The sequence below is a fragment of the Homalodisca vitripennis genome, chromosome 2 (assembly GCF_021130785.1).
Source record: "Homalodisca vitripennis isolate AUS2020 chromosome 2, UT_GWSS_2.1, whole genome shotgun sequence".
NCBI classification, from domain to species: Eukaryota; Metazoa; Arthropoda; class Insecta; order Hemiptera; family Cicadellidae; genus Homalodisca; species Homalodisca vitripennis.
In genome coordinates, this window is record NC_060208.1 from 82,070,633 (window position 1) to 82,136,628 (window position 65,996).

Sequence of the window (65,996 nt, forward strand, 5' to 3'; positions counted from 1 at the left end):
TAAAAGAAAAAAAAAGTATAATGTGTTTTTTGTATGTTCTCCAGTATATATTTTACAAATATTTACTATGTTTTACAAATTATTATAAACGGGCTTGCAACATGGCAAACTCTCTGGCATCACACTATAGCTCTTGGGTTTAATACAAAAAACACCAAATATACTGTTTATAGTGTATTTGACCAAAATTCACTGCAATGAAACACAATGAACAAGAATTATAGGGATAAAACATATAACCAAGATAATGATATTTACAAATTTTACATACTAGCTGATTGTACGTACAAAGCTTTACTGTAGCATTGCAATGTTTCATTCACCACAGCGATTAATAAACATAACAACAATGAAATTAACAATTATCTCAAGCAATACTTAATCTTCCGAATATTTTTAAAGTATCTGTCACTTCGAATTCAAAAGAAACATGCTCTAGTACAAACAGTGAGATTGTTGCGCTCGGACTACGTACGGACGTGTGTGGCCTCACGGTAACCGAGCCGAGCCCGCACCGACACTCGGCCGACTCACGTGTCGGGCACGGTGCGGTTATGTGTGTCCCAACCTTTAGTCAGATCAGTTACAAACAATAAGTATAAAATTGAATGAAATTTCAAATATTTAATGCGTGTATCAAATCACTTTTAATTTCCATTTATTTCTGGATTGAATCAAATTAAAATTAAACTTTAATGTCCTAATTACTGGTCAAATACTATTACGTCTTATATATGCGTTTTGTACTATTTCCAACTTTTCTTTCCCTAAAAAGATTGTGAATAGTTATATGACTCTATAGCAAGCGTTGTGTAAGACTTAAATATTAAAAATACTATTTATAAAAACCATATCAAATCTATTTTTAACTTTTTGATTTATGGGTTAGAAAGCACTCAATATGTTGAAACCTTACTCATGGTTCTAATACTTACTAAATATTTGTATATAAACTTAATTGTGCACATCTGTATACAATTATATTAATCACCTATGTTGTCATTAAAGGGGTTGAAGGTCTTTTTAACAGAGTACCAGGATTCCTGGGCCTGGTATCATCCCTTAGCGATATATTTTTTATTGAAGGCCTTACTCTGGAAGTTTTATTGAGTTTTTAAGTAATCGAGATTGCAAGATAGAAAAGCATACATATTTATGGAATACTTACATCGTGAGAGAAGAAAAGCCTACTTCCGCTCTGACCAGAGCCAACAAAGTTTTGCGACGCCTTGAAACTAAAAGAAACTCAGCCTGCTGGGATGGTATATGTTCAAATTGTTTGAGGGACTACGAACATAATAATTTATTGTCTGAATTATTTCAAAAGTATTATTTTGGTTCGTGAATCTGGTGTATTCAGTCCAACTTATAACCTAGATTTTAATAATTAACTTAGACATTTATGGAACATTTCTCAGCACATGGTTGTTTAAAATAGGCTTTTAATTATTTAGAAAACAATTAGCATAGCCTCATAGCGTAGTAATTGAACGTAGGATAAGGTTGGTAACTCGATTAGTTACAGGCACTCGAATCTTTAAACTCAGCTACGAAAAGTTAAGTTCAGTATGTGTTTTGAAAAAAAAGGATGACCTTCATATATTGAAGTGAAGTAGGTTTAAATATACCAGAAGAAATGCTGTACTACCACACAGCGGTAATTTATGGTATGATATGTAACGAGCAAAGGCGGATTTGAAGATTGCCGCCCCTGGGCTATCCACAATTTGCCGCTCTCCCCCTCCCCACCAACCATGTAGGCTTACCTTGGTACCGCAGTGGGTCGACGCGACGTCGGCGGCAGCGAGGCGTCCACGCTAAGCTTGTAATAAAACTCAAATAAAATAGGTTGAATTGTCAACATTGAAGTTACGCTTCTTATAGTTGCAGTTATTGTTTTTACTATAAAATATGAGATATAACATTTATCAACTGGCAAATTACTAAATACTCATAAAATACGAAATAAATAGAATATATTAAGAGAATGATTGTTTAAACAATTAAAATTTACAAATTATTATACAAGTATTTTTCACGTATTTTTTTAACTTTTGGAATAATTTATTTTTTACTTTTTTACCAAAGTTTTCCGCCCCTGAATTCTGCCGCTCTGGGCTATAGCCCATTCAGCCCATATGTAAATCCAGCCCTGGTATGAGGGGAACGAAAAAACCGCATATGAGCAGTAGAAGTACTTAGAAAAACAGCGGTATTACTGGAACATTCATCTTGTAACACTTCAAATCTAAAAAAATGAAAAAAGTGTACAAATGAAAGGATAATGGAGTATATTTGTTTGTAACATATAACGATGGCAAATGTCTAAAACTCTATTATCCTTTCAAACCTTCTATCATCAATAACAAACTTTAAACAAAGAAGTACAGATGAAATAGTAATAAACTAGATTATTGCAGGTTTAAGACAATACTTAATGAAAAGAGTTAACACTTAATTGGAGTCTTTACAGCTCTGCACGGCGTGATTACAGAATGTCAATGCAGTGTCAATGTAAATGCAAGCGGATTAATAGAATAAAATTAGTCTAAGCCATTTTGAAATCAGCGAGCAGGCAGAGATTTGCTAGCGAAATAAAGCGAGCGTTAAATGACGGGAGAATTGAATAGAGAATCGAATAGTATGCGAATACTGTACACCCCGGGTATTCACATATTCGAATACCTCTAAATGAATTCGAATACTTTTAAAATGAATACAATTTCTCTAGAAGAATCGAATTCAAACCTACAGTATTCCTTCGTTTAGACTAATAGTATTCACATAAAAAGAGATATTCATAATTTTGAATAAGTAAATAAGTAATTAAAAATGTTCAAACTTGACAAAATGTATAATTGTACAAATATTCAATTAAAAAACACTTATTTAAACAATAAAGACGAAAATGAATGCTTATTTTACGTTGTGTAAAAACAAAATATGAATGAGTTTTGAGTTCACTCTATTTCTACGGTCTTTGGTGGCTCTTAACACAATAAAACCACCGGTTAAACCACTTTATGTTATACAATTTCATTTAGTTCGAATTTTCTAAAAAACTTTTACTCTTCCATTAATGTGCAAAATTCATGTAATTAGTTCCTAGGATATTAGCTTTTTAAGACGATACACTCTTAAAAGAAGTTGGAATTTTTATTACTTTATGAATGTATAATACAAATATTTTGGATTTAAAAAAGTAAAAATTACATTTTACTATCATTTCAACACTTTGGAGATTGGTTGAAATTTAGGGAATTGTGTTAATGAAACAATGCAATGAGTCATACATTCAAATCCATTAATCAACAGATTTAATTGGTGTAGATACTGCCAAACACTTTTTCATGATCGCTAGCCAACACGTGCATTATTGTATTCCGTTACATCCACATTCAAGAGTGCTGACCAATATTCGAAGGGTGTAATTAGTTCTATCCATCTTCAGAGTATGCCATACCACGTGTTGCACGAAAGAATAAAAAAAAGTTGTGGATGACAAGTGAACCAAAAAAAAAATATTAAAAAATGTGTACTCCATAATTATAAATAAAGGGAGTAACCTTTCGCGTTTAAACGCTCCCGTGGGACCCTATATATATATATATATATATATATATATATATATATATATATATATATAATATATATATATATATATTTCTTGTGTTCGTGTGTATGTGACTGAACTCCTCCTAAACGACTGGACCGATGTTGATTAAATTTTGTGTGTGTTTTCAATGGAATTCGAGAATGGTTTAGATTCACAAATTTGGTCCACTGGAAAATGTTTTTTTTTTTTAATTAATTTTTCATTTGTAAGTAGTTGTTGATTTTGGAGTGTTAATGTTAGGCTGCGCTACGACACGTAACACAAAGTGATCTGATACTTAACAGCTGTTAACAATTTCAGCTGAAGTTAATCAAAGAGGCAGAAACATCGGTTTACATTTAAAATTTAGTGCATACATACAAGTGCTTGATCAGTAGTGTAATTGCATAGATTGCATAGAAGAAGTATTGCCTAATTTTAAATTTAGATTGCACAAATGATCGATAACTATCGTTTAATTAATAGTAATTAAACGATGTTATAAAAACTACCTTATTGTACAAAGCCGTGAATGTTTGCACATAAGGTAATCGAATTTGGTTAGATCGAAGGTAAATGAAAAGAGCTGAAAGAAGACTCTATGATCGGAATTGGTTTTCGTTGATACGTTTTCTTAATCGGAGCACAAGGAAAACTCCACAATAATACTGGAAATATCTTAGACAGAAAACTAATATTAACAGACCGAATTTGATTCTTTATAACCTAATTAGTTTATCGAGATTCATCCATATAAATTAATTGTACTGAATTACTTATTAACACCTAACAAAAACCATGAAAAATAGAGGCTGGAAATATGGTACATACTTCATAATGCGCCCAAGAGGCTTACGAAGGAACGACTATAAATCTCAGGAATGTTTAGAATTTGATAGAAAAAGAGTACGTGAATATAGTGTACTGTTTGTCAACAGGAAATTGCGTGCGAAGCCGTGGGCAACTGCTAGTATAGCCGTATATATATATATATATATATATATATATATATATGTGTATATATATATAGTATATATATATTGGTTGAAATTTAGGGAATTGTGTTAATGAAACAATGCAATGAGTCATACATTCAAATCCATTAATAAACAGATTTAATTGGTGTAGATACTGCCAAACACTTTTTCATGATCGCTAGCCAACACGTGCATTATTGTATTCCGTTACATCCACATTCAAGAGTGCTGACCAATATTCGAAGGGTGTAATTAGTTCTATCCATCTTCAGAGTATGCCATACCACGTGTTGCACGAAAGAATAAAAATAACCCCAAAATTAGGCAAGAATAATATATATATATATATATATATATATTATATATATATATATATATATATATATATATATATATATATATATATATATATTGATCTATTGATATAATATTTATCAATAGATCAAGTTTATATTCTACTTTTAAGGTAAAAATTAAAACTATAGTATTGTAATGGAAAAGGTTTTCCAATTCCTGGGGTATGTTTATTTATCATCTTTAAACTTTATATCTCATACTGTTTTATTTAATGAGTCTGGTCTTTGAATTCAAATTAAAAATTCTTAGTTGAATTTTGTTGAATAGATCCAAAAAAGGTCGGCGATGAAGAAGCTCAAAACGAAATCTTTGTATTGTTTCGACATCAGAGATACATAGACTACAAAATATTATCTAGAGGAAGAGTATTTCTCATTGTCTCATCAAGTGCTCAATGGAGTGATGTGGGGTTAATGTTGGAACAAAAGATAATTAGTTTTGATCGATTGTGGTCCAATACGTTCTGTTTCTGATTTCTTTATTTTAAATCAGCTTCAAAAGAACATTTTATAAATCATAAATATGTGCAATGATTACGTGGTGAATAAGATCCAATGTTTGAAAAAATAAATGACCACCATAGCAGACAAGGTACGGGGAAGATTATTCAATAAAAGCAAATCTGCAACGAGAGGGTTGTGAGGGCTGAGAATGTCAAAGAGAACAAACACAAGGGAGGTTCCGTCAGCTCGACCTGGAAAGTTTATTTGATTGGAAACTTCCACATAAAAACGTCCCTCCATTCAGCCGTATGCTATTCAGTAAAAGCTGGTAAAGCTCTTCGCAACTTCGTCAACTTTGCTTTTACCGAGTTTAGGTGAGGATATTTCCGAGAAATGGATTACGTGTCGGTCTCATAACGCGGGAGCACTGACTGACCATTGTGTTATTTGTGTACCCTATCAACTGCATGGCATCTGCTGTTACCAAAACACCAGTGGAAATGTGTTTGAAGTGTCTCTATATTAAATAACTGTTCAATATCTCAAGTAAATGATTGTATTTCACTTAGAATTGAATTGATTAACAGTAGCTAACACTTAAAAAGTAGCTTTTAATCCAACATAAATAATTAGTAAATTAGCTAATGTGTGGGAATTTCTGTTTTACTTGACTGTAAGCTGTAGAAGTACTTTTGGGTGGACTTTGTTTAAATTGGTGAACTTTTAAAGATGATTGAATCTATGATATAGTATAAATTATATATGCAATTTAAAAAAAGAGATCAATGTTAGATTACTATTTCCAAAACAATTATTAGCGGCATTGGGGCAGTTTTTTTTATCATTATACGTATAAAAGAAGGAGTTACACGAGGAACTTTAGATTGGGTTGCAGAGGTGAACAGTGAAGGAACGAGAGCTGTAAAACATAACGACTCTGGCTTAAAGAGGTGATAATACAGGATTAGCTACAGGATGATCCGTGGCTGTTGTAGTGTTATCAGTTGATAACAGGTCGTTAACATATGTGTGTTGATTTCAAGCTCTTGGTGATGACGTTCCAACAAGAGTCGAAACAGGTTCGCTAATCGTTCGTATTGGCAACATCGTTCGTAATATTCGATTAATCGACTCCAACAAGGCATCATGTATGTTTTTCAAGTTCAAAGTTGTACTTTATGTTTCATATTTAATATTATCAAGCAGGAAACTGTCAATTTACAAACTCAGTGCTTAATATATTTAGTGTTTAAGTGTGTTTCTTTGAAGTAAATTATTAATGGTTTTATCTCAGTTTTGATTGAATACGTTAAATTTATGGTTATTTTAAGACAAATTGTTACTAAATATAATTTTTTAAATAAGAGTAAAGAGTGACTGCGAGTATTAATAATACAGAACTGACTTTCCATTATTCTTATGGTTTCAACTATATTTAAAATCATTTCAACACAAAATTTCGGATAGCATTTCGTAGCATATTTATTATTTGCAAGATACTTGTAATTTTTCGAAAACATATGTCGGCCAAACACTAAATTCTTTACACAAAAGAGTAAGTAGTTAACGATTTTACACTATCCATGTATGAAACACCTGTAGAGAGTGACGCTATAAATCTAAATAATCAAAATTCTTTACCATCAAATGTGTCAATAAGGTCCGAGAAAATGAGAATGAAAAATTCAACATGTAGAACTTAAAGAAGACTGAAACTGCACACTAAATAGTGTTACAAAGACGACATCCAATAGCTCCTAATTTATAATACCTACTTATTTCTAAGCATCACGCTACTTGTCTTAGATATAAGTAAGTATTAAGTATGATTTTGTGTTTCTTGTTAAAATATTTAATTTATATTTCTTTTTTTTGTTTTTTTTCACAGTTAATTTATCTGAATAAGAGTCACAGTTGTGCAAGTCCATAAATTTTTAAAATAATTTAATTGGATTTTATCTTAATACAAATTTAAGATTAATTTAAATTTAACTCTTTTTAATTTAACTCTTAAGATTCAACTTTTTGAGTCTATACTTGACGCAATGTTTTTACTATAGCATCAATGCTTTCATAACATTATTTCTTCTTATTTTTTAAATTATGATTTAAAGAATCGGCTGTAGCAAGATGTCCTGCTTTCCCCATAAGAATAATGTTAAACATCATGCTGTTTTACGCTCTTAGGTCTTAGAATTATTGGACATTTTAAACATATAATTAATATGCATCCAAACGCTCTGTAGGTTTTTTAGATATATTTATGGTTTATTCAGAAAAAATTCCAAAACTTAGTTATAACTCATAGTGTAAATCTCCCATAAAGTTACGACTAAACATGAAGGCGTATGACTGCATGAGGTTAGATAATATTTAGAAAGTTAGGTTTTAATTTAGAAAGTGAGTTCTTTTAATATTTAAACTAGTTCTCTAATCAGGCGTTAATGAGTCAATATCAATAGGTGTTCTCTTACATTGGGTCAATGTTCATTAGGCTAACCTTTAAACCTTTATCATCTAAACTATGAATTAGGGCAAAGAATGTGCCAAAGTGCAATAGCGTTAACCTGTGATAACATAATCGGATAGGTCAATCCTAGTGGAAACAATAAGCAGTTGTGTTGAGGATTGTGTTGAAAGTGCAATGTCCAGCCTTGCTTTTACGGAACTTTATTAAGTAAGTCTTAGAGTTGTGATCATTTCCTTAAGAAAACTTCTGTGTACCTTGTTCATAGCACTAACACTGTGTCGAATTACTCTAAGTATCTAAACACTTTAAACACAAATTAAAACAAAAATGCTATAACAGTATTATACAAGTTTTCTGTATCAAACTCTGATACATTTGCTTATGAATTAAGGTAAGGCATATGAAGTATTCAATTAAGCTTCGAAACCAGTGTATTATTTTGCTACTTTGGTTTGGGTACGCATTAAACTTTTTAAACCTATGTATTATATTGTTTGGTTAATTATGGTTCAATTAAATATAATTATTACTAGTAGATCAGAATTTTATCTCAGAGTGTGAAGTTGTTGTAAGCTAGAATTATCATTGTAGCTATGCTTCGGTTTCAACACACGCTCACTACAACCCCATTAATTGAGGACTTTTTTTGTCCAGTTCAGGACAAGAAGCGCAGAAATTTTTCATTGCAATTAGTCCTAAAAATGACCTTTGCAGATGCTTCCGTAATTAAAGGATATTCCGGATTGATAAGGTGCAGGGAGGGGCTGCCTTCTGTCGAAATGCGATGAGCAGGGATAGTGAACACTTTAGAAGAAAAGAAGAGCAAATTTCCAGCCCTTCAGTCAAAAAAATTGGCATTATTAACCCGAACTGTAATGGGTTGAAAGAAGTCATTGTGAAAAGTGTACTTTATTACAAGGTATAAAAATAAACCAAGTGATCCCGGTACACAAATTAATTCACTGACTAAAATGGCTAATGTTTTAAAATGTAGGGTGGGATCGTTTCAAAAAATTTACTACGCATAAAGTAGTCGAATAAAATGAGAACAAAATTATTTTTCTCTTCTTTAAATAAGTTAATTTATCAAGAACTTGTAAGATCAACAACAAAGAATAAAATCAGTATCTTACTTTATTCTTTATTACAGGCTCTGAGTCCCAATAGTCTGTAATTAGCACCTCCATAGATTTTAATTAATTAGCAGCGTTATCAGATTATATTGTGAGTGAAATCTTTCCCTTGTTCAGTATCAAAATGGTCTTCTTTCCACTAAGTTTTCTATGCATAGAAAGTTTGAACTGGGTAAATTTAAGTCTCAGCATTGCCTATTTATACTGACTGATGAGAACCTATGAGTAATGAGCAATGTACATATAGATATCATATCATATTTAGTACTTCATGACGATGATCTGTATCTGTTTAACCGTTGAAATAACCTAACTTGTACACATGATACGAGCGACACTGATTGGCTATTTTAAGATTTGTCGGGTGTAATCGGTTTTGGTTGGACAGTTATTTCTGCTATTAAATCAATTGGTTACAATCTATTAAGATAAAACTTTGAATGTGGACAAATTTAATTATCTTTATCATTCTACAAGGAGTGGTAGGAATTCTGCGGTGGCAATCGCCACAGTGTTTGTCTGGTAGAGGCAATAAATGGTATCAGACACGTTAACTAACGTCTTCTGCCATCAGACAAAATAGTTTGGAGTTATCAGTTTGTCACGTCAGGACACGAACAGATTTCGATACCTGCCGCGAGATGACGTGTGTGTCAGGATGAGGCGAAACCGTGCAGTCAGTGCATGGTGATAGAGGCCTAAACGTCCTGCAGAGATAAGTGTAAAAAGTAGGCTATTTAGAATAATTTATCCTATTATTTAAAAAAAAACTGTTAAATGCATAACTATTTAATATTAGGTAGGAGTGATCAGGGGTCACGTTTGAACGCATAAATTATGCAATGTTTATATTTAATTCCAACAGGTCTTAGCAGTTGAAGAGAAGGCATAACCGGGTAACTCAATTTATTTTAAGATTAAGGAAAATGACTGTTTTGGTTGTGCATCTGACATAAGTAGTTAATTAATAATTGGAACATTTCTCATAATATTATAGTAATCCATATTAAAGCTGGCTGTGACAGCAATGTGTCGGATCGGCAAGATGATACTTGAGTGAAAATTCGACATTCTGGGCATTATAATAAGTCCGTAATGAATTTGACGCATAAATGTGAGACATCTTATAATTAGATCGAAAGAAAACCTGTTGAAATAACGGGCATACACTCTTTACAGTACGTACAGAAATTTAATAGAGAGAACTGTTTTTTTTATTTTTACTTTCTTAAGAAAACGTAATTCAACAAATTTAGAACATGTAATTTTCTTAAATTATCTTTATTTAACCAAATTATAACGGACTAAATCGTAATGAATAAAAGTATGTCACTCCCTGAAGCTCCATAGCTCATGCAGATTAGATACTGTATAATTTAACATTTTTTATCTTCAGCCGTTTTTATTTAGGTCTGATTACAAAACTGCCAAATTTTTTACAAAATGCATGTAATTTCTTTATAAAATATTTATATAAATAATAAAATATTTATATAAAATATTTATATAAAATATTATGATAAAATATTTATCATTTTATTGTCTTTAGGGCAGTTATTAAAGGATTAGGAATTAAAAATTAAAAAAAAAATATATTTCCCCAAGCAAACATCGATTGCACCACTTACGTGTTTGTTTACAGTGGGAATCATGATTGCTTTATCTCTTGGTTTATCCGGTGAGCTTAATAGGTCAGTTCATAAAGCGATAGCCCCTGCTACTGTTTAGGTCGCCTATCTGTGTAATCACGTTTTGTGCTTGCTCGCCATGAAGATACATGTTTATCTACAAGATACTACGATAAACACACGGGATATCTACCGTGACTAATCTATATAAAAAGATTAAGTCATTCTTATACCTATGGATGAACTAGTGTTAAGAATTATAAAATTAGATCAACAATCTTACTTTTGCTTTGTTTAAAGTTTGTTATTGACGATGGAAGGTTTGAAAGGATAACAGGATTTCGGACATTTGCCATCGTTATAGGTTATAAAAGGTAAAACACAACGTTTCGAGGATTGGAATCTATCCTCTTCGTCAGGTGGAGGAGGTATTACTACATATAAAAATAAAGACCAGAAATAAGTAAAGAAGTAAAAGAAAAGGGTTGAAACATACCCAAAAGCTGCTTGGAGTCCAGTTCAAGCGCTGTCACTGCACAGGATGCTAGTGTGGATATGTGACTGTGATCCTCGTTCTTGTGATTTGTGCTCGGGATTGCAAGTCCTTAATCCGTCCGTCGTCATGGGCCACTGACCTGTGCGAGGATCTTATCAAACAGAATAAGGGAGAATTGATACAGTACAATGTCGATGGTACTGATAAAAAGTGCAACGGTCACAGACAGAACGTCTTAGACCGCTCGGCTATCGGCACTCCCAAAAAATTATACAAAAATTAAAAAATTAAAATATAGAACCTGGTAAAAGAAAAGATGACATCAGTTGCTCAGTGATATATTAAGATACGTTTGGGCGTGATTTGTTTGAAATACCTAGTGACTGTGGAATGCGAAATAGCTGCAGTATGTACATGTGTCATACCTTCAATGAGTGACCTGGTTTTATGTATAAAATTTAAGTGAATTTACAAAAAATGTAACTACTTATAATTTTCTTAGATTATATTAAACTAAAATCAATATCCTTGTCATAAATGAGTAAAATTACAAAATATCATATATTGCCTATTGTAAATGCTTGTAATTTCGCAGAGTGATAAAGCAAGCTTTTTAACTTTTCTGTATTTAGGGAATATATCCTAAAGGGGCTATCAATAAACACAGTCAAAAGAGAGTGGATATTACGGTTTAGTTAACAACTATTTGTATAGATCTTTCTCCCTCTCTTTCCCTCCACCTATCCTTTTTCTCTATCTCTTACCTTCTTTCCCTTTTTACTTATTTCTTCCTCACTATTTATAAGTGCTATAAACGCTGAGGTTTTAATTAAAAATGTTAATTTTATGGCATAATACATCCATGGAAGGGATACAATATACCTTATTCAAGGTATAGTTTTTCTGGTATATAAATACCAGATTGATTTGGTATTTATATACCAGATAAATAATTAGTATGGAAACCAAATCAATTAGTTTTTTCAATACAGAAAAAAGGATTAGGAAGGTGTAGAGTATGAAATGTTATCTGGCATAAGAACATTTATTATGAATATGGCAAGGCGACTTTAAAGCCATATGACTCATTGTTCCAAGTGGATTAAAAGTGGAGCGAATATTGTATATTTACCAGTGGAAACTATTAACGATATAGTTTTCAATACTACTATGGTTATTTCTGTTCGTAGTTTGAAGAGAATATCAATGTGTCGTTAGAAACGGAATGCTCACAATGATTGTGTGCAGTGTCATACTAATCAATTATTGAAGGTCTGTTGAAACTTGCTTTAGTGTTGATTAAGTTACATTGGATCGAGTTCGCAAACAAGTCAAATCTAACTTGAACTTGTCACAGAGGTTGGATTGATTACATTGTTTAGGACAATACAGATCCTTACTAAGACAACGATCTTTTATTATATGTGGAGGCATACTAGTAGAGTTAAGACGTACCAAAATAAGGATGTTCCGATCTTTTAATAGATTTTAAATTGACTTCAGTAGATCAGATAGAAGAACTACCAGAGTTACAGGCGCCAAAGTAAGGATTTGTATATTTCTTTGACCAGTCTCAATTTATGTACGAATAAATAAATTGTTATACAAAATCAAAATGGGTACCAATCCTTCCTTTCTTTAGTTTTTAAGCTCTTTAATTTCTTCTCCTTTTTAATCCTGGAACTGTGATTTGATGCAATGAAGATGAAATGTGCTGTGAAAGTGGTCACTTACATATCACAACTTTTCTTGGAAGTTTTATTCTTTGCTTGCTTTGAAACAAAATTTTAAGAGGTGTACAATTTTTACAGGAGTACTCAGAGAAACCAATTCTGCACGAGGTCTGTTATCACCGTCATGGCAGTGGTGGCTTTGGGGACTGTTGCCGTCACGATATTATTAGCTACGGTAAGTATTATCTGAAATTAATTACTTAGCGTGAAGGCTTAAATGCAAACATGATTTCTCAGTAAATTTGTTTGATTTTTTGAACCAGTTAAGCTTGCTGCTCTTAAAGCGTGAAAAGAGTGGAACCGATAAACTTTAAACACCTGTACAAATAATGTAACTGTACTTAGTGAAATAGAGGTAATTTAAATATGTTGATTTCAAAGTATCAAAAAAAATTTAAATACTGTATGTAAGTAAGAACAAAATTTAATAAGAATATGTGCTAAACCGTAGAGCGAGATTAAGCATTTTATAAGAGACAGCCCTGACACAATGTTTTTCAAGTATTAGTCTCGCAAACATCAGATAAATTTCTAGAAAATAAATAATTGCCAGTGTAATATATTAGTTTTAAATTAAAATGGAAACTTCATTACATAAATTCATTTGTATAACGGCTACTTAAGGGGACTGTTACCGCCTATCTTAGTCCATATAAACTTAATGCAGGTTTCTAAAATAATGAGTCATGATAGAGCTTTGATTTTTTTTTGTCTTTTAAAGCACACCTTTTTATAGTTCATGACCAACAAAAATAAAAATTTATCATCTTTTAGTATTAAAAAAACTAATTTTAAAAAATTCACCTTTTTAAAACTAAAAAAATCACAAAAAATATTTTATTTCTAAGATAATACTTTTTATTTTGTAAAAACCCTTTGGTTGTACCTAGATCATAGTACAAAGTACAAGTGGTAAAAATTTGAGAGGTCTAAGTTCATAAATAACTGAGAACACTTGCATCTAAATAGAAAAAAAAACAACTTACGGGAATCGAAGAAAATGTCTTTAACTACAATAGCCTAGTAGTTTCCTGAGCTGTAGGATGGATTATCTGGGTCTTCATTTTGTGTAAACATGTCTTCAAAGTGTTTTCTTTTCAAAGCTCTCTTATTCCTTATTTTCTTATCTAGTTCTTGAACATTCTTGTCCGCTTCCTTCACTCGCACTATTTCTAGGCGCTGCATCGCTTTTACAAAATTGTTCCCTGGACGTAGGTTTAATGCTTCCAAAACTTGTAATTTACTAGAAAAGCCGTCATTAAAGCTACAAACTGCAGAGTAAACACCAAATTTAAGGGTAGGCAGAGTTACAAAAGTTCTTTTTGGTATTAGGGACCAAATTACACTATTCGATGATTTTGGTTTTGAGTTTTCCCTTTCAAACAACGCTCCAACAGTTTGGTTTCTGAAAGGTCTTTGAATATGGGTTTTATAAAACTCATAACACAATCAGGGATGTGAAAATGTTTATCATGGTCATACATTTCATTGGTAAGTAAACTCAGGTTATATTTACACCATGTCTCATTGTCTTTAGGGCATAGCTGATGAGTAGGTTTATCATTTGATGACATCATGTGAAAGTACACTGCCCATATTGTCTTTTTCATCTCTCCAACACTCTGCACATTTCGCCTTATGGCCAGGCCATAATAGGTCTGCAGTTTTTGAATATTAGGCTCACTTAGCCTACACTGCCCACCTAATCCCTTACCATCCTCAAGTTTTACTTTACCCGAGACAGATTTTAATTTTAATAGCCGCTTTCCCATCCTCTTTTGACAGTAGTAACAATAATAGTAACCTGAAATAAAGCTGCTAGACAGTATAGCCAACATAAAAAGTTAAATACAGCAAAACAATGATGCGGGGTGAAAAATATGAAAGTGTTAGTTAGTGGAACATGACTGATGTTCAGTTAGTGTCAAAAAATGACATGCAAGGGTTTCAATGATATTTTTTTACCAACTTATAGTAATCATAGGAAAAAACAAATTACTGCAATGAAATCAGTACGTTCCAAAGAAAAATAAGGAAAAATAAAAAAATGTATTATTTTATTTATTTTTTGGGTAACAGTCCCCTTAACTAAGTACCAGTAACTTATGACCAAATAAATATGTGGAACAAATTAACAGTTAGTTTACGTCATACTGAAAAGAATATCTGACAGAAGCGTATTAGATATAATTAATAAATATATCTTAAGTCACTTGTTCTCCTAGTCGAGTGTGTTTTAGTAACTGTAATCATTGGCTGTTTCTATTACAGTAATTTCTGCCATGCTTTTAAATAAGCAGATTACTCAATTGTGGATATGTTTAATTAATACTTATATTCTAATGTTTGATGATTCCAGAGACAGTTATGGGCGGCCACACCAACGACCAACAATCTCAGGGCTTTGCCACCGGGCTTCATGTTATCCTGTGCAACGTCTGCATACCAAGTGGAGGGGGCTTGGAACGAAGATGGTACTTATTTTTAGCTAAAAATTTGAAAGAATTACAATTATTGTTAACACGTAGACCCCAACTGACAAATTTTCTAGTTTCTATAAGGCAATGATCGAGTTTTTTGGAACTTTGAACAGATGCCATCTTGAAACCTTAAAAGGGCGCACTAAAATAGTTAACTGGCTGTCGCTAGTTAGAGACTCATCTCAAATTCAACTTCAGAAACTTAGATTTTAGTGTCTTAATGCTAATGAATTTATAAAAAGTACCATTAACTGTTAATACTAATTAATACTAATTGTATCGCATTTGTAGACAGTATAGATTTCTTCATAAATGTCATATGTTTTAAAAATAATTTGTAAACCAATAATATTAGGATTTGAGACGAGTTAATCTTTATAACACAGTTTTGATCTGTGTCAAACCCAAAACCGATGTGCGACCGGTATCTGACTAGTGCGCCCTCTTAAGCGATAAGTTTTTGGAACTTGTCATATATTACCATGGTACGAAGCAATCCAAGCTGATACAGAAGGCTCTTGTGGAGTGGGGAATTACCATGCCGTCTTCCAAACCTTTTTTAGTAGCCTGTCCTGTTGTAGATAAAAAAGCGATTTTGACGTGCTCTCAAATGTGATTAAGATCTACATGTGGTTCTGTTCAATTAATTGCACGGGAAGAAAGTATTTGAAGCAGTTGGGACTTAAATTTTCCAGCAAGTGTATCATAAAATTTTAACGTGTATGGTCTTTTAAAACAGAGAACATTAAGCGCAAAATTATTCTAAGAATATTAGATTTTATTAGCTTGTACAGTGTCAGCGTCATATTGACAAATACAATTTAAAATCAATATAGTTATTAAAATTTAATTCACGAATAAAGCAATATCTTTAATTTGAATATAAACGTATATTATCATTCATTCTTGTTTTATAAACCTGAAGATAATTTTCTACAGCAAGACCAATTAGTATGAAATTTAATATTGTTATACACTTGACATGATTTTGTATACATAAAGTAACACTGATAGCGTGTTTGCAGGCAAGGGTGAGAGTGTATGGGACAACTTCACTCACAAGTACCCTGACAGAGTAAAGGGTAGAGAGACCGGTGACGTGGCGTGTGACTCTTACCACAAATACAAGGAGGACGTGAGAATGATTAAAGAGACTGGGGTGAGTAGTTAGAGTAATATACCGTACTGTGGCATAATTATTAAATAGTTTTCAAATATATTGTAATAATAAGGTATCCATTTCCTCGTTTACATACAGAAATGCATAGTTTTATACAAAACAAAAATTCAACTCGTTTCAACCAAAAAGTATCACACATATGTACACAGATATTTATGAAGTTTTATTGTAAAATAATGATAAATTTTTAAATATTTAAACACAATCCGAAGGTATTTCTAATTTTAATACCCATTTTAAATACCAACATGATCACCACACCCAGTAGTCTTTATCACTTTTAAAATTTAATTCATGTAAAAAATGTACATTAAATCTTCTTTAACTTTTTCAAAGTGATATTTAAAGACTTCAGCTATTCCTCTAACAACTGGTTTATTGATGGAAAACTATTAATTAAAATGGTTTAAGTAGTTTTTAAGAACTGTTTTTTTTGGTACTATAAACCAATTTTTTAGCTTTGTCCAACTTTTAGATGCGTGTCTATACTATAACTCCTTTGGTATCGGAGTTCGGATTAGAGCATATTCTGAAAACTGTTAATTCTTGGTATTCACGGAATATTCATAAAATTATCAAAAATGAAATTTGTCTGCTTCAAAAAGATTCTGTTATAGTGGATTTTACATTGTATTTTGATATTTAATGCTATGTAGATTTATAATATTCTAAAATCTTTTCCAGTTCACCTGTACAGGTTGCTACTTTCCTGGTACCGAATTCTCCCAACATCAGGAACCACAAAGTCAACCAGCCGAGAGAGGATCACCACCATAAAGCTGACTGACATTATCTCGTACGCTGTTATTATGTAATTTGGCGTTTAAAAATATTCTAAAATATTTTCCAGTTCACAATGTACAGGTTCTCACTATCCTGGATCCGAATGCTCTCGAATCTCAACAACCACGCAGTCAACCAGCAGAGGGAGGATCACTACCATAAATCTGACATTATCTCGTACGCTGTTATTATACGTAATTTGGAGTTTACAGATATTCTAAAATATTTTCCAGTTCACATTGTACGGGTTCTCGCTTTCCTGGACCAGAATTCTCCCAACTGGCTACAACCACACAGTCAACCAGCAGAGGGAGGATCACTACCATAAACCTGACATTATCTCGTACGCTGGTATTATACAATTTGGAGTTCATAAATATTTTAAAATCTTTTCCAGTTCACAATGTACAGGTTCTCGCTTTCCTGGACCCGAATTCTCCCAACAGGCTACAACCACACAGTAAACCAGAAGGGGGTGGATTATTACCATCGCTTAATAGACGAGTTACTGGCCAACGGAATCCAGCCAATGGTAAGACAACACAACAATGCAAATAATATTTCTTTGTTTTAACTGTCTGTTACACATCACCCTTGAAATCGCATCCAAGGATTGCACATGCAAGAAATGGGAAATTGTATAGCCCAAAATCTTCTTGTATCTGCAACGTTCCCGATGTTAGGACATTAAAAGATCCGTAATCCACTACAGGCCAGAGAATCCCAAGGACTGGAAGATCCTACAGGTCAAACCTTCTAATGGTTATAAACTATAAGCTCCAATAGGGGGGAGAGCAGCTCGGGACTTTTGATATTTCCACTTAATAGTCTGTATAAGAGCAAAGATAAGCTACTTCAAGACGAGTTTGACTCCAATCCTAACCAAGGCGTAACTCAGCAACAAAAAAGTCTACAGAATCTATGATGAATTATCTACAACCTTCCACAATGACTCCTGAGGTAAGGTGCTGTACGAGGAAGTTGTAATTTAGAAGACTTCTGATGCAAAAAAGATAGCGCTCAATTCGGAATAAGAACCCCATTGATCTTTTAGTCTTTTTTAGACAAGTAACACACATGACGCCCTTGGTAAGAGTCATGGCTGCACGTCACTCCAAGATTGCTAATTGCCTTGCAACGCTCCAGAAGTTCAGAATCAATAAAGTAATTGTGTAAGATAGAACGAGATGTCCTGTAAAAGTAAGGACGTTGCATTTGGAGACGTTAAGGTACACCGCATTAGCTTCGGTACACTCGTCAACAGCATCAAGAGCCGCTTGAAGACTCCTACAGTCCTCAGAAACTGCCACTTCGGTATAAAGTTTAGTTTCGTCTGCGAAAAACAATCATCTCAACAGAACTGACTGGATCAGGTCGTTAATCTAGATATTGAAGAAAAATGGACAGTAGAGATATCTGGAGAACACTAGATGAACACTGAGATGCACGAAGCGGAATGGACTCGGAGTTCACTCCCCTGGAGATAGCTACCCAGCCAAGTGTGCAGCTGTCTAGCCGCTCCATAGCCTCCGAATTTCGCTAGAAGATGGAGGTGGCTGATCTTGTCGAAGGCGTTGGCATAGTCTACATAGACAACTACTTGCCTCTCCCTCTCAAAGGCAGAAAATAATAATTCTGCACGAGAGTAGGTTGGTTGTAGTGGATTGTCCTAACCGGAATCCATGTTGCTCATCCGTGAAGATCTGGTTGAAGTCCAGCACAAGTCCCTCGAAGATAGAGTTGAGAGGATGATAATTGACCGGTAAGATGTTACATGGCCAATATCCTTAAACTTGGGAACAGGAACCAAATATTCGGCATTAAAGGAAGCAGGATAGACTCCATATCTAAGTAACTTATTGAAGAGGTAGGTGATGGGTGGAACAAGAAGATCGCTGCACGCTCTAGGAACGGAAGGAGGGATGCCATCGGGGCCACAGACTGGAGACAAGCTGGTCGTTCCAATTGAGATTAATTCGAACCAACTGGAGCCTGTTAACATAACTCCGAAAGGGCTCGAGGATTGTAGAAGATATATCTATATCTTTAATGTAATCGAATTAGCAAGTCTTAAACAAGTATTTACACATACTTCTCAGGTGGCTGAAACATAGGTAGTCAGCACGGTTGGGACAGGTCTTGTAAACCTTATGTGCTCTCATGTCTTCTGGATAACCAAGTCCTTCAGTTGGTTAAAAAGGAAAACCATCTGGGAAAAATATTACTGTAATCCTCTGGGGGATGTATTTTGTGAAACTATAATCCTAACTTACAATTATATCTTTTTGAGTACAAATGTAAAATTTCTAAAATGACAAATGGTAATTAAAGTTTCATAAACTTCACATTTGTTATACTGTAAAAATTCATACATTTTAGACTCGCTAGTAAATATACCTTATTCAACAAATTTTTATGATCTAGACCTGAGAAGTAAACATTGAACATTTAAATCAAGCAAGAGTTAGAATATTTGGGAAGATGTGAGTTGTAAATAGAAGGAAGAAACTAATAACACCACAAAAAATTATAATAATGTGATGAGAAATAATGATTCTAGATTAGTAGCAAAATAAGGCAGAGTATTGGAAACCAAGGTTTTAATTAATTTCCTTCCCGAATACTCGTATATGTAATATGTTTTGTACCATGCATAATAATACAATACGCCTCAATAGACTTCGTAAGTACTTCTTACTCTTAGTTAAGAATATATTTGTTTATTTATTCAAATTATAAATTTTCAGATAACACTGTTTCATTGGGATTTGCCACAGCCTCTACAGGATCTTGGAGGATGGAACAACCCTGACATGGCAGATTACTTCAGGGACTTCGCCGACATCGCCTTCCGGGAATATGGAGATAAGGCTAGTCCTGTCACTAACATTAGATATACTCGCACCTGTGAAATATAAGTTCGTCTACGCTCAAGAAATAACCTGGGAAATCATAAAAAAAGAAAAAAAAACAATATTTGAAATACAAACTTAGCTGCATACTAAAAACTTTTATCTTAGATCACAGCATTGAAGTATTATTTCATAAACATATTAAACAACACACATACATATACCTTATAAATAATAATCAATCTCTAAATGTGTTGCTAATGCTAATCTCGAGAACAGTTGGACTTATTCATCTAATTATTTTCTCTAATTCTTATCCTTAAGTCCGAGGAAGGTTTATACGAAGAAAAATATCGCAAAAGTTTCTCGGAATACTTTTGAATTTGTAAAATTACTTAAATTTACTTTTTACAATAAAAATTCAACTGACGCTATACAGCTGTTGATAATTTCGGCCGAAGTTAGCCAAAGAGCTTGAAATATCGGTTTAAGTTCAAATTTTATAAAATATTAATTATACATTACATATTATTATTAGTGAAAGGCAGAAAGCAAAAACAACACTATTATCTAAATTTTATTCCAGAATGCACCAGTGACGAAAAGACATCGTGGCACTCGAAATTGGTTGGCTTCCTTGACTGACATGCCTCAAGGAGCTATTCTTTCCGAGATTATAGTCCGAAAAACAACAAAACTTCTATTAAAACCTTATAAAAAACGATTATTAAGTGTTACGTGAACTTGGTAATGTTTCCCCTTTTGTACCGAGCTTAGTAGATACTTTTCGAACTTAATAGGTATCTCGGCTATTATATTTTAATCATCGGCTTAACAATGTAACCTAAAAAAAGGAACTGGAAATATCTTAGACCGAAAGTGCAATAGATTACAAGAACTGAAAATAGCAGTTTTCCTGCCGAAATATATTTCCTTGATCGGAGCAATAGGGTAAACTCAAAGTATTAGACCAAAATTGAATTTAAACTATTAGAAATAAGCGCTTTTCATCTTCTTGACTTCTCAGTCCTACGTATGTATATATTACATTCTTCATCTGGACAATAAGAGTACTATGGCTCCGAAAATATCTTGGATCGGGGAAAATAAGTAGATTACAAGGGATAGACGTAAACACGTTTTGAAGGAGGTAGGTTTTCTAGATCTAATGTATATTATTTTTCGATCTCGGAAAAATAAGCTTTGGTGTAGGAAATATAATTATTCATTCGATCCAAAAATGCTAGTACGCGCTTAAAACCTCATACAAGTCAGTCACAGTTTTTCTTAACCTTGGATCCTCTTAACCATGAACACTAAAATAACATTTACGTGATGTATGCCTACTTAAGTTTGAAAAATATCGCATGCAATTCATGATGTTCAATTACTTCAAGTATGTATTAATACAAGTATATGTATGAATACTCTACTCTGAAGTATAAACTTCTGATAAGAGCTGTATAGGCGTGTATAGAAACTTACAAGTTGAGCGCTGACGATATCATACACAGGCCACCCCTCCTTCTACCTCTTTGTCCTACCCTTTTATGGTTTACCCACCCTCCTCATTCACACCTCTTTGCTCCAACTTCCTCCTCAGACAACAGCTTCGCCGATATGTCGCCACATATTGCACTCTGCTCACTAGAAGTAATTTCACACTTGATAAGCGGTTGTTGTTGCAAGTCTTGTTAAGATACATACATGCATATTTGTTTTGTGTTTTAATCACACTGTCATCTTGTAGTAATTAAACAACTTGAAAAATCAACACGTTAAGAGTGATTTTAAATAAATACTTATCACATTTTTAAATTAACGAATTATCTTTAGGAATGAATGTGAACTATTATTAAGAACAACAGTTTAAGGAAAATTAAAACACGAATAAGATAGGGGAAAATAATAAAATGACATCCCATTATTCAAATAATATATTTAAAATGTATAAGTGTGTTGAACATACATTTACATTTACTTAATGCACCAATAATAGTTAATTAATTCCTGAAACACAGTGCCAATGTAACATATAAACATTGCAATTATTGGTAAATTTTAAATTGAATTTGTTTCAACCAATTTTGAGATTGATAAAGTATAAGGGTAAAATTCAGAAACTACTACTAATCGATTAGAAACTTTATTAATATACTGAGCGTTATTGAAGCCTATCACTCGAGGGGCTAGAAAAGTCCATTAGTTTCTGTTTGCACGATATCTCAAAATCGAACTAACCTATTGCCTTGAAAGTTTGCTAAGGCCTCATTTCTATATAGGCAACACTGAGTTCGATGATAGGGCATGAGAAGTGGCTTAGCGTTAGTGACCATTTCTAAATTGGTCATATGTGTATGAACCGTATTGGCAACGAGAAAATAGTAGAATAAATAAATTTGTATACAACTGAGTACAATCATACTCATGGGACATAGCAACACATGTAATCTAATAATATGAGCAATAACCTTGAAATTTTAGATGCAACCTCACCTAAGTGTTGAGTACTTCTACTTAGTATATTATAACACGATTTTAGAATGAAACCATTTTAGATATTACACATAGTTTAGGCTAATGCATTTTATACATTGGTTATAGTTTTACACGAAAGTAACCATGTTATATATACTAAGCTAGTTTACAGGCTATTTTTTTACAAAATTAAATTTGTTATTTGTTCAATTTATCTTGAAAACTATTAAAATTTATGAAGCTATTTATTTTTAATAAATTAATTTTTATTACAGGTGAAGTGGTGGTTTACGATAAATGAGATGGAAATCCTGTCACAGTACGCCTACGGAGAGACTAGGTACGCCCCTGGACTGGGTGACCACGGAGTGTCCGACTACTTGTCTACGCATCACATGCTCAGAGGTCACGCCAAGGTTTATAGACACTATCAGTCCGTCTACAAACCTCGGCAGCAAGGTGGCGTTTAAACATCTTTCATATAAAATTAATGGAATGTGTACATAAAAATAAGAGACCTACGCTGGAAACTCTATCAGTAGTTCGCAAACTGTTTCACACTCTCTACACACCTTAGTGGTATTATTGTCGTTACCTATAAGAACGTAGGTGGGCTATTAATTACAAGTTCTATGACCAACGGCGACATTAGTTTTAGGTGAAGACGTTTTATAAACAATGGGGGGGGGGGAGAGTTTCAATTTGTACTGTTCAGAGCTACAAAAAGGGTGCCTGAGGTTTATGACACTTATACAGCCTTTTGTCTTCAAATTTGTCGGTAAATGAGGGTCACCGGAAGCCTATGACAATATCCCTAGACTACCTTCAAATCTGTGATGTACTTTGTACTTTGGATTAAACAAGTTGGGGATGACTCTGTTTTTTTGTGTACATGAAGCTGAAAAAACTCTTGTAAACAACGCATTCATTCTTAAAATGGCTTATTTCTAATTTGCATTAAGTATTAATTTCTTTTAAATAATATATTCAGTAAAATTAGAAATAAGTAATGTATTCATAACGTAAGTAATGTATTGTGTTGACAACTTTCTCCTGCAACCACTATAACATATATAAAGTTATCAATGAAGCCAAGTAAAAATATCTAATAGTAAAAACATTTTGTTGATCAAGTACAATTTACATGAGCTTACATATTCAATGCCATTCTTTAAATCCTACATATGTATTAAACGCATGATAATATTATTATTTTGTTTTTGCTACATGCATTACAGTAAATTTACGCTCATCCGGCACGGTCAGGACGTGAGGCATACCGGATTATCAAATATACCGGATTATTGGATATATATATATATATATATATATATATATATATATATATATATATATCAAATAAATAATAAATAAATAGAGAATTACAGTAAAAATCGTTTTTATTGATCAAATACTTATACTTGTTCAGGTTGTCTTCGTTATAATCTATAAGAAATATTTTTAAACGGTCTATTTAAGGTGTCGTAGTCACAACAATTCGGTGGAACACGACAAGGTCGAGGGCGCATTCATCCCGGTTCATCACAGCCCCTTACCGTACTGCCACTGCTAGCCATCTCTAGGTACTGACTGCTTGCTTATCTCAGACGGCGATACATCCCCGTCAGTCATTTAGAACCGTCAATCCATGAACTGTGAAATTGAATACCATTACTAGACTCAATTGAATTGATACGAAAGCGCAACTGGTTCCACAGCCTGACTGCCTACGGCCATGGCCATTCACGTGACTCGAGTCTAATTGATAACACCCGAAGTTAAGCTGAATATGACGCCTAGCCCCTACACACGCCCGCCTAACGCTGTGTTCATCACGAAAAAACATCGATGCGTATTAAATGATTGATGTTTTGCGTTATTCAGGAAAATGTAACTTTTTCCAAAAGACGTGCCGGATTACCAAGCGTGCCGAACTATAGAATGCCGGAGTAATGGAATTTTAGTGTAGTATTTTATTTTGATTTTGTCTAATCAGCGTTTAAAAGTATCCTTTATTTATTATCTCCCATTTTAAAGGTAGGGGAAACTGCGCGTAAAAATTAATGGTGGTTTGGGATTACACGTAACCTATCTACCTATCCACGGTGGAAAAGGTTGATCAATCATCCGTTCTAAGCGAACGGTAAAGTGGATCGGGTTTGGATTAGTTTACTTGTTTGGGCTGAATAAGTATTAATTTTTTGCCGTGTTTTGTTACTGCTTATTATTTCAATGTATCTTTTCAGTTATTTAGTTTCGCTAATAAAATCCAAAATGTGATTATTTCTTTTGATATATCATTTAATTTCACATTTAATTGCCAGTGAAGTGAAGCCCGGTTATAATTTAAAAACACAAATAATTCTTTATGTTGTTATAGTATTTAAACTAATACTTAAACAATTTCAACCTTATCCTTTTAGTAAATTTTGTGTTATAGAAAGACAAATATGCAATACGCAAATATTTAGATTAATATTAGTGTAATACTGTAATGTATTTAAATAAACTAAGAATAAGTGTAACATTTTAGTTTATTATTTATTCTTAAGGAACTAAATTGAATTGACCTAAATGATTACTCTTCTGTGTGAATACGTTGACTATACGCATCACAACAGGTACAGTTACCTACTTTATTTTCTTTCTAAAAGAAACTCAATGAAATGATTTGATATAATTTAATTTGAAAATGCGAAAGGTTAACTATCATTGAAACACACGGAATCAAAGATGTGATATTTAAATCTTATAAATTTCAATAAAATATTAATAAATGAAGGGACTTCTACTCGTTATACATAAAAAATACTCTTTAAAAGAAATAAAAGTATTTACAGAAATATTTGAATTTATTGATTGTATTATAGAGTATATATATAAATATATATATATATATATATATATATATATATATATATACATATATATATATATACGATTATAAAATTAAGATCTAAAACTTTTCCTTGTATATTAAATTTATGTATACTGAATGAAAGTAATACACACACACATATATATATATATATATATATATATATATATATATATATATATATATATATAGTAGTAAGAAATTGTTTCTTAAACGCATTTTAGGAATTATACACTCATAATGTATACATTAGGTTACTAAATTCCTTGTCCTCAAATATATATAATATATTTTGACTTAATAATATAAAAACGATTTGAATTCAAACGGGTTTTAAGTCTAAGATCATGAAGATTTATTCCTATGACACCTTTTTCATTACGTCATGCATATCTTATCAATATTACTTCGATCGGTGCTTTTAAAAATATTAGTAAATTTTATTATAAAATTATCGCATGTACGTTTATCCACATTTATATAATAGCTAATTTGATCTACTATTGATTGTAGGTAAGGTGAGCCTGACTAACGCTGCATTTCACATGATACCACTTAACGAATCTTCACTAGAGGATCAGGCGGCGGCCGAGAGAGCCAATCAGTTTCATGTGAGTTCCATAATCTTTGTTTATTTATTAACATCTTTAGGGATTTCAAGATTGCAAATAATTATTCAAACCATTGAAGGATTCATTAAGAAGTAAAACACGAAATCGAGCTTTGTTTTTAATTTAAAATTTTAAAGCATGATGCGCCGATAAATTATATTTTGATTTGTGTGCGCCATTACCCGGAACATCGGTCGTCTCAATTCGAGATAACCTTATTGGGATCTTTATAGCATTGAGCCTCTAAAACCTAAGTTTATTTGTTCCTGAGTCAGTTATTTCTCTATATTATGGGTCCTTAGATCCTGAATTCCAGATCATTGTGTTATGTTTTTATAGCTTTCTGATTTTACAGCATTATTTCCAACCATTTAGTGGTACTTAATTTTGTTATACTATTGATATTCTTGGATTTGACAAGATTTGGAATATCAGATTTTCATCACTTTCTAATGGAATGCTCAAACATATATTCCTCTTATTTCCTAACGTACTTTTAGGTTCTTCAATGTAAAAGTCCAATTCCTCCGGATCTTTTTATCCTATGTCTTCAGATTCCACGAATCTAAGGGTTGTTTTACTTTACCAGCAAAATTAACGAAAACAAATGAAAGGAAATGAGATGGGATAATGGGAAGGAAACTGTTACCCATATTTGATACGTCAACCTCCAATCGTATCTACTCGCCCACCTCCACAACGTTCACATGAGGGAAGGGTGGATAGGTTAACTAACTCAACACACTTCAAGTACATTCAGTGCTATCTTTATACAGTTCTTTATGGCTTTTTAGAAGAATATTAGTCTCCTTTCCATGAACAGCTGAGAAATGACCCACACCTTCCACGAAGATTGGGGTCTACATTCATATTTCGCTTCAGATAACATTTAATACTTCCTTTTGTAGTCTCTTTCTCATCCTCATTCTTTAAATGTTACATTTAAAATACAATTCAGGAGCGAATAGCACATGTTCTAATCCTAATAATATTATATCTTCGTGGAAGGTGTGGGTCATTTCTCAGCTGTTCATGGAAAGGAGACTAATATTCTTCTAAAAAGCCATAAAGAACTGTATAAAGATAGAACTGAATGTACTTGAAGTGTGTTGAGTTAGTTAACCTATCCACCCTTCCCTCATGTAAACGTTGTGGAGGTGGGCGAGTAGATACGATTGGAGGTTGAAGTATCAAATATGGGTAACAGTTTCCTTCCCATTATCCCATCTCATTTCCTTTCATTTGTTTTCGTTAAATTTGCTGGTAAAGTAAAACAACCCTTAGATTCGTGGAATCGTAAGACATAGGATAAAAAGATCCGGAGGAATTGGACTTTTACATTGAAGAACCTAAAAGTACGTTAGGAAATAACCTCCAATCGTATCTACTCGCCCACCTCCACAACGTTCACATGAGGGAAGGGTGGATAGGTTAACTAACTCAACACACTTCAAGTACATTCAGTGCTATCTTTATACAGTTCTTTATGGCTTTTTTGAAGAATATTAGTCTCCTTTCCATGAAAAGCTGAGAAATGACCCACACCTTCCTCGAAGATTGGGGTCTACATTCATATTTCGCTTCAGATAACATTTAATACTTCCTTTTGTAGTCTCTTTCTCATCCTCATTCTTTAAATGTTACATTTAAAATACAATTCAGGAGCGAATAGCACATGTTCTAATCCTAATAATATTATAAATTTAGTCCTTTTGTTTCTTTGTTTAGCTTTCAAGCGTAGACTATTCATACAATTGTATTAAAATTGTACATGGAAATTCTTAGGGTCCCTGGTATGAATATAGGACTATGCTTATTTCAAGCATTCCTCAGAGCTACGCTCCATCAGTTTCTAAAGTACCGAAAAATTCTATTTTAGTCTTTATTTTGAGAAGTATTAATTCAAAGAACCTGTTCTGTGTACTCATTGTGTTCTGACTGTACAACCATATATTTAATTAACCTCTATTTTCAACGTGTTCATATTTATAGTGCAAAAAATGCAGTAAGATTAATGGTAACACTTCTTATTTCAACCCTTTATGCAACCTCAATAGCGGCACAGAGTAAGAATATCCAGATAAGAAAGTTAAAACTTTTATAAAAATATAATTTTAACTATAAAATTTAGCAACTACTAGATATAACAGAAAAAATTACCATCTACTATATTTTCAAACATTGTAATAAAACCCATATTGGTTGTCTTTTGATAGAAGTCGGCTTCTCAGACTTGTGTATGTATGTATATTTTCTTTATCGGAAAATAAGACAAAATCAAATGTGGAACAAAAACAAACTAAGACCGGAGTAAATTAAAATGGCAATAAATATACACTTTTATGACAGATTTTCTTGATCGTGGCAAGACAAACTCAAAATTAGAGTCGATAATATAATTCACTCGAATTAGAAGTGTTCAAACACGTGCGAAGTCTATGGATTTACGTGCTAAGCCACAGGTAATTATCAAAATACCTAAGGTAAATTTTTTGCAGCTGGGAATGTACACTCAACCTATATACTCCAGAGTAGGGGACTACCCTAAGGTGGTGAGGGAGCGTGTGGACCACAACAGCAAATTGGAGGGAAGGAACACTTCCAGGCTACCTTCCTTTACTGCGCAAGAGATAGAAGATCTGAAAGGTAACTTATTTACAAGGCCTGTGTCTTGTTGCAAGGCCTTATTTACAAAAATAGCTCAATTAGAGTTACACACATAATAGCTCGCATCGGATGAGAAACCATAATTAGAGAAAAAGTGTTCTACAATTAAAGTCATTAAAATTTTGCTGTTTCCCTCACCCATTGAAGCAAAACTCAAATTTTTCTCAAATCTCGCAAATTTACTCTTAATTTTCGAAATTGTAACTAATATTTTATGTATGGTACAATTTGAGATAGCAGATACTTTGATTATCTGGCAAAACACTTTAACTGTGAAATATCTGACCACATGCATATTCATAAAAATATCTATGAAATGTGGTTGATTAGTACTGACATAAAATATTTATGTTATCGTAGCATTAAATTGGACTTTGAGTAACACAGCTCGTGTGTAAAATGTCACGTTTGACTACCGATGCGAATGGTTTGTTTTGCATTAATTTCCTGATGCATAATGGTAATGACCGTATTATAATTAGTATTGCCAATTAATGTAGATTTGTTAAGAGCACACTTTAAATATATGGGGAATATTCATAGAGGAATATTAAAATTTCTCTTGCATTTTATATAAAAGTTATCTAGATTTTGCACATTACAATTTTAAATTACACAGCCACTTCTACATTATATTCTAATATTTCATTTCTGTTGACTACATTTACGGTCTTTCAAAAAACAAAGTTTCAAAGAGAAAAGTTGGGATTGCCCCCGTTATTGTCTGTAGACGATAATGTGTTTTGCATTTATGGATATAAATGACTCCCTTGGATTTATATATTTAAATAATATTTAAAAGTTAATATTTACATATTATTTTTGTATTATTACAGAAGACTAGACAAATATAAAATAAATATATAATACTGGACAAACAATGATAAAATAAATACTCCTCCTCACATTGTTAATTGTTAAAAATGCATTTATTACAAAATGATTGAATAGCAATTATTTTGTAAAATAACTTATTTTTTTTAAATAATTAAAACAAAGTTAACACTCATTCATTTTTGTTGCTGAGAAACGTTATATGTCACGCATATGTTATTGTGAACTACTTGACACACACATAACATATTTAAACGAAGATCAAATAAATACAAAACACATTTGATGTGTTCGAATTTTTAATATATACAAAACACATTTTATTGATAAAAACTGCACTTAAAGGATTTTATAGCTATATAAAGTATTTATTTCGATTTATTCCCAAAATTCTTGTTATGTGATGGTGAAATTTATAAAAATATTGACTGAACATTAGCAAAGCATTTACCTAAGGTAGGAAAAAAGCCTTTTTTGTGTGAAGAATATACATATTGTACGCTATATTATTCATTAGTATAGTTAATAGAATCTTATTTAAAAATACGAGTGTATCCATGCTACCAAAAATTTTAAAAGAGTATAAAATGGTTTAAAAAACGGCAAAAATTATTTTTAAATTGGTTTTTGAAGGTTAAAATATTTTTGATTGAATGCAAGTATAGAAAGGAACCTAGTTTATTATATATAAAATTACTCGTAATACAATTTACTGGTGAAATCGGTACGATGCTCTTTATTCAGTATATATTTTCAACCTTTAACCTCACGCCATAAGCTTAATTATTTCACTTTTGAATCGATATTACATTATTATAAATGACTAAAGACGTACCATGAAAAATATATTTTGTTTAAGGTAGCGCCGATTTTTTTGGTCTGAACCACTACTTCAGTTACCATGTGACATCTGGGGATCAGGAGCCTGATCCTTCCATAAATAGGGATGCAGGAATCACACTTCCAGAATTCAAGGTATTTTGCAACAAGTTAATGAACTAACCTATTGTTACAATCTTTTTATATTTTTAGTTGTGGTTCTATTCTGGGTTGTCTGAGAAACTGGCAATATAGACATAATATAACTATATAAAATATGGGCTTGTTTGGAAGAAGTGTATTTTATATGTGATTGTTATCTCAAAATATCAAACTAACGCCACGGTAGTATTTTGAAGGTTTATTTGTACATTTGTAGTCACATATTAAATGATATATTGAATAATTTATAAACTCTAATTTTTTGAAATTGATAAGATTGAATATTTATAAACTAATAAAAAGTCTGTAAATTTTTTTACGTTTGAACTTGTCTTAAAATTAATATGGAATTAAAAAGATGTAATTAGAAACATTTTAAATTTCTGAAATTAATATAATATATCGATAAGAAGATAAGCAAAATTGTTCACCAATTATTATAAACGACAGAGCACTGAAATGCTTCATTGAATGGATAGCCTTCAGGGTATATTAAACACAAATATGCCAGGTTGGGTTGAAATCGGTTAGAAATTTTGAATTAAATAGTTTTATCTCATGTTGCTGCTATAGTATCGTACATATCTCAAAACATTCTATGGCTGCCATCTGGAAACTGAGATGTGGTGCGGTGTCAAAAAATATTGTTGTATAATATTGTCATAATAAAATTAATCATGTTAAAAAATATAAACATAAATATATTTGTTATTTGTTTTTAACTGTTATGAAATAGCTTAAGATATTTACACATATGTTCAATATTTTGGTTTAAGTTGTATTCAAAATAATATTTGATATAAATTTCAACAAACGTTTGAGGTTCGCTAACGAATTTATCCAAGTCATTACTTTGGAAACACTTAAATATATCATGTTTATTTTTAGTTCCGATCTGATATTGTATAATTTCCCAAACTTTGAACTACCATTACTTAAAACTTAACGAGATACCCAAAGAATAAATGTCATTGTAAATATAACCAAAGATTAATAAAATTCTTTTTATTTAACCTACGATACAGAGAAAAGGTCGATATATAACCACTTATTTACGAATATTTGAACGGCTGCCATGTTGAAAACTTAAGATATAAACATGTTCAAGTATAAAATCTGTTTTCAAACTGCTTAAAGTTTTGATTACACGTGCGGATGTTTGCTTGTACTTTACAGGGGATGAGTGAGATGTGAAAGTAGCTCCCATCTTAAAACCTTTTACTACTTAGGGCTGGATAACTAACTTAGTTAAGGGATGTGTAAATCCTATTCCAACAACAAGGAATAGTGTTTACATACCTGAACTAAATTAGAAATTGAGGAGCTATTGTTTTCACAAGTTTGCGTTATATTCATAATGTGATCTTTTTATGACAAAACCGTCCTAAAATGCTTATATTTTTGGAGCGTTCTAAGAGCCAACTGTATGTAGAAAAGATTCATGTCTTTAGGATTATGTCATGTCTCATGTAATTAGGATTAGTGTTATTCTCGAATTAGAAGTATACTAATCTGTATTATAACAATATAATAATAGCTTCTTATTTTTGGTTGGGTGTGTTATGCACCATCGGGGAGGGGAAATATTTCCACAGAATTCCATGATACAGTCATTGTATACGCTACGTCGAAAGATCTCTACCCGGTGTTGGGGCCATTCACTGAGAGACTGCACCTGCTTTTATGTAGCACCCTGTGGATAATCCCCAATCCTGCACACAGTTTGCTTTGGAACCAGCCTAGAACTATCTTGGAAGTGATACACTTGCTGAATACTGTTCATGCCAATATTCCTGATCAGTTATGTATTGTTTCCAGCTGTATCCCAAAGGACTCAGACTTCTCCTGAACTTAATTAAGACTAAATACAACAACCCACCGGTCTTCATAGCGGAGAGTGGATGGGAGGACAGCAGTGAGTTTAATGACACTATTAGGGTCGAGTATTACCATGTAAGTATTACTTGCAAATATCATACTTTTTTCCTTCAAATACCAGTAAAAGGTAGCTAATGCAACTCCGACAGTTGTTACATTTAATAAAATTTAAAAATTTAGTATTTGACCTCCTCAAAGTTTTATTTTTGTAATTTAAATTATGCTGTTTTGCTAAAAGTTTCTTTACTGTCGATTTGTTTACAGAAACAGGTTTTTAGAAACTTGATAACACTTTCATGTAAAAAGTTATATTTGGTGTTAAAAAAATATTGTTATCTTATGCTAAGTCATTTTCACCATCCTTGTCCATGTCGTCATCGTCATGGAAATTAAGCCAATCGTCTATTTTTACATCGGGTATATCCATGGTGCAATAAACACTAGATATAAAACCATAAAATACCCAAGACAGGTGTCATGCCAGAAACATGGATGCTGTATGCACTGCTTGACTACAGGGAACTAACCAAGCTCAAACACACATGAGATGATCATAGAAGTGCTGACGCTTAGTAAAAAACGCCAGAAATACTTGCGCGTGGCGCATTGCAATATAAAAGCTTCTTTAAATATTACAGCATCAATATAAAGATACGTTATATTAAGTCAGTAGCTCAATTTTACGCAATCGCTTTGGACCTAATATTGCGTCAAATGCCGTAAAGGGGTTAATAGAGCCTATGATGGTACAAAATACCACTAAACACCTGTTTACTTGTTGTTTTGATTAGAACCTGTAGACGAGACATTGAATTTCTCAATGCCAGTTTTCCAGTATTTAATTAATTTTCTAAATACAGTAAATGCAACTAAAATAAATTCTCTTTTCATGATTGTGAGTGATAAAGAATATTTGTATTAATTAATGGAAATTGCAATATTCAGAATTGTTTCTTCCTTTTTCAAACTTTTCAATTTCGATGTTATACTCATCGAAAATTACCCTTTACCACTTTATCAGTCGCGGAACCAAAGAGTTCATTCAATGGATTTGTTGTAAATAAAGTTTAGAAATATATAATAAAATATAATACAACTTAAAAAGCATTTATTTTAAAATAAATGGTAGAAAATTAAGTTTGTTTGGTAGAAAGAGAATAAATGTATTTTTATAGTTCTGATTTAAACGGATTGTATGAAAATAGACTTCAAATTTCGAGGTTTTAAAAGAATTATGATAAAAATAGGACACATGGAGTTAATTATGAATTCTAAGTTACGATATATACTATTTACTGATGCAATAGTTTTATTGTAACTCTGTATGGTGGAGAACGAGAGTGCCTGACACAATTTAGTATATAGAAAGTTAATAATACAGAGTGCATTTAAATCAACACTTGCATTCACGTGTGAAAAATATTTGCTGTAGGTATGTTTGAAGGGTGGTTGGTTTTATTCGTTTATATCGAGATGGGAAATAAAATTAAGTGCCGTGTAACGGTCTAAATAGTCATAGTTTATTTTTAATTCTAAAAACAGAACTATACCCGTACGTAAATATCTAATACAATTACAAGTAAATGGGTTCAATAGATTACTAAACATAAATAGTATCGTAGTATAAAAAAATCTTTGACTCATTTAATTTCATTTGGATTAATTAATGAAAGTATTTCTGACTACTGTAGATGAGATGATTTTGTAGTAAATTGATCTTTCTTACCTCAAATACTTCCTTGTAAATTGGGTTAAATGATATCCATATAGCTACAAAGATCAAAATTTTGGAGTAATTATTGAATTGTCTACTCTATAAGACTACATAAAAAATCTATGATACCAATTCTTAGGTCTTAAATATTTTCAAATATAGATTTAAATATTATGTATCGCTTTGACATGTCTCTGTCGAGAAGGTAATATTTTGTTACTGCCATGTTTAGAACATCTAAAGACATAAGATTATATAACTTTAGTAATTTTGCTGTATAAATATGTAGTATTAAAGCTATTTTAAGTATGAACGTACTTTTGCAGAACTATCTGGAGCAGGTACTGTTGGCGATCCACGAAGACGGATGTAATGTTATTGGCTACACAGCTTGGTCTCTGATGGACAACTTTGAGTGGAACAGAGCGTACTCGTGAGTATCCTTATCCTTGTTTTATTCAGAGTACTAATCCACAATCAAGACAATGTTTTGTTCGGTACTCGAGAGCATCCTTACCCAGAATCAAGATTGTTGTTCGGTACCCGTCAATATATTTATACACAGTCAAGATTGTCGTTCCATACTTGTGAGTATCCTTCTTCACAATTAATATTATGCTGTACTCGTGAGTGACTTTACTAAAATTAATATTTCTATGTTAGACGACTCTCAATATCTATATCAACACTCGAAAGTAAGATGAACTGTACTTGAAGTAGCACCGGAATCAAGGTACTTGAAGGTCTTGCAAGATTTTGCGAGATAAGAATGAATATGACATGATTCTCACATTTAATAAAGATCTACGCATTATTTTAAGTAATCGATTGTTGTAAAAATTAGATCTGAAAATTGATAGCTTTTTCTGACATATCTCAGTGCTAGAGAATATTAGAGTATATATGGTCCTCCATCGGGTTCCGGAGATCGCACGGTGCGGAAGGTGGTAACACACCGATAGGAGGCAGAAACAAGATGACTAACCCCTGTTTGGCGTGAGGTTTAATTAATACATTTTTTTAAATCTATCTTTTTATACATTTCCAATCAAAGTTAATTGCTGTTTATTAGATAATGAATTTTAATAATCTCAATGGTCTATGTCTATTGCATTTATTATTATTTAAATGATGCAGTAATGTTTACACACATAACCATACCTGTATCTTTAAAAATTGTTCCTAATGCAATATTAAAATTCAGTACTTTAGTTCTAAAGTATATAATATTTCAGTCCTATATTCCTCTTGGAGCTAACTTACTGTAAAGTAACTAGATGCATTTAAAACACATTTGGGTTTAAATATCTGTATATCAAAGTGAACAAAGATATCATTAAGTTTTGTACAATAAATTTAGTTCTAGTTTTGAATGGTTTATAAAATTGGCGCCATCCTGTTGGTCCAGAAATTTTATTTAAATTTTATGAGTTGCTAACGACATTTAACTTGGATTTTCCACTCTAGTGTTCATTCTCTATTGCACTATTTGAATCGTTGACCGTAATGAAATCCGAAGCAACGTTATACTTAAATACTTCTTAAAAGAATTTAGGAGTTTGTAAATATCCAAATAGTTATCACAGCTGTTTTTCGCCAACAAACTCGCCAACTTATGAATATACACTCAGATTGTATGCCACGCTAAAGAGAGTTTGCTGACAATAACTAACGCCACTTGTATAAGAGGTTGTATGCCATTCCTTTCATTGTATAATCACTGTGAAATTTGTTAGTCAATTTTTAACATAGTAATTTGACTTAAGATCATAACAAAACTGCAGAAGTTTAAATAAATGTATGAATAATTTGCTGAAACTATGTTATAATCCAGTAAGAGCATTTTTTTTATTAAATTATACCTTAAAGGAGTTTTTTTAACTCATAAAAACAATTAATGTATATAAATAAATCAAATAAAGTAGTGCCTTACAATTTAAAAATAAAATTTAGAGATTAGATCCTCAGTTTTAATTGTACAAACTTAAGGAGTGCAGTTTATATTAAAATAAAGTAATATGAAAATTACACTTTATAAATATATGGGAAAAAAATAGATGTTGCTAGTGATATTACTAGTAATGATAGCATAATTAAATAGCTTTGACAGGTTGTATATATTTCTCAATTTACAGCCAAATAATATTAAGATTCATCATTTTATTAATGTTTCTACATTGTAATGAAAAGTTCATGATTTATAATTTAGTTTACAAATAGCAATATGGTACTTGAGAAACTGTCTCTGTTGGCTTTGCCTTTTTCTACTGGCACATAATGTATTTGGTCCAGTTCTCCTGCATCTGAAACGTTTTTACCTGTTCCAGAGTAAAGTTCGGGCTCTGGCACGTGGACTTCAACAGCACAGAAAGAACAAGGAGTATGAAATTGTCAGCACATTACTTCAAGAAACTGACAGAAACGAGAGAGCTTCCTAGTATTCCATTCTCGATTCACAGTGAATAAAATTTATAAAAAAAGTTTCGATTACTTTATTGAACTTCACTAGTTTATTTGTATGTGAAACAGCTCCACTGCCTTCAGGTCTTTCGCTGGTTTACTATTACTTTTCAACCCTTAATGATCAGTTGTCCCAACTTTCTTATGGCTCACAGCTCATTTGTCTAGGAGCAAAGAGCCAATGTGCTTTGTATAAGCACACAATATAGTTTTACGTGTGTCCTTAGGATAAATAATGTGTATGCTATTTACGTGATTATGAGGTAAGCGACTTTGATACTATGATGTTATGATTTTGTAGGCGATAAGATGTTCGGTGCTTTATTTGGATTCGACCGGAGTACGAATCGATAGTTTGACACTAAAAAGAGTGCTGTAAGCTTAGTATGGTTTGCAAAGTGGTGACGAATAGCTGGCGAGTTCCTGTATTAAGTGTTCTACATATTTCGAAAGTGGTCAAGTAGCAAGATAACCCTCTATAGATTAGCTCTATCTTTGAAGTACAATATAGAGGAAAGCAATATTAGATCCCAGTGAGCGCAATACTTTGGCGTGGTGTTTTTTCTTAAGTTTGTTGTTTTAAGTTATTAGTGACAAGCTAAACTTCCTGACCGCTTGAATAAATCATGACAGATTCTTCCGAACCAGACAAATGAACATATATATTCCTGATTGTTTTATATATATATATATATATGTGTGTGTGTGTGTGTGTGTGTGTGTGTGTGTGTGTGTGTGTGTGTGTGTGTGTGTGTGTGTGTGTGTGTGTGTGTGTGTGTGTGTGTGTGTGTGTGTGTGTGTGTGTGTGTGTGTGTGTGTGTGTGTGTGTGTGTGTGTGTGTGTGTGTGTGTGTGTGTATATGTATATTCACGTTCACAACTGTAAGAGTCGGCTGGATTACAAATCGGATCAGTATGATAGGCATTACCTGCAACTATTCCACATTTCCGGTTTGCACAATTACTCGCTTTTCATAAGTTGTTGTTTTCATCTTCTTTTAGGGAGTGGTATTTATGCCATGAAACCACACGTTTTTTTATATTCAAAATTTAATAATTGATTCCAGTTAGTTGCCTAATTCTTATTTTTACTTTAACTTTTAGTCCACAAATAACTTGTTAAGAACAATTATATTTTCAGGAATTTTTAATTTATATATATTATATATCTTTGTAATTTCGTATCTTTATTTTTGCGTCTGTTAAACATTTCAAGATGCGTTCGTAAAGATGACAATGACCCGTTTGAAGAAGGGTTTGTAAATGTGGTAGTGCTGCATAATGTTCTTTCCTCAAGTTTTCAAACGAATTTTTACTACCCTTACCAGTAAAATACTTCAATATATGATCAATTGATTCCCCAAAACCTGAAAACGTAGAAACAGTGTTTCAGTTAAATATATCATTAGACAACATATGATTAACTGTGATACAGTATAGATGTAGGTTATATTTGTTCAGTTTCTAAATTATGAAAGAGTAACCACACGTTATTTCAGATTTTGTTACAATTTGATATGTTTGTTATAGGTTACTTAGTTTGGTATATTCGATTAATAAAGCAACTTTTTGTTTTCGATTAATATACATTTTTAAAAGCTTCGTTGTGTGTTTTTTCAAGAATGACAAACGGTTTTGTCTTATAATGCTTAAGGTCCTACTAGTGACCTACTATTCTTATAATTAGATTAGTTTGCAGAGCTAATGTAGTATTTTGGGCAATTTTACAATTGAATTTGGTACTCAATGGTTTTTTTATCACACGTTAAATCACCATTAATCTTGTAAACTTTTTTAGTATAACTGCTTTGAAATGATAACTCTTCCATTTACATACGAGGATATATATATATATATATATATATATATATATATATATATATATATATATATATATATAGGATCTTGATTTGTTACATGGATGGTCTCCGTCAAATTTGGTTTCTATGATATAAAAAATAAACTTTATTATTTTAATTTCACTTTTTTCAAAGTCATGGAGTCATAATTAAGCATTTTTTGTAGCTGGCATTAAAAATTTAACTAAGCTGAAAAAGGTTTGTTTAAGGAAAATCAATTTCCCAATTAAGGATTTTATTGATATTTTTATTGCTGATAACTAAGGTTCATATATTTTTTTTTTAATTAAAAAGAACTATATTTTGGCCTTGAATGTCTGTAACACTTAAAGGGATCTCTGCTCATTTTGAGTACACCTGTGATTAGGCCTCGGTGAATCACGTCTTACACACAAGAGATTGCGAGTCAAGCAGAGAGCAGTTTTGAGTACACCTGTGATTAGGCCCCGGTGAATCACGTCTTACACACAAGAGATTGCGAGTCAAGCATTCACAATTTATATACCACAAGTTAATAAAGGTTTCACATATGCGTCTTTCATTATTACTCTAAGCATTCATGCGCACTATGAATGCAGGTAAATCGCAAACATAAAAAGTGGGCATAGAATGATTAGGATCTATGTTATTATCTCACGTTTCTACTCCAACTATTACCCCTCTTACTCAATCATCCTGAGGAAGTGTGAGACACTTACATAAGAATGGAGACGAAAAAAGAATACGGAAATGAACGGATAATTAATTGGCTCTACTTACCTCAATTATCTGACTACTATCAAACATGATAAAACGTTCCTTATCTTTACCAGGCACTTAAGCAAACACGAAGCTAACTAACCTATTTCACGTTACGGGTTATTGTAATTAGCTGGAATACTACTTTACATATTTATACAACTACTGCTACCATATCAGTTCAAGTACTACACGGTTCTACTCAGGTAATGTAGCGTACGGTTTAGACTGCTAAAAACATATGTTGTGTGATTTAATTATTCTTATCTAAATACGTATATATATATATCCCAAAAAGTTGACAAATAAATGAATAAGCATTTTATTTAAATATTTAATTGCTTTTGTTTATTGCATTATCTGATTATTTTGCACTGTATTTTATAATATGCAATTATATTACAGAGCGTGAGATATTATTGTTCTAAGGTCCGTTGTGCCTAGTTATTTTAAGAACATGATATATAAAATGATGGATGATATACCGTATTACCTGTTTGTTAGATTTATTGGCAGTTAACGTGCAGAAACTCATTGTGTTCCTTAAACTGGCAGCAACAAAATAACTACGTATAATCTTTCTTTACAGAGGTTCATTAAAGTCTAGACCCTTTTTAAAATCTCCGCTCTTCGTAGGGCTAAGGGAGTTTATGTTTCAGATTATCCTCCCAGATTTCCATCATTACTGACTAATAACGTCATTTTAAAAGACCTCGCGTTGAAGTTTCTTCCAATCAGATTTGAAATAAGTAGAAGCTTAGATAAAGATAACAAGAGCAATACAATTGTAGTATTTTTAATAGTAAGTACATTTTTTATCGTTTCAAATAGAAATATGCGTTTTTAATAAAAGAAATACTACATTTTTCCGTCTATAGTTTGAATTCTTTATTAAAGTTTTATTATTTAAAATAAATAGCACAGTTTTATCAAATTTTGAGCGTCTATCCCTTTTCTGTTGGTTACAAATGTATATACTGTATTTGTATCATTGAATTAATTAAAATGGGCAACTCATACCTTAGAAATAGTTTTGATAACAGAAATATTTAATATGAGACACGCTTGGTTTCCGATTTTAATAAATTAATGTATTACTAAATAATTGCGTTAATTTTAGTTTAGAACGTCATAATTATGTAAAAAGTACACATTTCTATTACATACAGTTTTAAAATAAATATAAAAATACACTAATATATCTCATGTAACTTGAATGAACTAAAATGAATACTATGGGAAAATTCTTCACCAGGCAGTAATGTAAATACAAAGTGACTATAAAAAAGATAGCAAAACTTCAAAAGTGGTTAAAAACATTACAATAAAAACAAGTCATATAAATGAGAGTATTGCAATTGTAATTTAATCTATATCTGTCCGTTTTAGATTATAATATTTCTCTAACTAACCGTTAAAGTTAATAAAGTCAAGTTTTTATACATCTTTTATATTATAATTATGATTTATTATGTATAAAAAATAATATTTATTCAACACATTCGAAAGTGGTGATTCGTTGAAATTATTAATCTTTAATTTCACAAAAATTATATAATTTTAATTATGTATGTAAATTATATGTAATTAAAAATGTTATTCTTGTGAAATTTGCATTAAATAGTAGTATTCAAAGTTAAATATAAAACATAAAGAGAATTTTCTAAAGTTCTTCAGAAATACTAAATAACGTTTATATTGTAACTCTAAGAACCCTATGAAGTGCGGTTTTGACATTTCGCAGACTTTTATATTCAGTTTCTTAGCAACTTGCATCAAGATTTGGTTTTAAGTTCTTTCAAATAAAAATGTATCACTGAATGTGTCACTAAACGCTAATCTCTAAAACGTCTACGCCACTTTAGCTAATTATTTAAAAAGATATATTTTGAAATCCAAGAAAAGGTATTCATGAAGCGAAATATCTGAAAAAAGAATTCCCGGAATATTTACAATTCGTAAAAATTGTTAATATTTATGTTTCATAATTCAAATTTAACTCTCACTAAAGTTCGTCAAAGAGGCTGTAATATTTGTTTATATTTAATTTTAGAACAATATTTGATGAACAATAGTAGTATAATGCAGATATCGATGAATGTTAATATTTATCTGTTATTCCTAAATACTTTTATTATATTTACAAGTTTTAAACATATAATTAATGCATTGGAAATACCATTTAAATGTTTTTATTATATGTATTTCCGATAGTGTGTGTTTTTTCTCAATCATCTTTAAACAACTGCACCAAATAGATTGAAATTTTTTATGGACATTCTTAGTTCCCTAGCGAAAGTACAAGGGCCTAGTATAGGTTTTACTAGGCCCTCGAAAATTCCTCCGGGCTAAGCCAAACTAAAGTTGCGAAAAATCCCATCTTGGTCTCTAAAGTTATATTACAACCAACACATATTATTAATTGAAAGAGCCTAGTACATGTAACTAACTGTTCTATTAAACAATGTTTTACAACAGCACCCTATGTGTTTCATAAATTTAATCACCTTTATAAAATTGCTTATATATATATATATATAGTCTTGAAAGCATAGAATCAGCTTGATAGTAACAACACTTGTTATTTGAAAATTTTCTACAACTGCTGTTGTGTATGGAGTAAGAAAAAAAATCAAGATAATAAAATTAAAATTGTTAGTAAAAATATACTTTTCACTGTAAATTTGAGCAAATATTAAGCATGCAAGTGCCTGGTCTGTGCTCTACTGCAGATGTCAAAGCCAAGGTTACTATCTATTTTTTAATATAAATTTAAAAACTTTTATAAACACCATTTTAGTTGTCTTTTAACATATTTTAATGATCAAGGCATTACTTACCAAGGCAATCTCAACATTAGTGTCGGAAATATGTCACTTGAACCAGAAGTGCTCATATACGTGCAAAGCCCATGAAATTACGCGTGAATCTCGGGAAACTACTAGTTTCAAATTATCTTCTAGGTTTTTAACGAAAGCAAGCCGTAGTCTAATCTGTTTGTCTGGTGGTTTGGAATTTTTAACAAACATTAGGTTGAATACATAAATTATATTTTTAATATTCAGTATTAAATAAAAATACAATATTAATATACAATTTATATTGCATATTAAATATTAAAGTGTTGTATTTTGTTTATAAATTAAAATTCAAGATTTTTATAGACTTGCCCAGTTTAAAATTTTTGTATTGCCATTGAAAGAAACACTGGTTTCTGTTTTTTGATTGCGCATATGGTAGTAGGTAAAATACACGGATATACCAGTAGCCTACAATATTGTGACACAGAATTAAAGCGAAAGACACCCACATTAAAAAATACCGATCTGTAACGGTCTATTACGTAAAGTAGACATAACTTTGATTTTATTCGATTGCACACGTATTGTAAGCTGGTTATCTCCTCACCGACAGAAGAGTGTAAAATGGTAAAACAATTCGATAGTAGGTGTGCAATTTATGTAGATAATAATATGTACTCATACATAGTCGACTGTCCTATCTGTTTGTTTTAGAGAGGAAAACGTAACACTTTAAAGACAATGTCCAGCAGCATGATTGAATATGAAGCTCTTACACTCTTGGCTATCACCGTAAGTATGAGGAGCACAAGTTTATTATTCAGAATTAAATATAACGGATTGTTAAATGGAAAGAACAGTTAGCCAAACAATCACTGATGGAAAGTTTTAAATCCTTGTTATTAAATAACAGAACGGAAATGTGCTTGATTGTGTTTTACATAAAACACAAACCCACAAATATATGTATATGTTGTATGTATATATGTATATGTTATTATATGTAATAGATACATATATCTATTAAACTAAGCAACACTTTTAGACCTTTAAATTACTCAGACAAAATTGAAAAATCAAATAAACAAACCAAAACATCCACCAAGTAGCTTTAATTATAAAACACAACAAAAGTTTATTACAGGATTATTTCCTGGACTACACAACATTAAGAGTATTATGAAAATTTCCCATACTGTCTTACTATCCTCTCTAGATACCCTAACTTTTATGAATAAAGCACCTAGCGTAATATTTCGCAAACATACAAATTTGAAAACCCGTTACTAATGGATGTGAACCACGTTGCGGGTCGTGCAAAATTATGAAAAACTATAAGGCATTTAAAAGTAGCGTAACTGGTTTAACACATCCTATCATTGGCAAAGTAAACTGTGCCCCTAAGAATGTAAAAGGTGATTTTTTTTATTGGTGCGGTTTTTAAAATTAAATAAAAAAATGAAAAACAACCTGCATTGACATAAAAATGCATTTATTTGAACTACAGTGTCATGACATTAACGTTTAAAAATGATTTCTGGTATATGGGCTCCATTTAGTTCGCGTAGAAAGCCCAATCGAGAAGTCCAATTTTCGAATACTTTTTCCAGCAGCTGTGGTTGAATTCCGCCAATAACTCGACGAATGTTAGCTTCCAAGTCATTTAAAGTTTGTGGCTTGTCAGCGTATACTTGAGACTTAACTTATCCCCACAGAAAGTAGTCTGTTGGCGTGATATCACACGACCGTGGGGGCCAGTTGACACTACCTCTAAATGAGATGATACGTTCACCAAATGTTTCTACCAAGAGGCCAATTGTGTCGTTTGCCGTGTGGCACGTCGCGCCGTCTTGTTGGAACCAGACATTTTCTAAATCCACTTCAAGTTCGTTTAGCTGAGGAAAGAAAATGTCCCGTAACATTGCCCGATAGCGTTGAACATTTACCGTAACAGTCTGGCCAGCATTGTCTTTAAAAAAATAAGGGCCAATAACACCACCTGCCCAAATGGCGCACCAAACGGTAAGTTTTTGTGGATGAAGGGGCATACCAACAAATTCTTTTGGGTTTTCATCACTCCAAATCCGACAATTCTGTTTGTTGACAAAGCCGCATAACCAGAAATGAGCCTCATCACTGAAAAAAATCTTGCCTGCGAAAGCTGGGTCACGTGTTATCTTATGTTGAGCTCATTCAACGAAATCAAGACGCTTGCGATAGTCTAATCATTTCAGTTCTTGCACCAACTGAATCTTGTATGAATATAGACGTAGATCCTTCCGTAAGATATTCCATAGAGTTGAGTAGCAGATCGCTAATTTGCTGCGCATGATGACGAATCGACACACTTGGATCCTCTTCAACACTACGAGCAACAGCATCAACAGCCTCTTCGGTCCTTACTGTGCGGCGTCTCTGCCGATGCTTGTCAACAAGAGTGTGGGTATTACGAAAACGATTAACCAAAGCTCGAATACCTGACTCTGATGGACGATTATGAGGTCCGTAAATCGGACGAATAGCTCGGTAAGTTGCCCGAACTGAACTGCGGTTTTCAAAATAAATTTGCACTATTCGCAAACGCTCTTCTTTTTTAAGTCTGTTCATGGTTACTATACAATAATACGCACTAGACAATACAAATATCGAAATGACATAAGATAATAAACAAAGATCAGCTGTTTTATTCAAATTTAATTGTTGTGTTTAATAGTGGTGCCAACTTAAAAACCACACCAATAAAAAAATCACCCTTTAGTTTATCAAATTAATTGTAAGTTTTGTCAAACTCAGTGCATTGGACAAATATATAACCACATTAGTCAGAATAAGAGGGTACAGATTTAATATTTTTAATAAAGACAAGGAGAAGCCATTGGCCAAACATGCTGCTGAGCACAAAAGAGAAAAAAATTAAGAGTTTTAAGATCTTACAGGGATTAATAAGGTCTTCCCTTATCCTGAAAAAAGTTTTAATAGGCTAAAATTAAAAAATCTAGAACAAGCCCATCAGTTACTTTTAAAATCTAAATACGGTACCCAAATGTTTTAAATTTAAGATAAAAGTGACTTTTCCAAATTTACTTCTGTCCCATTAACAGCTGGGTCTTTGAATGTTTTAGTTGCTTATTTATATTTGTGGTTATTTTCTTCTTATTTGTTGTGTTTCTTGTTCTTTTGATATTTTTATTTTGCTTCCTGAAGATGTGGGTATAAAATCCCAAGAAATATAGAAGCTTTATATCTTTCTTTTGAAATACAATGAAATTGAAATACTATGAAATACTATATATAAAATATGTATAATTTATTGTTACACCAATGTAGTATAAAGAACCGAAAAGACTCTGGTTTATGCCAAATTAAACCAAATATTTGGCATTTGAAGTTACAGTTATGGACTAAGAATATTAAGGCAGAATCATTAGTCCCACCCCTTAGCCGGTCTCTTCCTCCAGGATTCCACCTTAGTTGTGCCACATCTGCCTACCAGATTGAGGGAGCCTGGAATGAAGATGGTAAGTGTCTAAAACATATTAAAATTATTTTAATATGTTTCAATATCTTTATTCAATATTGTACACACACTGCTCTAATATAAGGATTGTTTAAAGACATTATTCTTCTTTGCTAAATAAGTCAACTAATTTGACTCCATCCACTTTATGGCATAAGAATAATAGTTTATTTCCTCAGGTCCTAAGTGGTACAACAATATTAATTGTTAAAAAAACCAATCGGTCTTTCGACTCTTGGAGGCAGTGTTCATGTTAAAACATTTGAATTTTGCAAAAAAAAAAATGGTCAATTTAAAAGATATAAATTTAAAAAGTAATACAGAAAAGTGTCATTGGGGCTCAAATGTATGTTTGCGAATAAATAGGTGACAATTTATCTAGGTCATATAATCTAATATGATTGTATTTTCCAATATGCAGTTATCTACAGCCATAAGGTGTAAATGTTTTCCTTTTTGGTTGTCATTATATACCTAATGGGATTGATATCGTGCTTTAACAGGCAAAGGTGAAAACATCTGGGACCGCTTCACCCACACTCGGCCACAACAGATAGAGGATGGATCTAACGGTGACGTGGCGTGCGACTCTTACCACAAGTATAAGGAAGACGTGAGGATCATCAAGGAGACTGGTGTGAGTAAGGTGCATCCTTAGGTTGTAACCAGTAATAGGTTTGCCACAACACACAACGATCCTTGGCCCACTCAGCTTCCAGACAGAAGCGAACAGTTCATTACCATATCTCTGTTAAAATAAAAATCTTATTATTGAGTTTATGAATTTTTATCCTGACATTGACTAGTCAAGCAGTTTTTTTAACAGCGACAACAATAATCAGTATTATTAACACCAACAACAATAGATAGTCAATGAATATTATTAATCCTTTGAATCTTACAACTCTTGAAGATGAGATTGGCTGTTCACATTTTATAGCTAGTCAGACAATGTCATTAAAAATTATTGCCTCCACTTTTCACTAATGGTTATTTTACACTTATGTTCCTATCTCACATTCAGTTTTTAACGTTTAAAAATGATTTTTGTTTAACTTAAATATATATAGAACTTTTTTGTTTGAAGTTTGTTTTTGACGATGGAAGGATTGTGAAGGAAACAGAATTTTCCGGACATTTTCCATCGTTCAGTGATAAAAAAACTCAATAACATTTCGTTTCGAGATCTGCAATATGATCTCTTCTTCAGGTGAATTACTAACCTAACACATAATCACAAAATATGTGTGTCAACCTCAATAACCCTAAGACATGCACTTAATAAAAAACTAAACACAACACAAATTACTAAAACTAAACTACAGAATACAGGTCACTTACGCCTGTAACAACGCTTTGGTATGATTTGTTTATTTTAACCTAGTTTGTAATTATGTGTTATTTTAGTTTACCTGAAGAAGAAATCACATTTCAGATCTCGAAACGTAGTGTTACTAAGTTTTTGTATCACTGAACGGTGGCAAATGTCCGGAAAATCCTGTTACCTTCATATGTAGAACAATGAGAGTGTTTGCCTGGTAGTTGAGCCAATATTATAAATATTTAAAAATCTGTTCTTTTGGACTGTTTGAGTGAGAGGAATACCATAATACCAGTCGGAAAATCGTATGGAAATTTAGTATGCGCTCAACAGTGTAGATCTCACTGACCTAAAATTGGCTTATGCGCACGGTGCGATGCAGCGGATACGACGTTTATCGGAAGATAACCAAGTCAAGCAACGTCAAGTGTGACTGCTGCTTGGATGGGTGACCGCTGAGTAATCCTGTCCTTGCAAGCAGTCCACCTATTCAGCCATTGGTTCTTCAGATGTGACATCTAAGCCTTTGGTCCCCAGATTGTTAGACAGGGTTTCTTAGGCCTAAATTCACTTGGTGAAATAACACATTTTGTACTTTCACCTTTTTTCTGGAATCTTAAAAAAAAGGAAAATTGTCGTTTAAAAACTCTGTATCAATATAAAAAAGTCTTTGTTGTAATATCAATTCACTAAGTATAAGCTTCACTTATGATCTTCACATCTTATTGTATCATTCTTTCAGTTCGAAATGTACAGATTCTCAATCTCGTGGAGTCGAGTGCTCCCCACAGGTTACGTGGATACAATCAACAAGCCTGGGGTTGATTATTACCATCGTCTGATAGACGAGCTGTTGGCCAACGGGATCCAGCCGATGGTAAATAATATATTTTTGAACATATTGTGGTTTAAACACAACTTAAAGCCACATCCGTGATCAAATAATTGAATTTAAGACAGTATTAACAATAATTGTTGCCAGGTGACCTTGTACCATTGGGATCTGCCTCAGCCATTGCAGGAAATAGGAGGTTGGACAAACCGTGCCATGGCGGATTATTTTACCGCTTTCGCGAACTTTGTTTTCAAGGAGTATGGTGAAAAGGTGAGTACAAACAAAAGTGTATATTGAATCACTTATTAGTTAAATATTTTTGGTTTCGGATGTTTCACATCCACTTTGGATTGTTTGTTTTAAACTATTTCTTTACTATGAAACAATAAATAATAAGCACAGTAAATAGTTTAATGAAAACATACTAGTAATTCTAAATCAGGATGGCAAACCTCTGGAAAAAAGGTGAACAAATATGAATGAAAAAAAAAAAATATTATAACAAATGTAAGCCTTAGAATGCTTAGTTATGTATTTTAAATTATAAGGTTTTGGTAAGTAACCGTTCGAGCAATATAGGCACAGTTTTAACATATGCTACACTTATAATAATGACAAACCTATTATAGATAAAAACGATAAATTTTTTGACATTTTTGTTTCGTGTTACAGAATAACCTTATCCTTTATGCAAAATATATGATACATAATTATTATGACCAACGATGTTTCAATTATTAAAATTGCACAGTAAATACAAAATGTAGCACTCTTCCCGAATGAATGATAAGTGGTATTATCGGTACCAAAATATAAATAAGTTAAACATTTTCTAATTAAGCTGCCAAACTGCGAGCATGGTTAATTAAATTAAAACAATCAAAGTAAGTAGTATTTAAAATCGTATGTTTTTTTGCTCAAATTCCATAAAACTAAAACTTTTTAAAAAATATCTTCATTCTTAAAATTAAATATCAGCAGCTAAAAAGTACAAAAGGTACAAAAAGCTGCTGATAAAAAACGAACAAAGCGATCCAATGATGGATTTCGCACGAACTTCTGTGTTTCGGTCAGTATAGAAGTAAATGTCTCTATCCACCTTATTCTGCCCCATCTCGACCTAGTACAATACCATGTTACGGATAAGGAATGGGGAATCAGTGTAAGGTTTTCAATTACAGACGAAGTTTCAGCTGATAACCGCGCATACATCGTTATCTGGCCAAACAAGTGAATGGCCCCATCCACAAGTTTTGGTACAGACTCGAATTTGAAGTCAATTTTAACCATAACATTGCAGCCCACAATAACCCAAGGGCTCTTGTCTGCTGCTTAAATCCCGCTAAATCCTAGCTTATATGTACTTGACGTGTGTTCTTACAGTACATTCAATGATCCTAGAACCGCTGCAGATAAAGCATGAAGCAGCTGCAACATGAGTGATTTTATTTTTTAATGAATTTTCTTTATAAGATCGCCTAAGATTTAAAACAATCCAAGATTTAAAATTCTAACCACGACGCCTACTAAGGTTTCTGCTGTACGATCTCCATCATGCTGACGTCAGACTGAAAAGTACTACAAGTACCACCGCGCATGCGCACATTTGACACATAAACCTCTCGCCAATTGAGAAATTAGTTTTTTTTTCGGTAGCATCACGTTAGTGTGCTACGACAATATTGCTTTGTCGTAACAACTATGACCCTATACTTTCTTGGATATTTTGCCGTCAGGAGCTAGTTTCTGAAGATGATTGATCAGCGAGTTAATGCCTCGTTGTTGTGCAAGATTGGACAAATAATGGTTCTAAATATTGTAACATTCTTTAATAGGTGAAGTGGTGGATTACAATAAACGAAATGGATCTGATCGTGCAAGGTTATGGAGAGTCCGACTTGTATGCACCAGGCCTACCATTGAGTGGAGTTACGGTCTACCAGGCGGCGTATAACTTGGTGCGGGCCCACGCCAAGGCGTATCGCCTCTACGAAGCTACCTACAAACCCTCACAGAAAGGTATGTAATATAATTTGGTAACTGTTGTCACAGTTTAGAATTACCAAGTGGAGAATTTCATAACATTTCTTTCTTTCAAATTGTCAGCGTTTTCGAGTGGGAACTTAAAAGAAAAGTTTGATGTTACTGCACAAATTGCCTGATGCCAGACATTTTAGCCTATGTTTACACTTATAAATATAGTATGTTACTGAAAAAGCAATGATAAAATAGTCCATTTTTACACATTGTACGATTGTTCAAGTTGTTCAATATTGTGGTATTATGAGTAAAATATAAAATAGCTGACGATAATAGCACGTATATTTCACTTAAGTTACATCAAAAGCTTGTATATTTTTTATCCATTTGCTTAAGCGAATAGATAAGCAATGTTTGTTTTAAAATGCTGTTGTAAAAGTAAATTTTTTAGTCTTTTATCCTCCTCAGATTCATTGTACACTGCAGTGTATAGGAGTTTTTGAATCAATTCAGACCTAAATTAATTTTATATCAACAAAACATATTTTATAGCGTATTATCACTGTACTATAACCTTGAAAATAAATAATCACTCATAAAAAAGAATTATCACTATTGTTACTAGTATAATAAAATCTACACTATACTGTGCAAAAAGTCGAATAAAAGGAAAATTCAAACTATTTTTCTGCGATATACTGTTTAATATAAGGATATTCCATTTAAATATACAGAAAACTGATGAAACGTATTAATTCATAATCTGAGTGAAATTATCACACAACTGTGAAAGGATGTGTCGAGATGTCATCCATTTTCAGGTTAGGAAAAAAACACTGGTAAGTACCAGTAATAAAATTGTACACTAGACTGTGCATTGAAATAATTAGTTAAAAAGTCTATTTATTGGTAGAAACAAATGAGAACACAGTCCTCAACTTCCCTAGGGTCTAAGTATTTACAATAAACAGACACACACAATTGCCTGAAGCATACTGAACAACAGATGAGAACACAGTCCTCAACTTCCCTAGGGTCTAAGTATTTACAATAAACAGACACACACAATTGCCTGAAGCATACTGAACAACAGATGAGAACACAGTCCTCAACTTCCCTAGGGTCTAAGTATTTACAATAAACAGACACACACAATTGCCTGAAGCATACTGAACAACAGATGAGAACACAGTCCTCAACTTCCCTAGGGTCTAAGTATTTACAATAAACAGACACACACAATTGCCTGAAGCATACTGAACAACAGATGAGAACACAGTCCTCAACTTCCCTAGGGTCTAAGTATTTACAATAAACAGACACACACAATTGCCTGAAGCATACTGAACAACAGATGAGAACACAGTCCTTAACTTCCCTAGGGTCTAAGTATTTACAATAAACAGACACACACAATTGCCTGAAGCATACTGAACAACAGATGAGAACACAATCCTCAACTTCCCTAGGGTCTAAGTATTTACAATAAACAGACACACACAATTGCCTGAAGCATACTGAACAACAGATGAGAAGGGGTAGGAAGAAGCACTAAATACAACTTATGTATCATCTACACTATAGTGTATAAATGGTTGGTTTTCTGAAAATAAATACTTCTTCAGTTGAAGAAAAATTAAGGTTTTTCGTGTACAGTGTACTATTCTATCCTGTAATATTTATTCAAAATACTTGGAAAAATCAGTTTTGAAAAAGGTTAATAATGTATTAGTTTCGCTATAAATAAAAAAAATCTTGTATTTGAGGTGTTAATTTTGTCACTGATTGGTAGGTTAAACGTATTTAAACAAAATACAAAAACTCTCTAGTGCAATAATCTTTATAGTGTTAAAAATTGTAAGTGTATTTCAAAAGACATATTTTAATAGCGCGGTTAGTTTAGTTTTTAAAGTATTCTTGTTCTACTAATAAAAGGAAGGTTATCTAAAATAGTTAAAACACAGCTTTCTATTCTATACCCATATTATAATAACCAATAAAAGTGGAATACATAAGTCATAAGATATCTGTAAAGAATTATAACAAAGAGGCAAGGCTGATTTGAAAGCCATGCCACCTCCAAAACCACCTCCAGTTACCTCGGCAAAAAACGCGTATTTGTGAGGGTATCAAGATTTTGATGGATATTTGTCTTTCTGGACAAAACGAACTATTAAAAATAATAATTATTCCTATTTTATCGTATTGTCCGATTTCTAACAATGCTCATTTAGTTTGAAAATTAAGATTTTAACTATTATTTTTCTTAATCGGAATAAATTAATCTTTCCTAAAAATTTATGTTTATAGAGGCAGTCATTTATTATAGATTTCATAATTTAAAGAGTGACTTAAATGGAGAGTGAGGAAATCTAAATCAGATAACATATTTACGGATTAACAAACAATTGTCAATGGCATGACAAAATGTGGCTTATAGACTACTTCTTCATAAAGAAAGTATAGAACTGACGTTTTGCTTGGGATTCATAAAGTTTCAGTACAGGCTAAATGCCTAGTATTGATATGATGTTACAGGGAAGGTTGGAATGTCAACGTCTGCCCAGTATAGTGAACCTTTAGACTCCTACTCTGCTGAAGATCGAGCCGCAGCAAACAGACACACTCAGTTTGAGGTCAGTCTCCAGACATTTCCCCAGGTAAACTAAGCACTCAACATTGAATAAATATGCATTCCCTTAAGCACTCAACATTGCAAGTACCTATATTAGTGCAGTCATTGAAGGATTATTGCTCCGAATTTTTTTACTGTGAACCGAATTACATACAATTTTGGAATTAGGTTCATCTTACTCTTAACTTCAAAAGTGAAAATAATTTGAACTCCGCAACCACCCTGGGGTATACGTATAAAAGTGTAAGATGAAAAGTGTAGGTATTTTTCTGACAAACAATTTGGTTTTTTTGTTTTTTCTTTCAAACAGAAAATTGATGGAGATATGATCGTTTTAAAGAGCGCTTGGCAGCGCAATCACAGCCTCTCTTAAGCCCTTTAACCCTTCACCGTTTTAGAAAAAGGTTTTTTACTACATATTGAAATTAAGTATGTTGTAGCTCTCTTAATTTACCTTTACAATGGTTTTTTATAAATTGTGATAGCATGAAAATTGTAGGAGTTATGGTCCAGAAACTTATCATATTTTTTTTCTACTTAGTAACTGAAGATTTCGGAGTGTGAATATTTGGAGCAATGTGAAAGTACGCAGTATAATAGAGACCCAAAACTATTGTAATGTATATATATATATATATATATATATATATATATATATACACATAATATGGCTCATATATTTTGGAAACGTAGGCATGAATACATACCAACGTTCTTATATGTATATATAACACATTTGAGTGAATTTTATATAATTTGTATATATAATATTTTATTCAATAAATGGCAATTTTTAATCTAAATTAAATTATTTTTAAATATGTAATCATATATATTTACTGTTTTAATTTAGGGGTAGTTTTGAGGGTAGAAAAGCTTAAGAATATGATAATCATTTTCGAGAGTGTGGAATAATATTTAAATCCTTTTCATTTAAAAAAAATGTTTTTAAATTTTTTATTAAGGGGTAGTTTTCAAGGGTTGAAAGGGGGTTAACAATTTGATGATTATTATAGAGAATATAAAATATTACTTACTCTATACTTACATCTTTTTATGTCATACCAAAGTATTTGTTTGTGATTTTTTCAATTTAGGGGTTGTTTACAAGGGTTGTAATAGTTTCAAGGGGTTTAAAATTATTTTAATATGAGATAATTGTTTTAGAAAACACTTTACAATTTCACCATTTACTAGTAGACATGTTTTCTAGCGATAAAATGGCTCAATTTCAATTTTTCCATTAAGGGGTTGTTTACACCCCTTAAAAATAATAGGCGGAGTTCAGATCATTTTCAATTTTGAAGTGAAGGGTAAGATGAGCCTAATTCCAAAATTTCATGAAAATCGCTTCACAGTAAAAAAATTCGGAGGTAAGACCGTATTTTTCGCTTCAATGACTGCACTATATACCAACTGAGCACTCAACATTAAGAGAGTTATCATGCCAAGCTAAGCACTCCAAATTGAGTGAGTATACATTCCAACTGAGCATTCATCATTAAAGGAGTCTTCAGACCAATTAAGCACTCAACAGTGAAAGTGCTTACATACCAACTAAGAACTCTACTCTAAGAGAGCTCTCATGCCAAACAAGCACTCAACAATGAAAGAGCTAACATACCAAGAGAGTACGTAACATTAAGACAGTCCTCATTTCAAATAAGTACTCAACATTAAGTGAGTATGAATTCAAATTAAGCACTAAAGATTGAGTGATTTTACGTATAAACTTAAAACCGAACGACGGAAATACTATCATTATTATCTCGTACTCTCGTACTTACCTAGCAACGGATCATTAATTTTTACCAGTTTATAGTTTAAAATCATATGCTTATAGAAATAGTTATGTTAGAAGACAATTAAGGTTAAACAAATACGTTTGCTTTTATGGAAAGCATGACTAATGAAACGAAAAATGTACCGAACATTTCAGTTTATTTAAGTACAGCTTACAAAACCAGCTCCTCCAGATGGATCTTGGTGGCAAGGAAAATTGTTGAAGACAATGCAAAAAAATGGGTTATACCAAATTAAAATCACATTACATTTTGTGATAAAATCACGCTCATAGAAATGTAGATCAACACATAGATACAAAATAGTTGCATCAAAACAACTGAAGAATATATGTTCATATAAAATTGACAGCCTTCCTTATTATTAGGAAAGAGTGATCATATGGGAGTACGCTAATAGGAGTAATTTATTAAATATAAATGGTTTCCTCATATAAATGAGATATTCATAAATTTATAAACACATACATTTGTAATAGTTTTAAAAAACAAACTAAGGATATGTTGTAGAAGATAGCAGTGTTATAGATTTAACGTTACAAGGCATAGGTATTACTTTAAGGGTATTGAACAGTGGAAATACGGTAATAAGTATTAATTTTTAGTTGTTTCCTCAGGTTGGACTGTTCGCTAATCCAGTGTTCTCGAAGAAAGGGAACTATCCCAAGGTCGTGCAGGAGCGAGTCAACCGCAACAGCAAGCTCGAGGGGAGAGCCACTTCGAGGCTACCCCCTTTCACCCCGGAGGAGATACAGTATATAAGAGGTAAACTAGAGAGTCATTACACATGAAACGTTATAAACATATGTTACAAAGTATTTAAAGTAGCCTAATATAGCATGATGTCATAATTATTTATTTTTTTTATTTATGGATTATAACAAAGATAATTGTCTAAGACTTAAGTATCACAGTGACTGGAAACAGCGCTAAAAATATTGCTATATTTGAAAAATTAAATCTATAAATTTGTTAGAATTTATATTTTACAGATACATCTTTGAAAGATGGGACCAAATAAGTAAAAGAGCATTACTCGTATTGGTTAGTTTTTTTGGTTTTGGATTAGCAGTAAGTAGAAATAGGAAGTGGTTGAACAACGATGTAACATGCAAAGAGTGGATATGCTACATATAAATTACGTGGTTGTTGAAGAGATCTCCGCAAGTTTCACAAAATGCCTTTACATAATTTTTTGATTAGTTCATACTATGACTTACTTATCCAGTTTAAAAACTAATTAGTTATATTTGTTCTGGGAGGTATACAGGAGAATACTTTCTCAAGTCACTTTAAAATTATTTATCAATTAGCAGTTTATTTTACTTATATTTTGACATGGCTAATTAAATTATAAAATATCTTCCCCCATCAATATTTAGTAAATAAATTTTGAAGTGCCTATGTAACGAATGCTACAGGTGCCATTTAATGATGTTGCAGTGTCATTAAATATTACGGTGGCGTCGATAGGAGTCATGTGCTTCACGTTTGGGAGAGGATATGTGTAAAGGGGATCTCCCTCAAATGTAAATCCTCAAGAATAACAACCCTTTAGATGTTTTTCAGTCTTGCAGTAAGAACTCCTGGGACAGAATTCATTGAGTTGTAATAATGGGCTATTACAGGTTCTTATGACTTTTTCGGCTTGAACCACTATTTTACATACTTTATCACCCCTGGGACCCCAAATAGTGGAGGGACGATTAGAGACCAAGATTCCGATTCAACCATTCAGCAAACGAAGGTAAGCCTGATTTGGTACAACAAAAAATTGCATATCACATTGAACATTATCAAGTATTTGATATTGTCTACTGTCCAGTCCCTACCGTCGGGGTTCAGAGGTCAGCTGAACCGGATCAGGACCGAGTACGGAAACCCGCCCGTTTTCGTCACCGAAAATGGTGTCAATGATCCTAACGTTTTTAACGACACTGCAAGGATAGAGTATTACCACGTAAGTTTTAAATATAGATTTAACCAATTAAAGTTATCACTAATTAAGTTAATCGTTACCGAGTAGTAAATTTCCTGAATATTATTTGAATGATAACAGTTTGTAGAAGAAAAATAAGTAATTTATTTACTACTAAGTTGACAAAAATGATATAGTACCAAATTTGTATACTGATTATTATGAAGTCCTACGAAACAATAGCATAACTTTGATAATTTTTGTAAAATTTCATGCATGATACACTAGTAGGCTTTTAAGAATGAAAAAGACAATAGTTTGGAACAGCTTTGTACAGCTGTCGCGTTTCTCATTTCCTTACTGTATCCTTAAAGCCCTTCTTCAAGAAAAGGAAAATGAGGGATAATTATTGGAGGTGGAAAATCCCAAAGAAATGATTCAATATTTTAGCCTAATTCAATGAGTCCAGATAATTTAAGTGTAATACTGTCCGCAAACATTGAGGCCAAAAATTGCACGATTAAGTGGTTTTCTTGGACTTGTAATGTGTGTACCTCTTTTTTACAGAGATACATAAATTTGTTATAAACATCGAGGGGGGTTGTACTGATTTACTACATAATAACTCAACTTTATAATACAGTCAAGTTAACATATAAAAAACAAACGTGTCTTTGCTGTTTTAATATAAAACTTTAGCATACTGAAAAACCTTGAATTGCGCACTAATTGATTGTTTTAGTTATTTATAAGGTGACGATAAAGAACCAATTAATGGACCAACTTTAGTATAAAAAACAGCAGTTATTTGTACAGCATGGGAAACAAGTTATTATACTTTTCGATGTTACACGACCGTAATATATTAAATTCAGAACAAACACAGTATAAACTACTAATAATAAGCTATAAGAACTACAGCCGAATCGTATCAATTCTGAATTAGTCTTTAAAAGTCCTGAATCTAAAAAAAGAGCTACTGCACATAGTTAATTTCAGCTAATTGTTGCATAATGCCTGTTTTTCGCACAAAGCTATACCTCGAGTCTCCTTTTTATCATGAACTATCTAAATAAATAACTATTATTAGTCATTGAGGGTAAGATATCTGATATTGATATGATGACGGCTCTCTGATGGTTGGATTACTATATTAATTACACCTGTATAAATTTCAAAGATTACCTTGAAACGTTCTTAGATATAAGTAAATAAAGACGTTTTTAAAATCATGGTTTGGTTTGATTTGGTTAGAAACTATGTTTATAAACAATATTTACTTGGAATAATTCGATGTAAACGTATAAACTAAATAGTTCTTGAAGAAATTCTATTAAGAAAATCATAGCTATAGGAAGAAATTTGTATGATATCTAACTGAAAGGTATATTGGATTTTAAACATTTTCGATATTTTTGTATTCTTATCTAAACGTAAAAAATTAGCATTTTGAAATTATAGTAACACTGTATCCTTACAGAATTACATAGAAGAAATGCTGAAAGCTATCCAAATTGATGGCTGCAATGTTATTGGATACACAGCCTGGTCGATGATGGATAATTTTGAGTGGAACTTCGGATATACGTAAGTAAACTTGGAACTATTTATAGGTTTAGGTGGGAATACATCCCTTAAAACATGCTTTAAACACTTATTATTTTCATAAATGAATTTACCTTAATGTGAACTAATATGTTTTATTGTTTAGAGCGAAGTACGGATTGTGGCGAGTAGATTTTAACATTACGGAAAGGCCCAGAACAAAGAAGCTGTCGGTACACTACTTCCAGCAATTTACTAAAACCAGACAACTACCAAGTATACCGTTCATTATTTAACATACGTTCATGCAATTCTTACATTGTAATAAATAAATTATTGCTATGCGATTTAATTTATTATTCCTTTAATTTTTGTGTGTCTCAATCGCTTAAAAAACTAGTTGTTGGCTTGTTTCCTTCCTCAATTCAAATAGTTTACCTCAGGTCTAGTCTAAGTAAGTAATAGTTATTGCTATACGATATTTAATTTATGAATCAGTTTTTATTTGATTATTGTATCAGTGGCTTTAGAAAAACCAGGTGTTGTTTTTTTTGATATTTTATTTCCTTTCTCAATTCAAACAATTTATCTCAGATCTAGCCTCTACAATAAAAACAATTATTGCTACGTGTTATGTAACTTATTATTCCTTTTGCATTTGATTTGTGTCTCGATAGCTTTGGAAAAACCAGGTGATTGGTAATCTGCTATCTTATTTCCCTTTTCAGTTCAAACAATTTACCTTAAATTTAACCTAAGTAATAACATTTTTTCTATCCGTTATTTAATTTATTATTCCTTTTTTTTTGTTTTGTGTCTCAAGGCTTTGGAGAGACCAGGAGTTGGTTTGCTTGCAATTTTATTTCCTGTCTCAGTTCATACAGTTTACCTCACGTATAGAATAAGGTAATCAATAAACTTACTATAGGGTAATAAAAAACAATTATATGTTGATAATGATGATTATGACTTAGTTCTAAATTGACACAAGAACTTGTCACGAGAACAAGTCTAGTGACTAAATTCTCGAATTATAGAATATTGAATTTACTTGTATCATCTCATGTAACCAACTTATAAATATATTCTTGATGGCCTCCAAGACGCTCGGATTTGTATTTTTGAGCTTTCAGCACTAATTATTACACGAAACTTTAGTGCACTACTCCCACATCACACAAGTACTGGAGTACGGTCTCTTGTTTGGTGACATCACAACTGTAATTGAAGCTGAAATGGTTTTTAGCATTACTGAAGTAAGTTGTAGTAATTGTAAGAAAGCTGGAACTTGCCAATCTATTTTGCGTGATATTTTGAATATGCAAAATTCAAAGTGATTACTGGTAAAATAGGAGTAGGACCACCGAGTAATGACATTCTACAATTAAAAAAGATTAATTAAAATCGATTAACTAGTTTTAGAATATAGTTGGAAAAATATGAAAAGAGCCATGCAAGCGGCTCAAATTTCAAATTTTATAGTCCTGAAATGGACTAAGAATTTGAATTAGACAATTGGAATAATATTACATGTGATTAAAATAGTATAATTTTTTAAGGGTTGAATAAAAAAGATAGCTTCGAATGTTGCACCTCTTTTACATTCACTATCTCTAGTAGAAGTATAAATATTTGATATAAAAAAAATATTACAAATAATTATCAATTTTCACACTACTCAATCTGTTGTAGAGTGGACATTGTTAATAGAAAATCTACGGTTGATAATTTCTATTAAAATAATTATACATGTTTGAAAGAAACATGAGTGTTTTTCCATTTAGTTTTAATAACCCGCGATTAGTATTGTATCATTGAAACAAATGGATTTAAACATCTGCTATTATTATTTAATCAGTAATTAATCGTGTTTCATATGTGTTTTTATTCCATTTGTACAATGGTTTTTATCTTCAAAGTACACACACTTTGTTTCTTGTCTATACACGATTGACCCTCCCCGGAATTTGAACCTGTGATCTCTCAGTTAGAGGGACTATAGCCATTAGTCTACGGAAGAGGACTATGGTTATAGTTTACTCTACTGAACAATCTTGGAGCAACTGGAAACAATTTAAAAATAATAGTAAATGTTGTTAAAACAATACATCCAATACAGTTTATTTTTGGGACTAGGCCTTTCAAAAACAAAGGTTTCATCAAGCACTATATGAAAAGTATTGTTTTAATAAAATTTACAATTATTGTATTTTAAACAAAATGACTGAAATAATCGTATTAGGTGTCAATTACTGTCTGAACCGATCTGAATATGAGGTTATAGCAATTATTTTATTCCTTGATTAGTTATTTTAACAGTTGTGTTGTTATGCATAAAGATATTTAGAATAGTAATAAACCAACAACCTTCTGGCTTTAATTGCTCTATTAACTTTTTATTAATAAATAATTTTACGATCGACATGTTTTGTAATTGAAACCCGTTACTGTGTGTTATTTGTGAAAACTTACAAGTAACATAACGTTTGCATTAATAATATATTAGTTTATCCAAGTTAAGAATGTAAATTAAAGCCTTTTGGGTGTAGTTAGCATATTAAAGGACCAGAAAGACCGTATCCGTTTCCGTGAATAACAATGAACGTAGATGGGTTGTCTCTCTTCTGCCCTGGGGTCTGGCCAAACAGTTATATACGTTTGTTGTCATTTCTACACAATAACGACTGTATAGAATGCAAGGACACTTTTGTTTTCACCAAAATTTGGTTCTATAAATCTAAAAGATCGAGTTCTGTGGTTTAATGAATAAAGAACTACGTGATAGTGAGTGAAGGAGGGGGGTTCAGAAGCGCACAATGAACAGCCCATACACTCAAACAAGACTTTAAAACAAGTTGAAGCAGTCGTCAGAGAGAAACATCGTGGATATCACACAAAATGTGTTTATTGGCTGGGGGTGGGGGGTACAAAATGTTTGTATAGAGCTGTACCCGGAGTTTGGAAGGCCATCTCCCTTGCAGCTCTTTTCTTTTTCAAGCTCTCTTCTTCGTTTTATTTTTTTTCTTCTATGGGGCAAAAAAAATTGTCATGAACGTAATCCTCAAGGTCTTTTGCGTACCCCGGAAGTACATCATAAAGCCGAACAGACTACAGTTCCAGCGGTTCTACGAGGATCAGGTCCTCCTGGGGAAATTCGCTACCCTTGTCCAAACTACCAAAGATAGCGTACTACTTCCTTGCTATTCACTCCTTGCTAGAATGCAGGACAGTCAAAAAGCACATGTTCAGCAGTTTTCTCCTGCTTGTCACACATTCAACAGAGCGGATCCTCCCGAAGAATACCGACTCTGTGAAAATGCTTCCACAAGTGACCATCTTCCGTTTTAGTACCATGTGATTTCTATTTGATTGGTGAACTAAAGGAGACATCACTAGAGAAAACAACTGAAGGAAAAAATGAGGATGTATATATACATTTGTAGGAGATTAGCTCAAATACAAAGACAAGATTAATTAATCCTAACTCCGCCTCTGGAAATAAAGGCCGTTCAATTTTTTAAAGTGTTCTTTGCAACTAGTATAAAAAGTTAGTTTGAACAAGAGCATAGAAATATGAGAGCGAAAAAATTTATGGGTTTTGCACCAAAATAATTTGAATCTTTCATTATCAAATTGGCCTTTATACGTTGTACTTGCATCCACACAGCTTGAGTGGTCAAAGACAGTCAAATATTTAGGGACTGACTCTAGACCATAAGCTTACGTGGAATGATCATCTTAACAATATCCCTGCACAAAGCAAAGTGGGCGCTCATGACGTCTAGGAGACTTGCAGGAATCTCATGGGGCATAAAACCCCATATAGCACTATGGCTTTACAAAGCAGTTGTAAGGCCTCAAATCACTTATGGTTCATTAGTCTGGTGGACAAAGGTGAATCAGGTAACTGCTAAAGCCAAGCTTGAAAGCTTACAAAGGCTTGGCACAATCTTTGCAACCGGAGCATTTAGGAGCAGTCCCTCAGCGACCCTCGAGGTGGCTTTAGGACTTCCGCCTCTTGATTTCTACATAAAAGCTGAAGCGCGCAAGTCAGCTTATCGGCTGATGGTTGCTGAATTGTGGAGGAATGGCACGTCTAAAAACGGCCACGGCACCATCACCGAAGCTGTAAACCCAAACGCTATTCTCGAAATGGTCTCAGACATAATGAGAACGGAGTTCGTATTCAATAAGCCATTCTCTGTTGACTTCTACTCCAGAGATGAGTGGAAAATCGCAAGATAACATCCCAACAATAAGAAAGACCTTTGTCTGGTACACGGATGGCTCGCTTATTAAGGGCAGAACCGGATATGGAGTGTTTAGTCAATCCCCTAGAACTGCTCTTTGCGGCAGTTTGGGACGGAACTGCTCCATATTTCAAGCCGAAATCTATGGTATCCTGGCCTGCGCCAACCTAGGCCTCACCAGAGGGTACCAAGGAAAGAACATCTGCATAATGTCAGACAGTCAGGCAGCTCTTAAAGCTCTTGACTCTAACAGCATTTCATCCAAGCTTGTGTGGGAGTGCTTCAACACTCTCTGCAAGCTTGGATCACGCAACTTTGTACGTCTTGGTTGGGTACTGGGCCATACAGGCATAGGTGGCAACGAATGCGCCGACAGGCTTGCCAAAAAGCGGAGCAAGCATGCCATACACTGGTCCAGAACCGAGTTGTGGTATAAGCAAGTCAGCTGCTTACCAAAGTATAAACACAATGGTCCAGGAAGACACATCGCTTGCGGTGGCAGAGTCACCAAGGACAAGCACTCGGCAAAAGACTGCTTACTGACTCTAGCTCCGGCTTCACCAGATGGCTGATGGGGCTGGGCAGGGATCAGGTTAAGCAAGTGGTTGCCTTGATTACTGGACACGGCCACTTCAGGAAGCACCTAAACACTCTAGGTTTACGAAAATGAGGACTCGGATTGTAGACTCTGCAATAAGTCTGAAGAGACTGCAAAACACATAATTACTGGACTGTGGAGACTGGGAGCAAGGAGAAGGGCTCTTTTCGGTGATAAACAACCAGGCGACGAAACCAGATGCTAGTATCGGGGAAAAGCTTCTTAGCCTAATTAAGGGCACAAAGATAGGCTTACCCCTCTAACATCAAAGGGGCACACAATAAGCTCAGGTTGACGTGTGAGGATCTGTGAATCCACTCCAATACCCAACGCAAAAAAAAGTTGTACTTTGTCCCTTAATAATTGTATTTTTTATATATTGAGAAAATGTTTAAAAACCCAACAAAGCCATACAGATTTTTTGTTTATGTTGAAATACAGTAGCATTTAATTCATATAAACTTAATATAGAGCTGAAGTTTTATAACTATTCTATTATTTAAATGAAAAGTATAAATAAACAATGGTCATCAAATTTAAGGACCGACTTAATATGAAATTTATCATTTAGCAATTTGAATATTTTAATTTGCTGAACGGGCGCTTGTTGTTCTGAGACACGCGTGAGCTTGGATCAAATTCAAAAAAAAAGAATTTTTGCTCGAACAAATTTAGTTTCTATTAGACCGTAATATTTCAGATGCCCAACAAAATATTATTACATGCATATTTTAAGGATTATTAATTTCTTTAGATAGAGTTATTTCATAATGAAGGTATTTTTTTACAACAGCCTTTTCTCTGTTTTCATACCAACATCTAAAACGCGGTTACCTATTAATAAACAATAGTGACCAGACTTTAAAAACAATGACAACTTTTAACATGTAATTATTATTATTTTTACATAATGTGAATATTTTCAGACAACTGAATAAAATCAATTTATAGATTGTAGTGGTTAGTTTAATTGTATGGATTCAGACACTTATTTATTAAGTGTTCGAATAGTAGATGAATTATATGACTAGATTATTTGATCAATTAATTAATTGTGCCGTGTTTTATATAAAAACTTCTAACCGTAATAATTTGATAAAAATACGAAAATAATGTCAATCACTAGTTTCTAAATGTTCAATAACTTGAAGAAATGCGTTATGGTTAGCAAAAAGAGTGGATGTGATACAAATTGAGTATTTAATTGTATAAAACGATTCAGTACTCAGGGAATAAATGGAATTCATGAAACACTCCTGACCAAAGACCTATTTCTAGTAAAGGGTTATTGAATAAACGTTACTAAAACAGCACTGCTAGTCGAACCATAGCAGACACATTACTTTTCAATACCAATATCAATAAGCATTGATATGATATTTTTAAAAGTTGTAATAGTAAATTTAAATTGCATTGTTAAAATATTTTGTTACGAGATTCACAGAACGTTCGGTTGCCATAAAAGCTTTTTAATGGATACTTCGTAGAATATTTTATGACGTCAACTAGAAATGAATGATTAATTTTCACCGCTTCATTTCGAGTCAACAATGAAATTCTTCTTGGTGTCCTGGGGTTATAGTGCTAAAGAAATATTTATAAATTTACGAAATAAGCATCATACAAGGAACTACTGGGGCAGAGTTCTTGGCCAGGTTTACTCAATGTATGTATGCCTGGTATAACTATGTAACTATGTATGTACGCGTTTAAAGTTTTTATTGAGGACAATTTAAAGGATAAATTAATATGATACTTTATTATCTCTTCTATTTACATTTAAAACATTTTTGACCAACAATGTGTTGATGACGGCGAAGAGAATTATGAAGAGAAAAAAGGACTCAGAAGTAACAAGTAATTAATTTTTCTGTTCTTTTCTGTTTTCTGGGTAATCATTCTGTTTCTTCTGTTCTTTAGCTTTAACAACGAAAAACACAAAAAATTAAATACAACAATTAAAATTAAATAAAGAAAAAACACAAGGCCTAAAATCATGTAGAAATCCTTCAAAATTTAAAGCTCGTTTGAAGCGCTGCTGCCTTGTGGCCACTGCATTCTACTCAGTGGAGGAACTCATGGCCCATTGATAACTTCAAGTTAAATTGTACTGGTTAAAAAAATCTCTAAAGGTTAATTTTTTGTATAGCTTTAGGAAGTATGCATGTGTGAGTGAATGTTTTAGAAATCTAAAGTACAAATAAGCTTTCTGAATATCTATTCTGAACGAATCATATTTATCTGAACATGTTATACTCTTTGCTCTATCAGAGTAACGAGTAGGCAACTCATTATATGACAGATTTTTGATAGTTTGATTGCTAGCTCAAATGCTTTCCTGTTTGTGTGTGTATTCATTCGATAAGGAAGAACTTTAAGTAATTCACATATTTCAACCAAATATTCGGTTCGAACTGATCGAAAGGCTTTTTACCAAATTTATCCATAAATAAATTGTTGGCAATAAGATGTATTTCAATTCCCTCATCTTGACGCCAAATTTTATACTGTAACTCAAAGTAATTACATAAAGCGCTTATTTTAAGCAGTTCCATACTTACCGATACAGGAAGTTTAGTCCATTAATTTAATTTTTGGTATCCTTTTCTACACTTCCTATCCTATTCAGATATAACGAAAATTTTAGGAACTGGTAAATTCTTGAATAGGCTTTCTACGTTAAAATTACAGTGACAGTCAAGGTCACTCATTTTGACTTCTCTATAACGTTTTAAGAACTTTTTATAAGAGAATAGGTTTCCTTACCATTGGTATAAAATGACCAAAAGGACATAGACAATTCTCTATAAGGTTAAACATACTGCTAGTGTATTATAAAATGCGACAATGCCAAATATAACAGAGGTTCTTGCCTCAAAGATGTTTTAAAAAACTATTCTTTGTACAAGAAAAACTAGTACTCCATTAATGTAAAGATAGTTTGAGTGACATGTTATTATTATAAAGTGGTACTTTACCGGTAACTTAGAGATAAAGTTGACTAATTAAGTGTCAGGTACGGTGACTGAAATCTTTTTGTAGCTTAGATAATTACCACAATATTCTTCAAAGGAAAACGATCTCGGTTGGATGCTTTTAATTAATGAAGAGGAATTCTTTTGCATTTATAAACTTTGCTTTTTGCTCGTATTAGATGCAATTTAAACTACACCAAAAATTTTACAGTGCTCACTGAAGTTTATATAAGATTGCGATTTAGTATAATAATGTTTCTCTAGCAAATATTTGTGGCCCGACTTTAAAGTTCTTAAAATTAAATATTAATAATTAGTTGAATATTACACCATTTTTATTTTCAGTACACAAAGTGACGATTGCAGAAGCCATTGCAAATAAGGTAATACTATTATTTTCAACAGAGACTGAAGTATTTGTTTATTGACGTAGAATAATTGTGCTTTAAGTACGCCTACAATTTATGGTTCTGCAATTGTCTTCTATTTCTAAATTGTTAATGACAATAGTAGTTATTCCTTATTGATCTCGGATAATTAACTAAAATGTTATAACTGTAATTTAGTAGGAAAGGTGGACGGTTTTATAAAGTAG

General features: G+C 32.4%; 1 protein-coding gene across 1 annotated transcript; it reads left to right on the forward strand.

The window, feature by feature from the left end:
* Positions 1-6,386: 6,386 nt before the first annotated feature.
* Positions 6,387-57,892, forward strand: LOC124355699 (lactase-phlorizin hydrolase-like). The gene is made up of 25 exons (XM_046806858.1): positions 6,387-6,520; positions 12,911-13,007; positions 15,192-15,306; positions 16,338-16,471; positions 17,673-17,807; positions 20,023-20,145; positions 22,881-23,064; positions 25,997-26,094; positions 28,593-28,740; positions 30,455-30,570; positions 32,395-32,529; positions 34,495-34,601; positions 36,496-36,628; positions 42,740-42,817; positions 45,414-45,543; positions 46,046-46,179; positions 47,606-47,740; positions 47,846-47,968; positions 49,534-49,717; positions 52,217-52,314; positions 54,733-54,880; positions 55,744-55,862; positions 55,941-56,075; positions 57,514-57,620; positions 57,745-57,892. Coding segments are annotated over exons 1-25 (3,048 nt in total). The 5' UTR covers positions 6,387-6,518; the 3' UTR covers positions 57,875-57,892.
* The last annotated feature ends 8,104 nt before the right edge of the window (positions 57,893-65,996 follow it).

Excerpts from the sequence above, each read along its gene's own strand:
- LOC124355699 (XM_046806858.1), top strand. Across the intron at positions 49,718-52,216 it reads CTACAAACCCTCACAGAAAG|GGAAGGTTGGAATGTCAACG; the intron begins GTATGTAATATA and ends ATGATGTTACAG. Across the intron at positions 56,076-57,513 it reads CAAGGATAGAGTATTACCAC|AATTACATAGAAGAAATGCT; the intron begins GTAAGTTTTAAA and ends GTATCCTTACAG.